Raw genomic sequence first — 69,810 nt, 5'->3', positions numbered from 1 at the left:
GAAAAAAAATCACTAAAACCGTAAGATATAAACAACTAATTGATCCCAGGCATCCACTCTACGGAGCTCAGGAAGTATGACAGCATAGCAAAGAGCCGGGGTGAAAGTAGGCAAAACCAATATGGAATCAACCTTGATTCTCAGTGTCTCTGGGGCAAGACTCCTCAGACCATGGACCACATCCTCCACGTGGTTCCATTGGCTATGACAAAGACCTGAAGGAGCCAAACAACGTTGCCCTAGAATGGATGTGACGGTGATGATGACTGGCTATGCAAAGAGGTTGTGATATAACCCGAGAGTGTGAGAGAATTTTGGTCCATTCTGACACATTACATCTGCTCACCATGAGGAGAAAGGAGCTCATTCCACACATACTCCCTTCTCTCTCCGTGCAGTGCCCAAGGTCAGGCCACAGATAAAGGGCCAACCAGCAGCCCATTGTAGTGTCTACGTGGAAGGACTCTCTTACCAAATTCAGATGCATAGCCAGAGAGGCACTAAACTCTGACTCATTTGCGTATTACACCAGCGGCAATACGTAAGAACTCAACGTGATATAGGAATGCATATTTACACCTTGCTATCCAATAGGATGCAAACACCTACATGTAACATAATGAGTGGCAATGTCAAATCAAGCCTTTCATGGATGTGATGTTGGAATGGGTGACGCAAGTAGAGGGAGGCTTGGGGGTCACAATTGCTCATGTTACTCTGTTTGTGATGGTATATTGTTCAACCTTCTGGTCTCCTTGATGCATCAAGTCTACATTAAGATCTTCTGCATAGGACATCAGCTGCTGCCTGAGATCTCCTTTCACCAGCTTCCAGAAAACTTCCATCACAGAGAGGAGAGCTGGAGCTTGTGGGATGAGGAAATTGAAGGACAGGCTGGATTTAGGTCACAGATTTACGAGTGGAGGTTTGCTGTCGGGATGACACATGCATGTATGTGTACACAGAGTAGTCCTTTACTGTGAGAGCAGCAGTACTAGCACCATACACTCACTTCACATTGCTTCAAGAGTATGCAATGCAGAGGTTCCCATCCTGGGGGTCAGGACCCTCCCTACTGACACCTGAGAGGTCGTGAAATGATTAACAGAAAAGTAAAGCAAACACCTTCATGCCACATAAATAGGGTTTTTGTTTTTTTCCTAAATTTTCTGTAATATTTGGGTTTTTCTATTAGGGAGGGTATGTTTGTTTGTTGGTGTATTTAATTGTAGGCAAGTTTACGCAGAAACAACTCAATGGATTTCCACAAAACTTGATGGAAGGAATCCGCCATGGGTCAGGAAATAACCCATGAAATATTGGTTTGGATCCGGATCAGAATGCAGATCCAGGAAATGTTTGATCACTTTCTTTAACATTGTGGGATAGGAAGTTTTTGAATGATTTCACCAATTTCTAAGGCAGTATCTCATGGATCTTGGAAGAAATCAGGCGTATTCAGGGACTGATTGATGATTGACTCCAGCTCCCCCAGGGACCCTCAAAAGATGGCTGGATGGTTGTCTATGAGTGTTTGCAAATTGGTCTAGCTTGATTGAATTCAAGGGCACAGCCTGGCCTTGGTGGTGTTTTGCACCAATGTGCCATTCTAGTGTATAAATAAAATACTTGGGTTCCTATAGGCAGTACAAGGACAAATAAATCTGATGTCAAAGGAAGAAGATAAAAGGTCAAGGAATAAGAAGGCTAGAACTTCTCAGTGATTTCCAGGGATTTAGATTCACCCCCTACTTCCCCAGTACCTGTTGGAACAACCAGCAAATAGTTACAGCGAGGGGAAAGTGTTTATATTTTGCTTGTAAATTATTTATCTTTACATCTCCAGACTCCTAAACGTAATAAAATTAAATTTAAAATGGTTGGTTGAGAACGCCACGATGCATGAACAAATGCAATATAGGGATCCTGAATAGTAATTTACTCATGATGATGAAGATGATGGTGATGACGTTGATCCAGCCTGACTTGGAGGCGGATTTTCAAAAGCCACTGGCTCGAAAGGAGTGGTGACGCACAGCTGAGTGAGGCACGGTTACTGGGTAGAGGGAACGGCTTTAATGGTGCCAACAGGGGAATCTGCAGGGGTGGGGGTGTCCCAGAAATTGGCCACCGCCGCCGCTCACCCTTCCCCCCGCGTCGGGCATCCACATGGACAGTGACAGACAAGAAAAGGAGGGAGGGAGGGAGGCGGCGACATAGAAAGGGAGAGAGAAAGATGGTGGGGTGCCAGGATGCCTTCCCCCTGGTACCCAGATGATCCTCAAGGTCTGCACACTACACCCTCTTTGTGTAAGTCCACTTAAACGCTATCAGTTGAAAACAGATCCCGGATTAATTCAGTTACTGTGCTGGGTGTGGATATTTCCCATACAGTCTATAGGAGGAACAAATCCTCCTCCCTCTGCCTCTCCAACATCCACCCCCAAACAAACACTGTATGCAACATCCCGCCATGTATCCATATGTGTCTAGACCAGAGTTTCCCAGTAACCCTTCGTTGTCCAGACCTCTCCGTTCCCCCCAGGGCTGAGCTGATTAACAGTAATAGGGAACAACAATGCATGATAATGTGAATTATAATGGACCAATGGATGCGGCCTTTTGCCCCAGTGCTCCATATGGGGCCAAGTGACGCTGTACATGGGCCCTGCAGGGATAGGCCAGACAAAAGCATGCCAGACTGTAGGTTAATCTAAGTGGAAAGGACATGGGAGGCCTGGAGGGGATGTACAGTATATGGGTCCTCAACGTAGTTGACAAACACACATGGATGAGGAAATTAGTTTATTTTGAACAGTAAATCTGCTCATTGGCGCATTGAGGTCATCCTCGGGCTCCAGCTCTCATACCGTTATATTCGAAAAAGATTGAATGGCACGACACCTAAAAACACAGCATTTTGATGGTTCCTAACAAAACTAATACTTTAAAGATTGTGTGTTTTTCTTTTTACTCTAGAGCAGCCAAGTGTGGTCAGAGTGTTGGTTTCTCCAGTTACAACCTGACGGGAAGCTGAGAGTTGAGTAGGGGCTCCAGGGAACGTGTCAAAACCAGGGATGTACAGTACAGTGGGTTGTGCAACACACACGATACTGGTTTGCGTTGCTATCTTTACTATGACTTTATACGGACTTCCATTCATTGTGGACAACCTAATTAAAACCTCATCCCGAACGTTAACCATGTCCAATACGTGCCTAACCTTGAACATCCAAAAACGCACACACACAAACACACACAGACTCTGAGACTGGAGGTCTTACCCCAAGTGACTCCCGGCTTGTCTCACTCAGGAGAGGTGGGGAGGTCAGAGTATTTACTCTGGAGAGGATCCCTCTAGGTTTTTGGTCCAAACACACTCACAAAATTCAGAGAGAGACCGATTTTGTCCCCTTTCACCTCATTTATCACTCAACAAATTGGACTGTGTCTCCGGTGCAGTATGTGCTGTGTGATTATGAGGAGCTGTAGGAGACTGAGCTGACGGTTAAGGGATATTAATGAGACTCATCTACTGATATTTCTCTCGTTCTCTACTCACTCCCTCACTCGCTATTTTCTCCTCGCTCTTCTTTTCTCTGCTCTGTTCACTTCTCTCAGTTTTCCCATCACTCTTCTACTGATGGATAACTACAGTCAGGGCTGTGTGCAGATGATGAAAACTGTTTGGGAAACAAAACAAGCAAGACTGAGGGCCTGTAATAATTATCCTGCTCTGTCCTCGCCCCACAGAGGAGTGGTCCACAGGGGATTGCTGCTGTTTTGTGTAGACATTGGGGACTTAGAAAACACATGGGGATTCATCCTAAACTGCAGTGATGGTCACAGTGAGAATAAAAACATGTTAAATCAAACCATGAAATCTCCAGCTCCTAAATGGTAACTCCAACACCTGCTGTGAGAGCCTCAGAGACAAACACTTGTGTGGACTTCTCCCCCCCCCGGCAGCCGCTGCGCAGCACTGAGTGCCAAAACTAGCAGGAACAAGAATTGTTTCTTCCCAAAGGACATCTCAGTTATAAAGAGTAGGCTCGGCCAAGTGGATGTTTCCCTGCAGTGTCTCCACAATACCCTGTAATTACTGTGAAATTACTATTGTTCTAGCTCTGTGTGTATGTGTAAGTTATTTATATCTATCCTGTGCTGCACTATAATAATCCACAGGTTTTCTCACAATATTATACCACCTTCACTCATAATAGAGCTTGTGTTACAGTACCTGGACTGCACACACACTAGCCTCCATGTTTAATTTGCATTACCAATCTAAATTCATACACAAGTGCCAAACCCTTGAACATTAACCTGTTAATGTACCCATCATGCAACACCTTGGCAATGTTTGTTTTTCTCCATTTATGGCTCTAATTTATTGTAAATAATTGTTTTGTTTCATTTCTTATACCCACTCATACCCAATTGTTGCTACGTTTGTGGCATTAGAGGTTGAGACTAATTAAAAATTATACTATATTTCCTTTGGGTTTCATAATACATGTCCAACATTGTTTGTTTGATAGATCACACAGTGGTGGTTTAGATCATCTCAATCTGTACAGCAGACCTGAACATCTCTGACTCCACCTGATGGAGATTATAGGGCACTGCACCCTCTCTGCACATCATCTAAACATAAATGTTAAAATCATACTGAGTTTAAATTTCTTAGTATAATTTCAGAAAAGCCCATATAAATATGGAATAGCTTATAGAAGAATTAAGTCACATTTACTCAATCTGTTGAGCAATTTTCTCTTCCATATTATGCAAAGGTTTCAATAAAATGCTCTGAAACAGCAAAAACCTACAAACAATGTTTTCTGTAAATGTCAAGATTTATTACATATGAATAGAGGTCTTGTGTAATGAGTCTGGTTTCTTCAGCACTTGTTTCACAGAAATAAGTCGACAACTTAATTTGAATAAACTGAATAAACGGTTTATCTCAACACACACACACAAACACACACACACACACAGACAAAAAAACACACGGCACAATGTCACACAATCATGGGCATTAATAAGAGTCTTGTTTTCCTGGTAAAAACTAAAAGGTCTCGGATTTCTGTAACTTGGAGTCTTTCTGTTGTTTCACAAAAATGTATCGGAGGAAAAAAACATCTTAAAAAATAAGGAAGGCAAAAACAAGAATCAATATCTGTATTTTGTAGAATAATCCTTCGGAGACACCACCAGACCTCGTCCCTTTCTTGCTCCTCGGTACACGGTTTCGACAATGTCTATCATCTCCTGCTTGTCCTCCATCGTCCAGTTGATCTTGTTGTTGTTACCGGTGCCCAAATCAATCATGATGTGTTTGTTCCTGAGGACAGACAATAACATGAGAAGGGTAATATGAGTAACACTTCACAAGTAATTAAAGTAATAATAATGAGTTATGACTTGATACTGTGCAGTCTAGGCAGTGAGTGTCTTACCTGAAGAAGAACATGACAGTGCAGGGGTCATACAACTCGTACATCTTGTTGAAGTCGGGAACTTCTGTGATGTCCACCAGGTAAATGACGGCAAAATTCTTTACCTGTCAAAATATACATTTATATATTATGAGGGTGAGCTTTGCTGACAGCAGCATACATTCAACAAAACAGAAACAAATTTCTGCAAGAGCTTTTTCTCACTATTCCAGTGAATTGATTTTAAAACTGGGCAAGTTTAAATATACTTACACACTTTCATATGTTAAATCTTATAGAAATTAGTTCAATAAGTGAGCTTTTTGGCAGCTTTAATATCTTCGGGCAGCATGAACTGGAATTGGTTTATAAATTGCTGACAGAGAGCAAGAGACATCAGCATAATATCCAGTAATGGGAATCTTAGTTGTAAAATCAGCAGTAAACTGCCAAGAGCAGCGATCACAGTGATGAAAATGGTGTTAAATCTTTGTATCCTCTAGCAGCTAATATAAAATCAGCACTTGAGAAAATCTATAGCATCCAAGAGCAGGACCCTCACATGGTTTTCTGGTAACTTGCACATCGATAAGATTGTCAAGCCAAACTGTGCTGTAATAAACTTTAATGTTCCTGTTTGTTCTCTACGCTCCACAGCGTATGTGGATTTTACAGTCAACCATTTCTTTAAGTTGATTAATTTTGCCACAGTTGGAGACGTTGCGATAGACAAGGATATTAAAAATGTATAACTCAGAGTGGAGTTCCAATAGGGCTGGTAATAGAAAAACAGAGTGTCAGCAGCTGTTTGATAATAACGTTATGTGATTACTACAACAACTTCAATTTGTGATCATAATAAGACCGACCCATACGGATTTTTGATGGCGGATACCGATACTACGTAATGTGATGCCAATGTTGTTTAACCATGAACTTCATACAAGGTTTCAGTAGGTTCCAACATGTTACATTTTAGACTTTTTTTAAGCATGATGAAATAAATGTAAGACTTATAACAAGTATGACACATACAAAGGAACATCAGTGTCCCAGATTTAAACGCATCCCTATATTTGAAGATAAGGTTAGAGTATCCAAGTGCAGGCATGTTATTCACAGTCTGTCCCACAGGCAAACTGAATGTCCTGTGATGAATTGTGCACATGAAGTGTTTTTTGGATTATCAGTTCAACATTGGTTTTGTTTGTTCTTTTCTTACAGTGTGCTAATGTCTGAAGAACTGAAACACACTAAGACATTGCAATGCTAAGGTTTTCAGTGTGATGAACTTTAACATAATAAGGACTATGGCTGAACGATTAATTGCATTTGCGATTTAATCGCAATATGATAAAACGCGATTTCCTAATCGCAACGTGCGCGATTATCACGTGCGAACGAGAGTAGCGCACCGGGCTGCCCTCCGCACCTGCAGCCAGAATGCCGTGGGACAACACAACTCTACTGATCCAGAAGATAGCGAAGCAGGCCTGCGTCACCTACGTGGCGCAAACATAGAGCGAGCTCATCTCTCTGGTGATCGCGTTGCGGGCGGCGGACCTGAAAATCCCTCCCCGGAAAAGCAAGCCGAGCTCCGGGGCGGCGGGGCTCCAGAGCCCCCCGGTCACCTACATGCACATCTGCGAGACGGAGGTGCTCAGCATGGGGGGGTTCCCGCTGAGGCCCGGCGCCTCCGTACCGCTGCACGACCACCGGGACATGAACGGATGCTCAAGGCTTTACACCGCCTCATGTCTGCTGTGTTGTGACTCCACACACACACAGACACACACACACACACACAGGGTTAAAAATCACAGTCTGAGGAGCTGGACCATTTCATTAACTTCAGGAAACTGTTCATACATGCAGTTGTACTGTTTGACTTTGTGGCCTGTTCATTTCTCCGTTTTTTATTTATAACTTTATTTACTTTGATTTTACAAAATATTTTCAAAGTATAGTAGAGGCAAATTCTATGTTTCAGTTGTGTGAAATGTTTCTGACTTGGGAGCAGTAAGACACCTATAATTTTAAATATTATTTAACACTAAATGTATCTAATATTGTGTTGGTCATATTTAAATCATTCATTACGTTTTGTTGGGGGAAAAAAATTGGATTAAATCGCAATATTGGGGGAAAAAATCGCAATTAGATTATTTCCCCAAATCGTTCAGCCCTAATAAGGACCTACCTGAAGGTATTTAAGATTCACTGAGTAGTATTTTACCATATTTAAAACGTTTTAATTTCCAATTATCAATATCTTTATATTGTTGGACTTTTTAGGGCCCAGTGGAAACACTGACTATGATAAATAACCATAATTTGAAAACGGACAACATAATTAAAGCCAGGTTAAATTCAATAATATAAATTTACATACTTTCTTGTTTTTCTTTGACTATTGACACTAATGTCATGAATGTCAATACCTCAGATTTCATCAGCCAACTGATGAATTGATCAGACTCTATATCCCTTAATACCATCTCTTCTGATGTCTAACAACGATATCTCGGTAAACTGTTGGTTGGAAATGTTATATACTTGGTCAATAAATCTGGCAACTGGTTGAACTGAGTGCATTTCGCTGTGTTTTGACGAGCTGCTGCTGCTGATGTTTGATGTGTTGTCTCTCAAAGTCTCATGTTTACATTCACACTGATCCGACTCCTTTCAGTTGGTAGCAGACCAGCAGGTGGTGCTATTGATCACGTTGAGACGGCTAAACCAATCTAACGCTAATATCCAACATCAGACTATGTTTACACAGTAAGAGCTCAGACCTTTTCCGCGATGCTGTAAAGGACCTCGTCCATTTTCATGCACGTCGGGTCCCAGTCGTGTCCGAAGCGGATGACGAGCACTCGGTCCTCCTCGGACAGGATGGCTTGGTCGACCTGCCAGCCATTGTGGAGATGAGGGAGCATGTACGACATCTTGACTCCGATCGATCACCCAGCTGAAAAACAACACATGTGACTTCAGCTTCACATTAGCAGGGATTTGATGACGACAAGCAGCAGAACCAGGATTTCAGCTCAGGACTGTGAGGGAGTACGAGCAGTTAGCCTGAAGATAGCAGCAAGCTAAGTAGCTTAAAGTGGCTAACCGAGGGAAAAGTCTGGCTATGGAGAAGAAAGAAAACACTGGGTGGAAATGAGCTAAGTAACAAAGCGGCACTGATCTTACCTCCGAATATAAATGAATGTGTTTGTATATGGCGAAGTAAACCAGTGACTCCCCGGTGGTTTGGTTTTTAGTTTATCTTTCCCGTCGGTGCTACGTTGTCTGGCTTGCACCACGTCATTGGTGTGCGACAGCGACGTGGTTACGTCACTGTACGTGGCCGAGCTAGTTCTGGGTTTTGATTGCAGCCACAGACACGATTTAACATTTAAAAATACAAAATAAAGTCAATGATTAACTAGATGAGTTGATGGATACTTGTTAAAACCTAATACGCAACAATCCACTCAGATGAATTGGTTAAAGAAGTTTGAGTTATGTATTATACAAGGAATTGGTTTTTATAACTAACAAAGAAAAATAAAAAAACACCTAAGAACACTGTATAATTTGACCTAAAATACTTATCTTTACTCCCTCAAAGTACATTATTTAAGGAAGGGACCTTAGTATGAAGACAAACTTTCTTTTTTTAAACTCCACTATTCTCAACTAGTTGTCCTTCGGTGTTATCTTATCCTTGTGACTGTTTTACCAAGGAAAAAAATAAGCTCTACTCATACATTACCAAATACTGAAATACATTACTTTTGAAAAACCTCAGGATGGCATTTCTTCTTACTGCACGTCAAACAACACACAGAACCTACACTCAGTCGACTGGATCCGTGTCTTGGCATGCCCACCCACAGGGAGAAATGACTTCTGTAATCTTCTTGTGGCTGGTCTCTACTTCAGGAATCATTCTTGTTTTGGGGATTCTAATACTGAAAATACTATTACCAAAGATGTCATAGACTATTGTGCCACTTTTTCAATTGCATACAAATCCAGCTTAATTTCAAGCCTATTTCTGCCTTATCTACTCAGCATAAAATACATAGATGAAAAAACTTTTATTGTGTAAATCCCCATCTTAACTGTCATCTGATGTATTCAGATCAGACAGAAACAATGCAAATGTCATACACTGATTTTAAGATTGGAGATCATGTGAACTAGAATGGTACTAAGAGAGCACATACCTCCACCACAGCTCAACAGTCTCCTTATGAAACCACATTTAAATTCACTTGATATGGATTTTCATTTGGATCTGCACCAAATTGCACAAACCCGTGAATATCAGTGCCTTAAACATGTCAGATATTTTTCATTAAGATCCATGAATTATTCTCTGAGTAACAAAGATGTTACTAAACTCCCCATCTTACAATGTTAAAGAAAAAGAGGGGAACAAATGAAATATCCTGGATCCACTCTCTGATCCTTATCCATAATACAATTTTAAAATGGGCTCTTGCCTTACACTTTCTTCTACCAAGTTTTGTGGTTGTCCGCCCAGTAGTTTTTGCGTGGTTGAGGGACAAACAAAACCAAAAAATAACCTCCTTGGCGCATGTAAAAATATATGGTAACTATATATTAAAATACAGAATAGGTGCTTTACAGGAAAGAGACACAAAGACAAAACATTTATTGTTGTGCAATCCATTACAGTACAAATACAAAATACAATGAACCAAGGTTCAAAGGTTAAAGGAAAGATTTCCAGTCTATGACATAGCAGCATATTATGGCACTCCTTGGAGAGAGTGTGAATCATCGTTATATATATCTAACCTTAATTTTACAACACAATCACATTACTGTGGTTCTGAACGGCCAAATGATTAACAAAGTCCCACTATGTTAGACTATTTGGTCTAGGGCACATGATTGTTGAACAGACAGTAGTGGACAGCCAATTAAGCAATAAAATAAAGATTTGTTTCCTAACTACAATCAACACTGTAATCATCCCTTAAAGCTGATATTGGCATTTCTTTAATTCTCTATGGCTGTTTTTCACATTGCACAACAATCAGCCTTCAGCCATCTGATCAAGTCTTTGAACAGGCACTGACCCAGATCTCTGCTGAACAGAGACTCTTCCACCATGATGGTTATTCAAGTCCTCCCAGCTCAACAGTTCAGGTGCGTGACCCCTCTTTAGGCCAGCAGGTGGCATCAGGAACATTCACATATTAACGGAAACATGACTCCACCAGTGGTTCTTGAGAGAAACATATCCAAAGTCCATCAAGTCCGTCAGGGTTCCGTGAGGCAATATGAAAAATTTTGCACACAATAACGACAAACATCCCTGAGGAGCTGATGCTCGGCTCAAACAGACAGTGTTGGGATGAGGTTGGAGTCACACGTTTGGCCACACAGATGTACAGCTGATTGAAAGTGTACTCCTGCAGCTCCTAGTCGGCAGGATGCTCCGGACACGAGCGATTCACCTCGAACCACTCGTCTATACACCTGAAACAAGACGAGCAGGACAAGCTGTTGCATGTGATCAGAGGGAGTTTTAAGGAAAAAAACATAAGACAATAAATCTGAGGTATAAGTCGCCAGGTACTTCAATTTTATTGGATTCTGCTGCAACACCGTTTACCCCGGAGACTCCAGAAGTGTTTTGTGGACTAAAACACTTCACCTACCCCTCCATCGGCATAGTTGTGAGTGGATAATGAGGGTATTAAATATTTTCTGTGAACTATCCCTTTAAACATTGAGCTTTTGAGTGTCACTTCAAATAAGTTTTTATATAAATTATTTAAAGATGGCTGTAGTTTTATATTTTAAGTACAGACATGAAAATCTTCTCATCTAACTCTTGGACAATTATTCTATAGGAGAAACAAATCCTCATGTACAGTGAGTGAGAAAATTGTTTTCCACTTTTATTCAAGTATATTTTATATTGAGACGCCGGTCACCTATTACAACAATATTTCTCTGTTATTGTAATAATTCTTCAGTTTAAAACTGACAGTAAACACACTGGATTTGTGCCCCTCCATCCACCAGTGTCCCGAAAATCCTTCTTCTTACTATTATCTAAGACCTGTTTATTTGGTTAATTCATATTTTTGGGATTTCTATAAAAAGGAGTCGGGCTTGTATAAACATTTTTTTCTTCCTTTTCTACTAGGAGACAAACAGGTCAGCATGTTGGTTAGAATTTCAAATAAACTCCTATACAATGCATTGTATAGTGACTAGGTCCAGTAATATTCTGCATTAAAGGAATAGTTTGACGTGATTTTGGAAATATGCTATTATTTGCATTCTTGCCAAAATTTTAATGAGATGATTAAATCAGTTTACTCATGCACTTTTTATGTGTGTGGTTGTTACCCTTTATGGTAGATACAGAGGCAGGGCAGTCTGGCAATGGTGTCTCCCTGCTCCAGCTCCTCTAAACAGATGGCACATTCCCCAGAGTCTCTGGACAGGATGTCCTCTGAGAAAGACAATACAGAGACAAACTGAGCAAGAAGCTCTCTCGCACACCAAACCCCATATCAGAGTTTCAGTCAACGCACTGAATCCTGCCTAACCACCAGTATAACCTTTGGTACCAGAATGTCATCTGTCATATGGGCACAGATGTTTCAAATCCTCATCTCTGATCAGATAAGAACCAGGAACGTTTTCTCACAGTTTTCTTTTCAATGTCACATGTTAATCTGCATGTTCAGCTGTTACTGGCCCTACAGTCAACACCTGTGGCGAATGATTAACTAAGATTTTTTTTAATGAATCACATAAAACAGAAAAAGTGTACTCTGAAAATATTTTTAGTTGAAGGATAAAGCCATGACTGTATAAGTTTAACACATCTTTTCGCATGTGATAAGCTAAGACAAAAGCTGCATGCTGTATATAGGACAGTTGAGGTAAGGAAGTTTCCAAATGCGGAAGGTGCATGTAGAGAAAACCGTATGTCTACAGACAGATGTGTTTGTCTTTCCTGTTTGTGTGCACGTGGGTGTGCACAGCACAGGTGTTCACACACAGTCTGCATGAGTGTGAGTGGCTGTGCAGCTGCATCACATTGCTGCATTTGCTTCCTTTTCATGCTGTTCTGTATAAAATCCTCAAGCAGGTGCGTTTCTGTGGATATTAGATCTTCATAAAAGTCAATATAAGGATTAAATAATGCAAAATAAACATTAACTCATGATTACAAGCACCAGTTGTGAAAGCAATATGGCAATTTATTAAAAGTACAGTACATTTTAGTACTTGTACTTGATTAATACACAACCATTAAGTGCTTATTCTTCAGGCAAACCCTGCATCTTCTACTCCATTACGTTTAACCAATAGCTGGAGTTAAAAGCTACCCTTTAGATTAAGATACTTAAAAAAAAACCTATGATGATTATATAGGATTGTAGAAATTATGCATTATTAGCTAATTAACTAAAAAGCTATGAATAAGATCATTCAACAAGATTCTTTATCATGCAAATCATCAAAAAGAAGTGAACAAAGTAATGTAATAGGGGTGATAATCAGATGATGTAATAAAATATTTATACATGGGTGTTGGGACTGTCAAACAGGTCCTATAATAACTATGAAGGATCACAAAATGATTAACTTTACTGCCAATTATCACATTTTAATTCTTCCTCTTGGCTTCCTGTTGAATACTGGATGTGTTATCTCTTCAGGCCTCTGAAAATCCTCTCTAGAGCCACTGTTTGGTTTTTCCATTCTAGGTTTCTGTATAAATATGGCAGTGCAACATGATCTGTCAGGCTGAAAACAGTATTTTGCTAAACTCTCGTTGAAGGCTTCAGGTCTGTTACACGTCTGACACCTGGATGTGTTGCAACTGTAATCACACCCAACAGTGATGCCATGAGGTTCTGGAGTACACAGCCCCATTAGAGGAGCTAGGTAACTAGTGAAAGGAATAGTTCACCCACTTTTAGGCTCCTGTGGTGTCATCTAAGTGTCTGCAAGCCCCGACATGCATATTGCATTTTTCGAAACAAGGTCATTTCCAATGTGTTTTACAAATAAAAGTCCACCAGAAGTGGCTAAGCCAGCAGACGTTAGCATTTCTGATGGTCCCTGAATGCACCATGTCGGATGATATCAGCAGACATTTAGGCTTTAAAACACGGTGTAAATTACCTCGTTTAAAGTCGAATATGAATGTCAGGGCTTGTGGACACTTGGATGACAACATAGGAGCAGTTATGAGTCATGCTATGTTTTTTTTTCTGTTGTTTTTTTTTTACCTCTGAAGATAAGCCCCTAATATCTTCAGTTGTATTTGTTTGACTGCTACCTGGCTGCTAAGCTGTTCACCCATAAAACTCCAGGAGGGTTTTCTGGACTCAAACACTTCACTGATGGGAGGGGGTGGGATATGTCGGTTGGCGTTAGACTGCTTTTGCTAGCTTTTCCAGGATTACCAACCCTAGCTTTAATGAAGATTGCTTTTTTGCTAATGTTGCTTATTTCCCCTGTGGAAAAAGTCTGATGTTAACCTTCTTAGCATTCACATGTTCTCTATTTTTAAACAAAAATTAACCAGTAAACTGAGGAATGAGGGTTGTCACAGGTTTCTGTGACTACAAACAAACACCATCTGCTTCAGCTCTCACAATCACCCACCCTCCTGCTCCTTCAGCCCTGATTACTTACTGTTGTAGGTGAGGCGTGTTTTGCTGAAACACATGAGCAGGTGCTTCTCTATTTCATCCGACCCCATAAACTTGGAGCAGACGGGGCAGTGGAAGCCTGGCAAAAAGAAAAAATCACAACACAAAGACAAGAACATGAGGAACCAGATGTGCCAGCGTCTGTCTCCTAACCTTTTATTGATATGTACACAGGAGAGGGCGTGGGACTGTCTGCATGAGCTGAATCTGAAAGAGCCCTGCATGACCCAACACCTGCATGCTCCCTCTATCTGTTATAAACAATCAGTAACAATCTGCTTACCTAATCAAACAATCTGTCTGTATCATCACTCATAATCTGACTGTAAACACTTATTCAAGCTGGAGTGGCTTCATATGTATTGCGCCATGTTTGAGATTTAATTTATTAGATTACGTTTATTAATAATTCCTAATTTGACCCACATATACAGAAGACAGCCTTCTCGACCCCGCGCACTGTCTCAGCTGCACAAAGAGTAATAAGCCAGGAGCTGCTTGACTTGACATAAGCTGACCTCCTGTTTAACATTATAATACCGCGGTCAGGAAAAGGACAACAAACGTGTCCTTGATGCAGGCAGTCATTATTTCTGTGGCTGCTGTGAAACTCATGCTTGTGTCATGTGTTTGCCCGGGGGAGGTGAGAACATGGAAGGAGCCTGTGGACATAATGTCAGGGCCCGTCAAGTCAAAATCACACGGATGTAATGAGGAAAGATTATTGATGAGGTTAGTACTGATGAGTCATCCTCATTAAGGAAGCTGGTGAACTGAAGGGGGAATTAAATTTAGCTGCACCCTTGTTGTCCATGTTAAGATGCGAGATGAGGACATTGGGAGTGTGTGTCATTTCCCAGCGATCCAACAGCAATATGAGTGTACAGGAAAACATAATTAAACTATAGGTCTTTTGTTATGGAGCGTTTGTTTGTCAGCAACATGGACGTTAAAGGAGTCAAACGGTCCTGTTGTGTTCGTTTGAGCTGTGTATTGTTGTGGTCTGGTCTAGAGACGTCTCACAGTTGAGAAACTGTTCCAGGATTCAGGAAGTTTGATTGTGTGTTTGTGTGTGTGTGTGTGTGTGTGTGTGTGTGTGTGTGTGTGTGTGTGTGTGTGTGTCAGGCAATGTCTAACCAGCAGGAAGCTCTTATCTGCTGACCTACATTATGCACTCTTCCCTCTCAGCTAGAGTGAAAAACAGGCCAGTTTTGCAAGACAAAGAAGAAGAAAACGAACAAGAAGAAGAAAGACTGCCATAAAGAGCAGCGCTGTACAGTACAGCCACCTGTGGCTACAATAAAAGTAAAAGTGCAAAAACAAAGGGCTCAGTCATCGGACAGCTGCTACAATATTCCAAATACCTTGTGTCGAATGGAAAAACACAGAGCAGACCAGACGGAGTGTACACATTATGGTATCTTGTAGGAGTGCCATAACCATATGGTAGCAAACATGAAGAAACATGTCAACTCTGAATGCACACTGGATCCCACAGACTGTATAAAGAGCTCGAATTACAGCTCTCCCACATGACACTGTAAAAATTGGAGTTAACTGAGATAAGAGCAAGAACAATGAAGTCAGTATTCTTCTTTTTGAAAACGGAAAAAAACTTGGCTCGCTGTGAGTGCACCCCAGGGACATTAAATATGGCATATTAACTAAACACAGGGTTCATACACATTTTGACCAATGGATTTCCATGACTTTTCCATGACTTTTCCATGACTTTAAACCAAATTTCCATGACCGAACATTTCGTGAAATCTCGGTGTATACGCGAAAAAGTGACAAAATGTAGTATTCAAACTAACAATGAGCATTCCAAGGCATACAGTGTACCTTAAATGACACAAACCCAAGTATGCCTGCTTATATTTTGAGCATATTTCTTTAAAAATATATGAATTATTTAAAACTCAGCGTAAATGAACTAGGGATGGGCATTCGATTAAATTGTCTTAATCGATCGTCGGAAGAATTAACGATCGATTTTTCGATTAATCATTCATATTTTTATATTAAAATTCACTATTTATAGCCTATATTAAAATGCAGTGAAAATAGAAAAAACAGCGTGTTTCCTCATTGAGATCTTTATTACAAGATGAACAACTCTTGTGGCAGTTAAACGGGATCCGTTCAATGTTACACTTGAAAATATGCGCTGCTGTAATCTTGAGCCCCGAGAGAGAGCAGCTAGCCGCTGAGAGCTAGCTCGATCTGACGGCTCTCGACCTCTCAGTCCGGTCGTTGTAACGCCCTCACTCCCGGAACCCCTCACCCAGACCCGGGTCTGTCCGGGTTACCCTCCGCGTGGACTGACATGTGCGGACATGAAGCCGAGCCGCGGAGGCTTAACTCCGGGCTGCTTCCTCCAGCTGCTAACAGCCTCGCTGTGCTGCGTTCAGGGCAACTCGGATATTCCGACCTCCTGCCACATAGCGAACATGCAATAGTTTATCGATGAAAAAATGTCATCAATGAAATTCTTAATGATCAATTAATCAATAGTCGAGTAATTATGCCCATCCCTAAAACGAACGACATGAAAATAAGAATAGAACAAATTTCCATGACTTTTCCAAAACTTTTGGGAGATTATTTTTTTCCATGACTTTTCCAGGCCTGGAAAAACACATTTTAAAATTCCATGACTTTTCCAGGTTTTCCATGACCGTACGAACCCTGTAAACAACACAAGAGTTGCTTGCTCGAATTAGTGGATATTCTGAATTTGCATCGAGTCTTACCTCCCAACAGGTGAGGGGACAGGTGAGCCGGTAAGGAGCCTATAAGCAGCCTGTGGCCCTCAGGAGGCAGCCGGCCCTCCTCGTCCCCATCAGTGCCATCCAGACTCTGATTGAGTGCGTGCGACCCCGACCTGCCGCCGGCTGGTATGCTGAGCCCGGAGCTGGTGGGCCCTCCACCCGTGTAACGGATCCTGGGGCCATCGGGTCCGTTCGTGTACCTGAACCCCGCGATCCTCTCCCCGCCGCTGGAGTTGCTGGACGGGAGATCGGAGCTGGAATAAGCCCGAGTTCTGCCATCGAACACGGGGCTGCTCTGCTTGGCCCCCATGCTGCCTCGGGCGTTCCTCCTCTTGGCTTCGAGTGCGCGTCTAAGTTTCTTACCCACGACACATGGTCACAGTGAGTCCTGAAGAGCTGACACCGACACAGGAGGTCAAACCAGAACCACGGACAACAACAACAACAACACCAGAGGCTCGCTCGCACATCTCAAAGTTTCAGGTGCGCCCTGTGCGTAAAGTGCGCACTCGCTGACGCATAACTTGATATCCAAATGGTTGTTTTTTTCTTGGCAGAGCCCTTCCCCTTTTTTTTTCCAACAATGAAAAAATAAAAAAATAAAATGAAATCTCTTCAGTTCAACGTTGTCAGCGTCTCCGCTTCAGGTGAGCACACGGATGCGTGCGTTGACCCACAGCTCGTCGGGTTCAAGTTTGTTTTTGTGCTCGACTGTGCTCGTCTGCGAAGAAAAATAAAAGTCAGCCCTCCTCCCTGTGAGAGGCAGCTCCATCATAACAACTACAGTCCACCAGAAAAGGATCAGCGCGCCTTCACAATAAAAGTATTCCACTCTGCAAAAACAAATGACAACAAAAAACTGAAGTATCATTCAGTTCTCTGTACTGAGAAAAAACGGAACTGAATATAATATCTGTGGCTATTATTCACCACAAATTATACATGCAAATGTAACAACTTTAGACATATAAGTCGATAAGTCTTTATTCTGTCTCTCGATACAGTTATCGTTTAAATATAGTAAATTGTATCATAATTAAAAAAATTAAAATGCTATGTTGATAGATATGTCTTGAATCATTACTTATAAACTAACCTGTCTCACGACGGTCTAATCCCAGCTTCCGTTCCCTATTAGTGGGTGAACAATCCAACGCTTGGTGAATTCTGCTTCACCAAGCTCTATAACACTACTACTACTAATAATAATAATAATCCAAATAATGGGAATAATGATAATAATAGTTAATAAACTAGTTGAATCCTTTTGCACAAGCTCATTATATAATCATAATCTCAATTATGCCAAATATATTATTATTATTTGCGAAATTACACATTTTTACAAGATATTCGTCAATCTATTATCTTACGTGTAGTGACATTTTTATTATTGTCATTATTATTATTGTTGTTATTATAATAATTATTTAAGAACCAATTGAAAAAATTGAGGACTGTAAAGTCTATAGGTAAATAAACAATAAACCGTAAAATATGCACTTCGGGACAGTGCAATAAATAAGTATAAACGTGGCTGATGTATCATGTCATCTGCTTTCAGTCAGTAACCGGAACGCTATTCAATGTATACCTTTGACGCTTTTACTTTGAAGGCAGGATGATGGCTTCCTGCGCAGGCCCTCCCAGACGCCTGCTTGACGCAGCCTTGAGTGTACGCGTCAGGTGGCCCGTGACGTCAACCCCAGTAACACCAGCGGGCTGTTGGCACAGCAGCAGGTCACCAGTCCACTGTGTGATATGAAAGGGCCTCCATGTTGAACGCCTTGTGGTGCCATTAACTCCAGGTCATTAAGAAAGACAAAATAAAACCCACAGATGCCTGAGCAATGCTCTGTTCACACGGTTTATTGAACAATTTCACACACGTCGGCGGCCAAACAGAGGATACACTGCATGAGAAACATTCAAAGAGGCAATAAAAAGACAAAAACGTTTACAAGCCAGGATAAATATGATACAGTCTTGCAGTGTGGATGCAGCGGTGGAGGGCGAAGGGGGCCTGAAGCGTGGCAGTGCACTGGATGTGACATACAACAACACACTGTCAGTTTAGAAAGAACAGGGCAGGCAGGAGGGGGGGGGGGCACCACTAATCTTTTCCCTTCCCCTGAGATGTCACTCGGAGGGTGGTGGTTGTGGGTGTGCGGTCGTCAAAATTCACGACCAGGAGGCACCTCCAGAGGCGCAGATAAATTCAAAACACCACACACACACAAAAGAGGAAGTGGGCAGGGTTTGTGCTCAGAGATGAGGGGAAAACTGCGAAGCACAAAAGGCAACCAGGAAGACGACAGGACAGCAGAACAAAGGGGGTCATGTGACAGCAGGACACCCAAACAGGGGAGGGTTTCATCTTCAGCGTGAGCCTTTGTTGTGATGGTCATAAGATAGTAACACTGATTAAAAACATCCCAATGAAGTGACTTTTAACGCTCGGCACACTAAGAGACACGCGCCACCAAAGGGTGACCTATGGTACTGCAGAGCTGCACGCGAGGAGCAAACTATTTTAGCCGTGTGTTTGAAACGGGACCCTCTGAGAGCAGCTACACCTGAAACCACGTCACAGCTCTACACCCTCACTCCTCCGCTCCCTCCGTCTCTCCCCCTCCATGTAGTGGAAAGTTCTGCCCCTCTGTTGTCGCGATACACGTCCCTCCTTCCTCTCCACCTTGCGTCACTCCCATTGCCCCAAACGACACCGCGAACCGTCGGTTTTCCCCCTGCGTATATGTTTCATCTGGCATTCATGCAGTGTCAATACACGGGTAGAGAAAGTAGATTATCTGTCACATTCATCTCCAGAGCCACGGGGGGGAAGTGTGGATCTGACCGTATTCTGCATAACAAAGCCACGGCCGAGGCCAATATTGCTGTGCTGTGGAACTTTAACTAACCGAATGGTGAATGATTATGATTCTTGCATTGTACGTGGCTACAGCTCACGTAGCCTGTGTGTGTGTGCGTGTTTGTGTGTGTGTGTGTGTGTGTGTGTGTGTGTGTGTGTGTGTGTGTGTGTGTGTGTGTTCAGTAGGGGGCAACAAAGTGCTATGGTGTGCACTCTTTGGGAAGCAAGGTCACTGAGACATTCAAGAACATGGTGGTGCATTTTTAGCAAGTCGACTACGTGTTTGTGTGTGTGTGTGTGTGTTTGAATAAGAGGCCCAGGGCTCGTGATCAGCTCTACCCGCAGCTGCAGGGCCCCCTTTTTGGGTCTCATCACTGCTGGCTGACCCCCATCTGCTGTTGGTCCGGCCCTGGTTCCCCCTCCATGTCAGTGTGGTAGTGCTCAAAACTGTCGTCTTCTAAGTCTGGAAGACCCAGCAGCTGGCAGAGAAAGAGAGAGACAAGGACATTTGTTGAAGATTGTGTTAAAATACAGTTTCTTCCTGTCTTGTACAAAAGCTGTTTAATGAGGCCTTTTATCAGCAAACAGGCACACAGGAGTTAGAACATGAAGAAAGACTAACGGCCTAATCTCAGCTCAACATGCTTTACATGAATTACACTAAGAAACAACAATCCCTGATAATCCTTGATTCATTTTTGATTGTCCATCTGAAAACATACTGGTAATTTTAATCGAAGAGAATGAGATTGATAACACTCTATCTGTACAGTTAATATGCAGTGGAGCAGTGCACAGGAACCTGAGTCCGATGCATGTTATCATTCTATATATTCCAAAAACTTGTAGTTGATATAGAGTTGAGGAGTGTCGATAATTTTGGCATCTTCTCACTTCTTGATAAAATGAAAATGAAAACGATCAGTCTTTCAATCCTGGGAAGACCTCAGGAACAAGGAGAATTTCATCTGCTTGAATTTCAGACAAGAAATACAAACTTTACGTGCAAAGATCTTGAGGCTCCCTAATGACTCACTGACTACTAATTTACATGTTAAATCTCCTCTGTTATTTGACGCAAAACCAGAGTTACATGTGTGGATGTATGTTTCTCGTTCGGGGGACTTAACTTCCTGGAGTCTTGTTGTCAGATAATCAGCTGTGACCCTGGAGAGTTACTGTGCTACTGTGTGATATAATGTGCTAATCAGTAAACTTCAGACACTAGACAGCTTTCGTGACCTTAGCACAGAGCCAGGCTCGGTGACTAGCCTTTGTGCTAAGCTGGGCTAACCACAGCACAGACATGACAGTTGTATTTATCTTTAAGCAAAAAGTGATCTTTACATATACATCTTTTTTGGAGGGATAAGATTTGGGCGATAATCGAAATTAGCTAGACAGCAATAAAAACCCTGTTTCCTAAAATGTGGAATTGTTTCTTTAAATTGAATCATGTTGTTTAGCAAATATCTGTTGACCTGGACCAGTGAAAATATATCCATCCATAACATATTTGGAGGTTTAAAAGATGTCCTGGTGTAAATTGATAGTATTTACTAAATGTATATCTATCCTGCATGTATGTAATTGTTTTTCACAGATTTGGGTTGAATTATTGCAAATTTAGATCCATCCAAAGTTTCTTGTGGAATAACAAATAAACAAAATCGTGTTAATATATCGAGTTCTTTTAATGGATTATTAGAATGGTAAATGGGGCAAAAACCCAAGATATCACCACATTTTCATGTTAACTCAAAAATGTAAAGTCCTCTGTGAGATGATAAACATCAGATTTCAGAGTGAAGTTGGACCTGATGTTTTTCATTTGTATCAGTATTGTAAAAGAGGTCACTGTGCTGGTGATGATGGAGCGATGATGATGACGAGGATGAGGATAATGTGTCACCGCTTGTTTGGTTCCTTACAGGCCTGAAGGACGTGAAGACCTTCTCCAGCACCTCCAGTAGAGTCTTCTTCCCGCAGGAGGAGATGTAGTCCTGGGCCAGCTGCAGGAAGGGAAGGCAGTCCTCGCTCTCGCTCCACACGTGCTAGAAACACACAGAAACATCCCTCCTGAGCAGTGATAAAACAAACATGGCGACATACTGACAACATACAAGCCTGCTAAAGAGACATTTCCTCAAGAACAAACAATGGTGACGGTTTGCAACAAGATACACAAACAATATAATATTTGCATTGGAACATACAGGGTGAGAAACAAGGTAAACACACATAGACATAAGATCTATTCACCAATTAGCTTAACCTCTTATTACAGGACTGGAATTCCTGTAATAAGGGATTTTGTGAGACTTATTGCAACCTCCATATTGTAAATTAACATCCATACATGTGTACCTGTACAAGACACTTCTTACCCCAAGGCCTACATATGCTCAATTCTAATCACTTGCACTGAAGGCCCGATCAGAAATAGCTTTGCTTCCTTATTGCCAATAAAACAGTATTAAGTAACGATAAGTTCTTGATATCAGACATGAGATTGCTTGATGGATTAAAATAAACTTCCTCATTAGTTCACATACACTTACATACACAAAGCATTTACAGGAAGTGTTAGATAAAGTCGCTGCTTCGGGAAAGGCAATTGGGGCAATTTCACAGCACTTGGATTTATTGTTGTTTAATTGGAGTCTAAAGGCTGCACTGTTTGGTTATGTATCAATATTAAATAACCAGCATGTGTAAAACCAAGTAGATACTCTTACTTGGTCAGTTGTACTGGAGGTTTCAGTTACGCAGCATTTTGGTGACTTTAAGATGAAAATCATTGGCTTAAATATTTGTATACAGTATTAAATTGTTTATACCTTGAATTTAGGATTGGTCACTGAAATCTTGCTGTATTTGAACAGATTTGAAAAACCCTAAAATGTACAGAATTACACTGCATGCACCCTTCTATTTCTTCAATTCAGGTGCAAATTCATAGGGGTTAATAGATAAAACTATTAATATATTGTAAAAACTGCATGTATTTTAATTTAATGCTGTTTATGCATGTTTTTTGAAATGATCATGTTTAAATGTTTAAATGGTTTTGATGGGTTTTGTGCAATTCAAATTGTTTTTTACTTAATTCATTCATTTAAGGTGAGCAGTGGAGGAGACACAATTTCAAGTGAGAATTTAAGAGTCACATGGGAGTGGTGCAAAAAGCCATCGAGTTAAAATGTAACCACCAAGTTGCAGACATGGCTGTTGTCGTGCTCTCTCCAGCGCTCACTGTTCAGGAATATTTGCTCCACTTTGACACTGATGGATGGACTCTCACATGAAGGCGTGTCTCTGCAGCACAGGCCTCACCCCAATTTCAGCTAAGCTACTCAGATGATCACAGGCCAAATAGCAAATCCAATTGTTCTTGTTTTTCTGCAATGCTGTCTCACATGACCTGGATGACTGAAAACTGCTAAAACATACCCTGGGGCGGTGTGACAGAGCTGAGATGTGCAGCTGCACAGTTTTTATTGTCTGCCTGGTCTCACGACGCTCCCTAGTGGACAGACTAATGCGTTGGGCGTACACAGTTCTGGGAAAAACAAGATGAAATGAGCAGGAATATGAGTGTGCATGTGCGTGTGTGCATGTGTGTGTGTGAGAGAGAGGGAGAGAAAGAGGGAGAGAGAGAGAGAGAGAGAGAGAGAGAGAGAGAGAGAGAGAGAGAGAGAGAGAGAGAGAGAGAGAGAGAGAGAGAGAGAGAGAGAGAGAGAGAGAGAGAGACAGCATGTGAGACGTCCTGCTGCTACCAGTATTGTTTGAGCAGGAGTAACCAGATCTCTGGAATCCTGCAGAGAGGAGTTATGAGTGAGCATGCAGCCCAGTGTGTGTGTATGTGTGTGTGTGTGTGTTTGTGTGTGTGTGTGTGTGTGTGTGTGTGTGTGTGTGTGTGTGTGTGTGTGTGTGTGTGTGTGTGTGTGTGTGTGTGTGTGTGTGTGTGCAGCAGCCCTGCCCCTCTGTCTGTGGGATAGTTAATGCCAAACCTGCAAACCCATTACCCAGGCACAGTCGGTGCAACATATCATGTGTTACAAGCTGAACAGACGCCATGGCTCTCGGGTCAGCTCCATCTGCTCCCCCCTGCCCTGTTTGCCCCTGGCACTGAGCGGGAGGAGGAGCTTCAGGACTCATTACACCACAACTGCACCACACTGGTACAGGATTTACAGACTGGTGACAAGGGAAAAAACTGAGAAAACAAAACACAGCAAAAAAAAAAAGAATGCAGAAGCATGGGTTACCATTACCAATGGGGCAACTACTCAACCTATTTTCATGACTTTTGAGGAGAGGTGCAGCATGACCCAGGATAGAACCCATCACATTTTGGTGTTGATTCCGATCAGGGTGCACATCCAGGATGAATGGATCCTGATATTGCAGATCTAAATAAACATTTGGATCTAGTGGATTTAGATGTGGTTTCAAACTGGGGTTGTTTGGCCTTGGCCAGGGTGTTCATTAGGTATTCTAGTTATTCATGGTACAGTTAAGCAATTAGCATCAAGTCATGCTCTGTGGCGTGTTTTAAAATGCTGAGCAGGTCCAGCCGATTCTGATTCTGAGTCAAGGTGGCAGAGGCGAGAGATCTAAGTGACTTTGAAAGAGACATCCTTATTGGGGCACAGACAGACTCAACTGCCTGATGATATCATCTGAACCGTGACTAAAGTGACATCAGCGTTTATATCTATGTCGTCAGTTAGAAGTGTCAGATATTGTATTTAACAGCTCCCACATGATAAACCATGACGCTCATGCGCTAATGCGACATGTAAAGAAAAACTGAGATAAATGCATGTGTAGTTTAAAGGCCTGAAGGCATAACCCCTGTAGTGAAAGGTTCCAGTGGCTCTGCATAGGGGAGCATTTGGCCTCCATGATTTGCTTCCACCTGTCCCCTTGGAGGGAATGTAACTGGAACAAAAATGCAAAGTTGACCTTTATCTGAGACACTTCTATCTTAAATGACAAATCCAAGAATGACAATGAGGGCACAAGGGGTCAGAGAATGGTTTGATCAAGCGACTCATTTGTTTTGGCCCTCACAGCCACCAGATCTTTAGGTATTGCATTGACAGCACTCTCCACCCACATCATCAATATCTTTTGAAGAATTGTGATCATACAGACTTGTGATCATACATACAGAGTCAAAGGTGCACCGAAGCTGCTCTGGAGATAAAACCAACAGAACATAAAAAGTCAAACTTTCAGTGTTTATTTGCATCTCTGCAAACATTACATTAAAACTGGGGTTTAGTTGGATCATCAACTGGCAACAATAATTTCAAAATTACAAAAATGTGTATTTCAAATCTACAATTATTAATATCTATAGTGCCATGAGACTTTTCTCAAGTGTGTTTCCCTACAAATAATACTTACACCCGTCTGTAAAGGTGAATATTAGCATGGGATCAAAAAGGTTTATCTTATCTTATTTTATCTTATCGTACTTTGTCTTATCTTATCTTATCGTATCGTATTTTATCTCACCTTGTATCATTTCATCTCATCTCATCTTGTTGTACCGTACCATATCGTATCTTAACATATTACCTATCTTATCTTATCTTATCTGATTTTATTTTATTTTATCTTAGCTTGTCTTATTCCAACATCGACCTATTGTACTTTTTAGGTCAGTGGATTAACTGTGGAGAAGTATCTGGACAGCATTGTATGTGAGTTGTAACTTTTAAGCAACACACATTTAGAGCATTAAACTAATATAATACTATAAAGTAATGCTTTTGATGGAGGGGAGAAAGAAATTAAACAATACAAATGTATTTTTATGCTATTCTGTTGACGGAATAATTGTCTGTGGGACTTTTATTTTGAAAGTTGGAGGCCTCGTCTTTGTGGATGGTGTGCTGTGCATGATGGTGTTGTGGGTCAGAGGGTTATCGCAGAGGATTATGATGGATGACAAAACACCATCAACACAGGAATGTGGAGGTGTGTGAGTGTGGGGGGGCACATAAACTAAAATGACATCATCGCCTCCACTCTTGCCCAGGACCCCCCTCCTCTTCCCTCCTCTATCAGCTCATCAGCAGGAAAAACCAGCAGGGAAAACCCCACCTTGACACAGACCATAGACACACAAACATGCACACACACACACACAAACACACACACACTCACACAGAGGCCCTGCAGTAAAGCGCACTCACGAAGCTGTCGGTGCCGCCGGGACACAGCACGTAGAAGGAGACGCCGGGCTCTGCGTAAAAGTCCAGCCGCCTCTCGTCGTCCTCCTCGGCGAAGATGAGGTCGAACGGGTTCCCGGAGCACCACTTCTCCGCCGCGTCCACCAGATGCTTGAACTCCATCCTCCCGCTGCGTTGATCCGCGCTGCGGTGGCCCTGGCTCCGGAGCTGGATCTCGATCTCTGTGGCCGTGGCTGTGGCGACGATGCTCAGGACGCAGATAGGAGCTGATCGGACAGCGGCAGCAGCTCCAGCAGCATCAGCAGCAGCAGCCTCCACTAACGCATCTCCTCTAGCGCAGCGTGTGCATGGCCCGGGAGCAGAGAGAGCCTGAACACCGCTGCTGCTGCTGCCTCGCGGAGCCTGGACCGGGTCTGCTGCTCATCCGCTCTCAGAGCCCCATTCCTCTCCTCTTCCTCCCCACGTTATGAAATCAGCCAGTCGGCCGCATGCATGCACACGCAGGAGGACGCTGGAAGAAACGCGATGACGAAGAGAGGAGCCGGGCAGCCGTCCATATCCAGGCCTACTCCCATGCAACTTTCACACTGCAGCCTCAATGAGTGTTTCATCTGAACCTGCAGCTGACATCATGAGCGAGGCATGACATTATGCAACATGGAAACACTTATATGGAGCCATCACAAATACATAGATGGGTAGATAGATAGATAGATAGATAGATAGATAGATAGATAGATAGATAGATAGATAGATAGATAGATAGATAGATAGATAGATAGATAGATAGATAGATAGATAGATAGATAGATAGATAGATAGATAGATAGATAGATAGATAGATAGATAGATAGATAGATGTCTCCATAAACTATCAAAGATAGTGTCTGCAAGAATCAATAAATGATCAGTTCACCCAAATCACAAAATTGCCCCACTATATTTATAGGATGGTGGTTTATTTAAAAAGGCCTCTGTGATATTTCTAATGATTTGATATAAGGTCTACTCAGCTGAGCCACATCCAATCACAAAGGCCACAAATCGACTGTACTAAGACATGTCTTTAAAGATTCATTTTTTTAAAGGTCAATAATGATCTTGTAGCCTACATTATATTATTCCTATAATTATTAAAATTCAATAATAGTTTCACAAAACACTATACTTACAATCATCACCATGAATATATAATAAACTGCAGAGAAATTCTGTAAATCTGTACATTGATATGATTCCCTGTGTTTGCTGAAATGTGTAAGTAAAGTTCACAGGGCCAAATAAAGTTAAATACAGAGATAACAAACACACATACATAAACACAAAAAAGAATAATACAGGGTCCAGTAAATTGCACAAAGAGACAGCTGGTACACATAAATTACCTCAATGCCTCTCTACACAGGAATGTTAACTGTTTTTTGAATCCACAGACTCAGCAAACCTTACAGATGTACTGTATAATTTATTCCACAGCTTTGGTCCTATTCTTTAAAAAGCCCTGTCAACACAAGTCTTTAGATGGGTGTGTGGGATCTGTAATGGATTAGGATGGAGTAGAGCTGGATATGTAGGGGCCTGGTGGTGCAGTGATCCACATTCAAAAGTCAGGATTTTCACTGAATTATATTTATCCATCTATTTGCATTTCCATTGCAGTCAGTACAGGAGGAGATCAAAGCATGTATACTCATCTCTAATCCTCGATGTGAGACAACAGCCTTGAATTTACTGGTGTTTAATCAGAGAAAGAACTAGATTTTTTTGGACCAACCTGCACACACGCGCACACACACACACACACACACACACACACACACACACACACACACACACACACACAGGGTTTAAAACATACCCTTTTAAAACCCTGCCAGTATGCAGTGTGACAGATCTGAAACTCTTACATGCTATTCCTCCATCCAGCTCCAATTTTAATATATATGGAGCTGTTATTTGAGATGACCTCATTCTTGAACTAAGAAACAGCAGCTGACCTTTCGTTCAAGATCCAGTTCAATCACTTCCTGAGCTTCGAGTTCAGTATGACTGCAGTTCAGTAGAAAGCTGCATAACAAGTGTTAAGTGGACCTCAAGATAAGGAGTAAAAATCCTTTTACCAACAAAAACAACAGTTTTTCATTTTCATTCAATTTATTACAGAGTTTACTGCGACTTTTTTGTCTTTCAAAATAAAGGCATGTGTCCAATATGATAAAGGCTCCTCTCTACAGCTGAGCAAAAATGTGTCCTTCCACTATTTGAGAATTTGCAGATTCTGAACCGTATCTCTTTCTGTGTGATGTGTCAGACGTGTCCAGGAGTCTGTGTGTCATCGCCTCATGATGAAGGGAAGCTGCGAGAGCGACTGTTCTGTGCTGTCTACCCCTCTGGAACAAATGGGCATCACAGACAAATGGGATCAACTATTTGTGTTTGTGTGTGTATGTGTGGTACAATTATGATCACCAAACCTGCTGTGCTCCTGGGTCCTCACCACCAGGGGGCGAAGGAAACCAACTGTCAGTCCCATGTGGAGGTCACAGACTGTATAGTGGAGCTGCGTCAAGCAGGAAAATAACCAGCTCCAAAACAGATCGGTGTACTGTCAAAATAAAAGCGTAAATTAAAAAAAAATTCCAAGTCCTACCAACCAAAAATTTTTTAAAGCTACAGACCATAACTTGAATGTAGTTTAAATAAAGTAAGGTCAAGAACATACACAGGACAGATGTCTTGCCGCTCCTGCTGTCAGGTCCCATAGGCAACGAGAAAAGAATTGCAGTAAGACACACCAGCGATGATCTATTTTCAATATTGATTATGTTTCCATTATTGATATATGTGATGAAGGTGACATTTTTTGCTACCTATACTATTTTTGTAGCTTTTTTGTATCCAGTAAATGTCGGCTTTACTATCATAAAGAACGGGCAGTGAACCACAAATATTCATATAAAAACTACCTGTGAAATTTGTTTTGGTTTTTTGCTTTGTTTGTTCTTTATCTTTTTCCGAATGTAATGTCATGTACGCCTGTTTTAGGCTGGACACATAATGTGAATGCTGCAATTGATGGATTCTTTAGTATTTTTTATCATCGTTATTAATGATAATAATAAAAGTTATCATAATAATTATTAGTATATTTATTACCATTATTATTATCATTTCCTACATTTATTTGTATTTATTTATACTTGTGTCATTTTATATCTTTCATTAACCAATAGATCAACTCATCATTTCACCCATTTAAGAGTCCATTGTTTCGACCTCCTACGAAAGTTACTCCTCTTTTCCATGTGGCTTTTATTTTGAAAGTCCAAACCAGAAGTGCAATAGATGATTACTAAATTAACTTTATGTCCTTTCCACAATGTGTTTGCCTTCTATACCCGACCGGTGATCCTGGTGGTGCCAAGTGTGGAGTCACCTCTCCGTGCGTCCTGACGCGCTGCCCCTGGGCACACAGCTCAGCGCCCCGCTCCTTTACGCGCACCTCGAACGCCTTTCAGCGCCTGAAGCATGCGAAGTGCCCGGTGTGAAGGTTAGAGAGGGCGGATCATTGCTGGACACCCCCCGCTGTCCAGCGCAGCACCCGGGGGTCGCGCTTTGTTCGCAGAGAGGACCCTGCTTTCCTTTCTCCCGGAGCCCCCCGAAAATGGATCCTTTACGAAACGACAGCAACTGTGAGGAAGAGTCGCAGTGCGCGGAGGAGGAAGAAGAAGTAGATCCAAGAATCCAGGTGAGATCTTTTTAACGGATCCAGATGTGACCAGATGTGAAAGTGACATTGAAATGAAAATGTGGAAACATGACGAAAAGGAGGATCACATTTAGATGGACGGTGTTTGGACTAATGTATTTTTCACCCACACATTTCTCATACGAAATGAAATTATTCTGCATAGTTTGATAGTTTATTGTCATTAAATGAGCTGCCCAAATGTGTTGAAAATAGATTTAAACTGAATTTGTCCCTCTCTCTCTCTCTCTCTCTCTCTCTCTCACACACACACACACACACACACACACACACACACACACACACACACACACACACACACACACACACACACACACACACACACACACACACACAATTTTGCCTCCAGTTACATTATCTCTTCATAACTAACTCGCCCCCTCTCCGGGCCTTTCCATGTTGCCATGTTGTGTGTAAACAGGGGGAGCTGGAGAAGTTAAACCAGTCTACAGATGACATTAACCGTTGGGAGAGCGAACTCGAGGTAAGTTCACACAAACTGTTATCATCATCATCATCAGCCTCACCCAGCATGGGTAAACAACACCTCCACCCAGGGCAGAGCTGCCGTGCAAAACACTCCTCTCTCTCTCACTCTCTCAAAGACTTAGAATCCTGCGTTTAACTGTCAAAAAAGAAAAAATGAATCAGCGCTATGAGTCAATTCATCTTGTTTCCGACACCATTCCGTGTTTTTTTAGGAATTTGCCTAGCAACGAGCTCATTGCTTTGAAATACTGTGATTCGCATGGAATGGAAATGTTTCTAAAAGCAGGAGCTGCCTCTGAGGAAAAAAATGTGGGAAAAGAAGTGCCACTCCTGCTTAATAACACTGTACTGAATAAGCTCCCAGTGCTCGGGTAGAGCATAACAGTAATCTAAATGTTAAATAAAATCTTTGCATGGCACATTTCAAATAGTTTAAATACCAAGCGCTGTCCTCTTTTCCCCATCATTTAAAGGCTGTAAGGGAAGCATAAAAAAAGAGTATACAGTTTTTTCCCTAACCGCACTCACATGTATTTAAATGTGTGCTAGAGGGGTTACTGTTCAACAAAAAGTTAAAACATTCCACAGAGAGGCTGCAGTTTTTCGTTTCCCCAAAGTAGGTCTCCTCTGTTTCTCATTAGGCCTTCAGTCCAAACTCCACCAACCAGGGCTGGAGAACATGGAACAACAGAGGCAGTGAGAGAGAACATCTGAATGCACAAGGCTGAGCCATTATTATGTATTGCTTCATTCCAGCTAGAGACAGGATCGTAGACCCTGGTTATTTTTTACCCACATCTTTTAGTGAATTACATGCCACAAGTTGAAAAGTCACATTTCTTTCATTGCCGTGACAATATTTCTGAGAAACGGCTGTGTCCATATAGAGCCATTGACATACATACACACACGGACATTGACGTATACACAGAGAAAGAGGGCAATTCATGAAGGAGCAGGACTGAAAGTAAGGAGATGAAGAATGTGAACGAGCAGCTGTCAGGCTGCGGAGCTGCTTTCCTGCCAGGTCTGGAGTCGATTAAGGAAGAAGAACAGTAGATTGAGAGGAGTCAGGAAAAGCTGTGGTTAACATCATGTTCAGAGATGGGATTCTCTACTCTGCCAATATAGACTAAACCTCTTATATGCCCTGGCAGCAAGATAAGATAGTGTATGTGTGTGCGTGTGAGTGTGAGTGTGACCTAAAAACAGAGAGTCCAAGACTGTGTGCATTTATGCCATTCTTGACCACCTACAGTACGTGATCAGTAGCTCACAGGTTTTGCCTCTCAGACTGCATGCTGCGTCACCACCTCATCGCAGGAACAGGAAGTCAAGAAAAACGTAATGATGTCACAGGAAGTTTGCTTCCTGTAGCGCCCTCTCCTTATTTCCTTCTTTAGCACTGTTATATTTCTCTGTCAGTTTAATGGACAGGATGCAGATGCTGCTGCCTTTCAAAAACATATTCTGCAAAATGCAACATATAGACACACAAAACCTTGTACTTCAACCTTGAGTGAGGACAGTCATTGGCATAACGCATTCACAAGCCCCTTACCCTAACCATCACATTTTAAGGCCTAACCCTAGTCCTAAACCTAAATCTAACCCCCAAAACAAGTCATAAGCCTGCAATATAATTGCTGTTATATACATGTACGCATATGCAAAATGTCCTCAGTTGGCCTATGCCTTAAAATGGTCCTAACAAAGATACTGCTACACACACACACACACACAAACACACACTTACATATTAACTGATATATATATTTGAGAAGATGACAGGTCTCATTTTTGAATAACATAGATTAAATGCCTACCAGCTTGGGCTTAATGTAAAAACAATTTTGTTATCTCCCAATCCATGATTTCACCACCAAAGAATGAATATAAGGTTTGCTCAACAGCACAAAGGGGATAAGGCCAAACGCTAAACTGAGCTACAGCCGTGTGAAATGCACGTGCTTGTGTTTGGCTAATGGTTTTCACGATGACTTGAATTAGAGCAGCCACTCTGGAGGCACCAGGCCAAATAGATCCGGGCTAACAGGGTGGCTGAAGCCAAATGGCATTCAGACTTGTAGACGGTGCTTAACATGTTAAAGACAGGAGAGATTGTACTGGGTAAATGGCCAACACTGATTTTTCCCATTTGTTAATGGTTGGACCTGGATGAAAGGCCATTGATTCAGCTGCAGGCTAACAAGGGTCTATAGCCATGCTAGCAGCTCTGACATAATGCACACCTTGCTGAGTCTATGCAACATGTTCACCCTCTGTGTTTGGCTTGTTAGAATGTTATTATTAGCTTATTAGCACTAAACACAAACTATAGTTGTAATGTCGTTGGATTTGCAGGTAGTTAGTTATGAACCAAAATAAAATATTGGACAAATTAAAATGTAGACCTCATGATGGTGTTACTTGAACATTTAAGGGATCAATACATTTACTGAGGGAGACATAACTCACAGAGGGACCATGGTTCAATCCAACAATATCATCAGTTGTGTACGTTAGCGTCTTTTTGTGTTTCTGTAATTACAAGACACCCTCTGTTAAAGCCGGACCACCACAGGTTTATCAGACCCCCAACATCTTAGGTGCCAGCTGGGGTCTTTCCTGCTGAAAAACAAAACAAAATACATAATAACCCAGATTCAGGCTAACAATGTCGGAGAAGTTCAGACTCTCATATCTTGATGTGTGTATTTGTGTGTAGGACTGTCGTCAGCGGTTTCGCGCTGTGCTGGTGGAAGCAACGGTGAAGCTGGACGAGCAGGTGAAGAAGATTGGCCGAGCTGTGGATGACTCCAAACCGTATTGGGAAGCACGCAAAGCAGCAAGACAGGTACACACACATGCATACATGTGCACATGTATGCAAACACACACAAACACACACACACACATACAAACACATGTGTTCACAGAGGAGAGGTGAATTGAGTTACTCAGATAGAGAATGTGAGGGCAAACTGACTGAGGATTAGTGATGAGACGTTTAAAGAGCTCAGCTTGTATCTACTTAAAGAGAGCTCAGTCATGTGATTTCTATTTATACAAACACACACACACCCACAAGCTATATCTGCCATATTTCTTATAATCTGACTTGCTTTCTTTGCTGCTCTGTGTGGTTTTAGACTCTTAATAGTTTGAGGTTTACTTCACTGCTGCAGGGCAGACATACAGTAGGGCGAGTTCCCCAGTGGTTATCATAGTAAACTGATCTGTTCCCTCTGCTGTGGGTCACGTCCTTTCCTCTCTAGTTGCCCGAGCCTGCGGAGGCTCTGATAAGATTGGATAGCACCAGAAATTTTTAGTCCAGCGCACCCCCTTTGCAAGCCAATAAGGAAGGAGCTTATGAGTCATTCATCAGATGGCTGGTATTTGTGTGTCAGAGCTGAGCTGTCAAACTGAAATAGACTGTGTCCTTATGTGTGTGTGTGTGTGTGTGTGTGTGTGTGTGTGTGTAGGTCCTTATTTGTGTTGCAATATGACAAACTGCCATACCTGCTCCTGACACTCGCATGTGAGTGTTTGGGATTACTGGAAGGTTTTGAATTTTGATGGGACTCGCTTTCACATGGTGGGGATCAACAGTCCCCTCTAGCTGTGTGTGTGTGTGTCTGTGTGTGTGTGTGTGTGTGTGTGTGTGTGTGGTGTGTGTGTGTGTGTGTGTGTGTGTGTGTGTGTGTATGTGTGTGTGTGTGTATGTGCGTGTGTGTGTTGTATATGATCCGTGGGTTTAAACAGAGCAAAGCCGATAAAGGCCTTGGGTTAAACTAGCGTATTGTCTGGACATGATTTATGGATGAATATTTAATATTTAATATGTGACCTATTTTCAACGGACTCACTAGGAAAACATGTGTTTGAGCTCCAATGCCTGTCCTCATTGACCCTCGCGCACACACACACACACTCACACACACACACACACACACACACACACACACACACACACACACACACACACACACACACACACACACACACACACACAGACACACACAATAATGCACTTACCTCAACCCCCATCCATTAACCAGACTCATCCCTCATCCCCAGCCCCCCAGGTTTTCCCCCACATTCCAACAAATTTGTGGGGTGGGGGGGTCTGGAGGAATTTGCCTGCACTGTCCTGTCCTTTTTTCACCCAGCATTCTCTTCTGCACCACTGCCTGTTTGTCTGGCTGTCTGTCTCCCGTGTCCCCTCTCTCACCTTCCCCCGTCTGCTCCACCTCTCTCTACGTCTTCACCCTCCATCCCTCGTCTCTCAACACTATAAATGGGCCGAGCCTCTAGTGATGGAGGTGTCAGACAGGGCAGCGGTGTCGACACAGGGATTCAAAATCACACCAACACACACAGACACACACACAAGTGACACATGACAACAATACCCTGTAGTAGGGGGACAGGAGGAGTCATGGTACAAAATAGTGAGGTGGCTGTTGTGGTGTTTCAGACTAAAACCCTCTTGTTTTTTTCTTCTGCGTCAGATTATGTGGTGGCCATGACATCATGTTAATTAACAGATGACAAAGCTCGTCATTTGCATGCTGTCACATGCTTGAGCAGGATTTTGTGTCCTCTGCCTTCTGATCTGAGTGACTCATCATTGTGGTAAAGATTTTTCACCTGTTTAATTCATTTGAGTAAGACTGAGGCAACAACCGCACTAATCATGAGAAATCATCAGCTCTGTGACAGATACTCCTGGTGTCCACACTACTGAAGTTTTTGAGCTGCCACATCAAGTTGTTTGGAAACACGGCTGATCCTGTTATCGTCTTAAAACTCCAGGGCCGTGTTTCAGTCTGGGCCGAAACGATGACGTATACACCCATCACCGCTTGCTGATTAGGTCTTTCTGGTCACTTCACTGTTACGTTCAGCTCCTATCACATGATCACTCCCATTCGGGAAGAAAACAACCTGCATCAGCCTCAGCTAGAACGCGGCATGGATAATCAATTACACGTGTTTTTCACCCTGTTATCTTTGTTAACAGCTGATATGCAGTTAAATTCTGCATTTTACAATAATGTTTACATGCGTACATGATGTACATTATTGTAAACGCTAGTGGCAAGAGATTATTTTGGCTAGAGAACCCTGTTTTCATACTATAATGTGGTAGTCTGGATGTAGCCTGAGACTTACACAGTCCCTGTCTTCTGTCAGCTTAGGTAATGACAACACTGATCCCCTGCTGTAGCTGTTAGCGATACACACTAATGACAAAGGAAGTGTGTGCAGGAAGTCCTGTGGTGGACGGGTACGTTTTACCTCCAACCTGATAAAAAACAAGAGTTCCTTCTCTATTCCTTCCTCATAGTTTCTTCCTCATCAAATATCCATCATCCTCCTTCTGTTTTCCCTGCATCCAACCCCCCTCCTCTGAGCCTGGGAAATGGGTCAGGACGAGAGACGAATAGAGGAGGGATTCATCTTTGCCAGTTTGTCAAACTAACAGATTACATGCATGGAGCAGCAGTTATCTCCCCACCCCTCCCCTCCCGTCTTCTATCTCCTCTCTTTCTCAAAGGAGCCGTGGCAACCCTGGATAACATATCTAATCACTGCACTTCTCAGATGTCCGGCTTACGCCAACACAGTAGTTGCCAGTTTTGTGGTTTCTATACCTTTGTGTGAGACGATGCAGACAACCGCTTGCGCACGTCACTGTTAGAACCCTTATCGTAAGCATGGCTGACACTGGCAGGGGTCAAGTCAGAGAGGTCAATGTAACAGAGTGTCGGGGGGGCCGTGAGAAAAATGTAACAGCTGGGGGAACTACACTGACTATTTGGGAGAAGAAGTTAAATTAGCTTTATTTGCTGCTTAATGTTATTTTCAGCACTTCATAACCGAGTAAAAACCTGATACAAACAGTGTAAATCCAAAACTCTTTATTTTCATGTATTTTCCAATTTGAAGTGTTTTTCCTACTCGGCTGCAGGCAGTTTTATCGGTTTATCAGATATGATGTGAACACACCATGCAGTATTTGGATATGCTTACATCTCAGCCTTATACTAAGTAATTTTTGATCACTTAAATCTGTACATGTTTTGGCTGATAAAATACCGGTGCATGCTGTGTAGAGGTCACAAGTCGTACTGTAGATATTTTAACTGACGATTACCCTTCTGTAGATAATATTCTCCCTGTTCCCCTGGTTATATTGTGAAAGACTGCACATTTGGATTTCAAACAGTTGCACAGTGGAATGATTTATGTTTCAACAGGGAGAAAATGTGTTTATTCTGCAGTTAAAATGGCCATTTAGCTGCAACAATAGCACAGCCATTTTATCAGTCCCCATCATGTGTTGACATTTAAATCCCACTGATGACGTTATCCTCCATTTTACCTTTTTCCAAGATAAATGTGTCTATTGGATTTACAGATAAGAAATCCCCAGCCAGACAGATTTTTCTGATTATGTTAATGTTATTGGACATAGTCTGACTGGAGTTACTGTATAGCTTGATCTTTGTGTTCATCCAATAAGCTGACCTTTTAGTGATGCTGGTCGGAGGGTGGGAGAGTGGGTCCAAATATGTAGCAGCGTGTCGGGAATAATCCTCCCATTGAATGTCACTGTGGGCAGGAGGAGCCCACTGACAATGTGTCAGATTTTCGTAGTGACAAAGCCTGTATTTGTCTGTTGGGTGATCTGTTTGGGTGTGTGTGCTGCAAAGGTCCTTCGCCCCTCTTCCTGTCATGAGGAACAGGGCCTCCTGCTGCATACACACCATGTGAGAAGGAATTTGATCAACTTGCATGTCAAAATTGAACACTTGAACACATTCAAACCTGGAACGAGCATGGTGGTTTAACCTTTCTCTCAGCATTTTCATACTTGTCACTTCTCATCACAACAGAATCGAGCGAAATCCCAGTCTATCGTGAAAGTGTGAGATTCACAGCTTTAATATTCTCCACCTGTAGGCTGGTTTTATTTTATTTAAAAAGATAATAACCACCCTTCTCCCTGAACTCCAGGCCCAGGTTGAAGCCCAGAAGGCCACTCAGGAGTTCCAGCGGGCGGTGGAGATCCTGCGGGCGGCCAAGGAAACCATAGCCCTCGCCGAGGAGCGGCTCCTCGAGGAGGAGAGCCGCCAGTTTGACTCCGCCTGGCAGGAAATGCTCAACCATGCCACACAGAGGGTAGGCACAGGACACAAGACAGCTAGAAAATACTACTACTGACATATAGTGAGAGTGGAGTTAATCAATGTAGGCACTGTGCCTGCTCTAAACCTGCCTGTTTGTAATGGACTGTACTCTTGGTCCGTGTTGATGCTCTGGAGCTATTTCAGAATTAGTTCCTGTCATTAGTGAGTCCTCCAAAACCAGTTCTTCTACATACTGTCACTTGTTATCTTGTTATTGTTTTTTGTGCTGGATGTTGTGTGCACAGCACAAAATGAAACTGCATTTGCTTTATTACTACTCACAGTCAAGATTTGCGTAACTTCCGTTTTTCATACACAGTTTGTCGGCTATTTCAGAGCTCTGTAAAGCCATTGACACAAGACCTAAGTTCACAAGTTCACTTTGAAGACGATTTGAAAAAGAGAAAGTGATTCTATGAATTTTGTTGCCATGACAGAGATCAGCACCCGCCTTACCCGTGAATGTCTGGGTCTATATGATTATGTGAAATTAAAAAAAGTATGCATTGCTTGCCCAAATCACACCAAACTCTACACTGCACTGCCCATGACCACTAAGAATATACATGCCATGAGTGACACCGATTAGATGAACAGGAGATATGCATTCCATATACAGACAGATAGATGTTTGTTGAATTAGTTGGCTGATGATATCGTTGGACTTGTCAGCCTGTTGTTTTGGGCCTAACTGTCTTTCTGGTTTGTTCAGGTGATGGAGGCCGAGCAAGCGAGAACACGCTGCGAGGTCGAGCACAGGAAGACGGCAGCCAACTACAACTCCTGTATCAGCCACATGAGGCAGTTGGAGAAGAAGCTCAAACGCTCCATCAACAAATCCAGGTCTGGTCTTTTGTTTCCTCTGCGATCGACTTGACTTGAGCTTCCCTCTGCTTAGGCCTCTTTGTGTGCGAGTGTGTTTGTGTGTGTGAGAGAGCGAAAGAGGGCCTACGTTCATGTCATCTGATGCAATCCAGATGTTTCATGCGTTGGTTGCGCAGTGCTGGGGTGTACACCCTTTGTAAGAGCCAAGGAATGTGACTGCTCATTGAGGAGTGTTATTCTTCAGGCAGTTTCTCATGCCCTCTCTCTCACTTTTTCTTCTTTTTCTCCCCTGCAGACCATATTTCGAGCTGAAAGCCAAGTACTATCTACAGCTTGAGGTACATAATGTACTCTTCGTACAAAAGACATGATTTGAGATGCATAGCATTTTCCATTTGGTATTTGGCCAAATGCCATGCTCACTTATATAAAATAGATAGATAGACACACAGATTGATGTTAAAGTACATACATTATATACACATAGTTTTACTTAGAAGTTGTGTTTTTATTTCTCATAGCAACTAAAGCGTCAGGTCGACGAGCATCAGGCCAAACTTGTGGTCGCGAAGGCCGAGTACCGCGAAGCGCTACGCAGCCTTGAGAGCATCTCAGAGGAGATACATGCCCAGCGACGCTCCCTCGCCATGGGAACCAGGGAGCAGGGTGTGGGTGCCGAGGGAGATGGAAGCAACGAGGACATCGCCAACTTCAAGATGGAGTCAGACGGCCTGTCAAGTGAGTGTAACCAAAGCTCGCCATTCATTTCATCGATCCACATGTTTGTTATGTATTGTTAATTGTGTTGCATCTTTGTGTCTGCATGTTTAATGTTCATATCTGTGTGTTACAGTGGTGTCAGTGTCAATGGACGAAGAGGGCAGTCACAGCGGCAGCTCAGAGGAGGAGACCAACACCTCCTCACCAGAAGCCCTTCCCTCGTCAGCGTCTTCTTCCTCCTCCCATCCTTCCACCTCCGCCTCCACCCCCCTCGACACGCCCAGCCCTTACCCCCTCGACACTCCCAGCCCTCACCCCCTCTCCTACATCTCCACCTTGCCCTCCGTCCCCTCCTCCTCCTCCTGTTCCGGGAGCCTGAAGTCAGTGAGCCCCAGCAGCTCTCATGACTTAGACTCGGCGTGCGGTTCTGGGCATGCCTCACCTCTCCTTGGCCCTCGCAGCCAGTGCAGCGGAGCTTCCTCTCCAGACTGCGACCAGGAGAGAGGTGTGTATGTTGTGTTTGTCACGTCACCATGCTGTTGTTTGTTGCCTTTTGATGCCACGACTCATCCAATCTGTTTGAAATTTTAGTTTTGGAGCATTAAAAAGATATATTAGCTTTTAGAAAAAAAATTTAAACACCTTTTCGCCCTGTGTGGGTCAGACTTGTTCACACCTGTTGGGGATGCTGTGGGGTTCAGGTGAAGGGTTGCTCTTGGGTTGAGCGTGCAGCAATCAGGATAAAAAAAAATGATATCCTCAATGCAACCAATCTCTTGCTGTGAATCCTCCTGACAATATTCTCCAAACATTTGGCATTCAGATTTGAAACAGACTTTGTAGTGATGTCTGTTTAATGTTTGATTTAACATAGGGTTGGAAAAGTTCAGGGTTGCTGTGCATGTGTGAAAGCTGCTTTAGCAAATTATATGAGATGCAGGAGCTAATATCTTTTCTCAGAACTATCAAATCTGCTTGAAAAGAATGAAATTGAAAGGCTTTACTTAATCAATTTGAGTATTATTTATCATTTCTGCTCTACATCAATCTACTGATTTTCCAATAATGTCTCTCTGTATTCGGCCCGCATATCTTGAGAACCCTTCATGGACACGAGATAGGTTCAATATTATTGAACTTTGTATAAACTGGCAATCAGTGACCAGTGCACTGTTGCAGTGTCGACTGGGACTCACCAGCATAAGTGATATGGTCAACAATTGATTCTCCAGTTTGGGGTACTTTGTACTGAGTTCAGCTCCACTGAACTTTGAAAAAACTGGTGAAAAAAACGCCCATTGTGCAGCAGCGGTGGAGCAGCTTCAGGGTTGAGCAGTCCAACTTAACTTGACATGGCTAAATTACTGCAGGTCACTTTTTCACCTTCAGAAAATGAAACCAACATCAACACAGACCTTAAAAAAGCCCATTCCAAACAGGCAGGTTTAGAACAGTCTCTACACTAGTTGTTTTTATAATTTGCAAACACCATAATTTAATCTTTCTGGCCAATGTTTGGGTTTTAATAAGTAGCCCTGGTTTAGCTTGCAGATGTATTAACGAGCGGCTGCTCTTCCTTCCTGTGTGTGTGTTCCAGGTGACAGAGCAGAGGGAGCAGAGGCCACACTAGAAGCCGGTCTGAGCAAGCTAACCTTGACTGTTGCACAAAAACAAGGACACTCTGGAGACGAACAAGACCCCCAGTACATCAACCCTGAAGTAGCATCCTCCAGCTCAGATTCTGGCATTGTGCTGCTCGACAGCGTCTGACGAGCGTCCGTCATCCCTTAAAACACTCGGCGCGCCCGGTGTCAGGTCGCAGACTGGACTCCTTGGCAGAAGATGCGGCACAGGGCAGGATAAAGTGCTCGTTGTCAGCAATGAGAGATCGAGCTGCTCACTCCAGACCGAGCTGGAAATATATCACAATACTCATCAGATGGTGTCACATTAATGGTGCTGTATGTCGTGTATTTGACCAACAGTATATAAGTGTTACTGTGAATAAATTGTGAGCGTATTATAAACAAATATGAGTAGGGACAGTATTAGTGGTGGTCTGTATTTCACAACACTATTAGTGACAGGGTTATTCAGTAAACTACATTACCCATAAACCTCCTTGCTTCATATAAGAAAGCTGATTTCACTATAGCTCTGTTTCTGTGTGACGATCACCATCTTCTTTTTGTGAATTAAAGCAGTGCGGCATATCATAGAGGCTGCTGCTCCTCTCTGTAACAGTGTGTGGCAAAGTTAATATGATTAACTTTACTTGATGTCAGAATTCGTCACGCTGCAGCACCGAAAGACATTTTGCATTAATATGAAGAGTGAGGCTTTGTCTTTGGCTCCAAATTTCCACATAAGTTATCAAACAGGAGGAAAAAAGAAAATCATCTAAATCATTTCCTTGATTTTTAAAACCCCCACTGTCAGTTTGATGCAGAATGTGGAACCTATTTCTAAGTAATAGTTGTCAAGGAAGAAACTGAAGTACGAGCAGCACTCTGAGCACATGTGACTGAACCTGGAGACACATCGAAACGGTCCTCCATTGATATTTGTGAATGAGTGAGTCTATGTATTCCTCAGTGTGACATGAAAACCACCGTCTGTGGTGATTTGTATGTGAGGCAAATGTAGTTTTTATTTTTTTATTTTTTTGTGTCTATTTTTTGACAAACGTTCAAGTACTTCCCTGTAGTACAGATATTCTATATTTATACCCCTCTATTCTTGTATATCAACAATGTTTTGTGGTAACTGTTGTCATTGTTTAACACAAAATGAGCAATAAACATGTGCTTCATGTAACATTTTAGTGTTTGTCAAAATTTGTTTTGGATACGGCAGATTGTTCCTTATAAACATATAATATCCCCTGCTTTAAGGTTAAAATAGTCTGTGTGTGTGTGTTTTTTTGTTTGTGGAGGGCGGTAGTCTAGCTGTCTCATAAACAGTAAGGGCACTTAAGAGAAAGTGTTTTTTTGCATACCTCTGCCAAGGCCCAACAATTTCTTGTGAAATCACATTTAAATACAATATATCTGGATCTGATTATATCCTGATGGAATTGACAAGTACTTTCTGCAATCAGACTAAATGAAAACATGAGGTCCTCGGTGGAGGTAATTTATGCCTTAGGACATTTTTTTTTCATTGGGAACAAAGTGTTCAGTATTTTAATTATAATTTTAAATTTATTAACAACAGATCATGACCTAAATAAGCCATTGGTGACTGCTACAAACATATAGTTTTTATGTTCCTGCCAAGTTTTCCTTTTCCATTTAATACGTTTATCATGAGATGTAATTCTGTTTCCTGAAAAGTGCAACAAAGTACACAATAGGAAAAGACATTTCCTGCCTGCAGAGTTTCTCTCTCTATACCTTTCAGCAGTTTGATGTAGGTTGAACCCACACTGGCTGTTTTCCTGTCCTGCGGCCTGCTCAGCTGTTGCCTTGCAGCTCCTGACTGAGTTCAGTGCAGCACAGTGTCTTTTACTCTGTAACACTCTCCCCTGGTGCTTTTCTTTCCTCTCGCTGTCTGTACATGTTTCTTAAAGACCGCCGCCTTTTAATTACTCTGCATTCTGATTTCAATGTGTGTTTCAGAATAGCTCTGAACTCAAGTCTCACAGAGCTGATTGGTAATACTGGGAAGTACCCAACCATATTGTGTCAAACACTGACATCTAGTGCCATATTTACCCATAGTATGTACATTTCAGGTCGTGTATGAGGAAGCACAGGGATGAAGAGAGTGAGACATCTCAGGAGGATGCTTTTTAAATAACTTAATTTAAAAAAGAAAAAACAAATAATAAAATACAAAATTCATGTGAGTCTGATGTAGCAGCCATCTTGATGTGCTCATCCAGATGTGTGGCCTCCTCACCATTCATCTTCAAATCATGAATTGAAAACCTTGGGAACTTTGAAATGTGACATTTTGTCAGAATTTCTCATTCAATAGTAAAGTTTTTTTTTTTTTACAAAGTTAAATCCTTGAGACAGTTAATTTAGATTATGCAAACTTTCCCATAAGTCCTGCTGAATTTAGTGTTTTCAACTGTTTAAATGTCTCCTGCTGATACACTCACTTGGGAAGCCCAATTCTTAGTTAACCTAATATCTTAGAGTAATAACTTACTATTGAATTATTATGACTAAATATCTCATAATCTATACTTATTATTTTATTGTGACTTACTTTGTCATAATTTGAAATACTATCTCATTATTTAGATTAAATATTCATCTTTTTTTTCTTTCATTTGCTGAAATGGGTTTTCACTGCTTTCTTTACATACGGCCTTTTTCTCTACTCAGTAGCCACTTAATCAATATTAGTTTATTTCCTCCAGGCAAACTACCAAAGCCTACTATGTCAACACCTCTCATTTATTCTGCTATGGTCATTTGAATGCTGTTTTTATTCCTATTTTATTTATATTTATATATGCCCCTGTCTCATGTTGTGTATTGTAATATGATGTGTAAAATGAATCTAGTCTAAATATTTTCATTACTTGTAATATTTTATTGAGTAACTTTTGAAAATCCAAATTATTCCTCAAATCAATAATTGATGGTTAAAGGTCAGTCAAGATGTCCTAACGGATAAGACTGGACTCTCGTCTCTGATTGGCTTACACTCCTCCATGCAACGATGTGATTGGCTGACAGAGGGAGTCAGGCTCTTGGTAAATGCAGAGTCCTGTGTTGTTATCTGACTTTGCTGTGACTGTGTGGTTTCTCCTGGTTCTCTGAGCTCACAGCAGAAGGGATGTGGGCCTGCTTCTTCCCAGTAGCTGTCCCAGGTAAAGTACCACTTTTCGTTTAGCCCTTTGGGCTAGCTACATGCTAACAGAGCAGTAAGTCACCTCAGGTTGCTGAACAGTGGTTTCAGATACGAGTGAAACTGTTGTCAAAAATAATAATAAATAATTATTAAGTGAAGCACATCTGCTTCGGACTTATGGTTTTGTTTGCACTTAAACCAAACTCAATCCAAATTACTGTCAATTAAGCAGTTACGTGCTTATAGCTATAAATTCATAATCATTTGAAACCTGTTTATGGTACCAATTAATACTGTAGTCTAATCAATGAATCAATCATCAATATTCACATCGGCCCTGTTACATTTATAGTCTGAAGTATGAAGTTATTTTTAGCTTGTCGGTCCTGTGAAGTTTATGTAAAGCACGAGTTGTGTGTTTTCAGCCTCACAAAGAAAAGTCGTCCCTTCCCCTCCAGACTTTGGGAGCAGCTATCACGTCAAAGGTAAAACTTTGTACCACAGCAGGATTATCATATAATCTTGTTCTCAGGATTTAACCTCATTACTAAACTGTTACATTTCCATTACAGGAGTGATCTCTCTGCCCTATTCTGAGATCAAGGAGCCCTTTGAGGCCTGGATAGATCTTGCTGCAAAGTCCAGCCGCATAGACTATTATCATGGTAAGAAAGCTGCTTTTCTCTGAAATCTGACTGTGCATTTGTCCCTGCTTGGCTGGATTAGTTATGTGAAACTGAGTACACTGTGTATCAGGATGTGTTCCACACCACTTGCTACACAAACAAGGAAATGAAAAATAATGAATAAGCCATTCAGGGGGAACTTAACTGTTGAATCATGTTCCAAATTCATGTGACTTTTTGAAGTGTTTGTTTCTAAACTGTGGACTGTCAAAAGGTGGACTTTCGAAGTCCATAAAGCGTGTACCAGCCTTGTCAGTCTCTTTCTGACCCTCTCGTTCGGGGTGCACATGTAGAGCTTCAGAGCTACGCAATAAAGCTAAAACTAACTTGTACCTGATCACCTATGCATATGTGACATTGTCATCAACTTGTGAGTGTTAACAAGCCACTCTGCTGTTGGTCACTGTGGTATATTGTTGTTTTAGAACAGACACTGGTCAGGAGAGATGCGGTAAGGAGACAATAGTTTTGTAAGTGTTTAACGTCTCTCCTCTTGATCGCCCACAGGCAAAGTGTCCACATACCAGCTGGCGGCCGAGGAGCCGTGGGGCGTTTCCTATAAGATCGGCTCTGAGACCACAGAGATTGATAAGAATGTGAAGAGGTGCTTTCTGGTCAACGGAACAAAGAATGAAACTGTCACACCGCAGGCATCGCTGCCTGATGTGCAGGGCTTCCAGGTGTGTATGCACATTAGAAAACCCTCAATGTATAGGTTTTAAACACTAAACAGTTATTCGAGTAATTATTATTCCTATCAGCGTAAACCAACTTGAAGACTGTGAGAGAAGTTTTCGCTGCATGATACCTGGTAAATGTCCGTCCTGAGTGATAAGATCATAAGTGGTCAGCGCTAAGTTCAGGTCTGAAGGCACCCACATTTGTCGTTAGTTCAAATCTTTCTTCATATTTGATCTGCAGCTCATTATTGGAATCGGCCGCTCCTGACTCTGCTTGCTCGAACCGACACACACACAGATACAAACATTGAACACAGCTGCAAACTCAGACTGTGTAAAAACAGTACGTGAACACAGTTATAAATATAGAGTGGGGAAGTGAGATTGGATATTTACTTAAATGGCAGTAGAGCTTTTATAGAGTCAGTGACACTGCATTCTTAATGAGTGAGATTTAAGTTCATTGTGACTTTTTCCATAGTCTCCCAGCTTTGCACTAATGCAAACGCATAGAAGTGTTGAGGACTGGGGTTAAACAGGGCTACTTCATCCTCTTAACATAAAGTGTAAATTGTATAATGTATCGGTCATCTCAAACCATAACCCATAATTCATTACTTAAAATATTTATTTAACCTTAATGCATTGCTGTTTTTTAAAATCCTCCCACCATCTGTTCTCTTGCAAATAAAAATGTAGTTCCTGAGACGGGAGTATTACAAATGTTCCCTGTGTGAAGTCTGGCAGAATGTGACCACTGTGGGTAACAAGAAGAACACCTACACACTGTGGGTGACCCGTTCAGATACGGGCGCTGATGGAAAAGAGACTAATACTCCTCTCCACTATGAGATGATGGGATACAACACACTGCTGGGGTCTCACTATGATAAATACTGGGTGGACTACAAGGAGTTCAGTACTCATGTGGACCCCAAAGACTTCTCCCTGCCTGAAGGTATGTGGCCTCCTGCTTTACTTACAAACTGTACATATACAAGCGTAAAGAACGCATTTAAATTGTTTCCCTTTTAGCTATGAGCTGTGAGGGATTTCCTGGTCCAGGAGTGGAGCACCACATGTTGGCCAATCCAATGAGAGACCTCATCGACACCTCGGCCTCCGGTCACTTACATAACATGTTCAGCCATTTCAAGGAGAAGTTTCAGCGTCAGTACAGCGATGAAATTGAACATGAGAAGAGGGAGAAGGCTTTTCTTCATAGTCTTCGGTGAGACGAAAAATACCGAAGAGCTGTGTCCTTGCAGAATTTCTTCTAGGACATGGTCATCTTTAAGACATGATTTAAGTTTTCATTGCAGGATTTTTCATGACCTGGTAACTTTTGTCCCTCCTGTAGGTTTATTCACTCAACGAACCGAAAAGGGCTGTCTTTCTCTGTGGGTGTGAACCATTTCTCAGATCGCACCAGGTCAGAACTAGGCATCATGACAGGAAGGAGGAAATGGCTGGGCTGTCTTTCTCTGTGGGTGTGAACCCTTTCGCAGATCGCACCAGGTCAGAACTAGGCATCATGACTCCAAATAAAGGTCTCCGCTTCCACTCCGAGATTTATGAATGGGTGAAAGTGCCCGACTCACATGACTGGAGGCTTTATGGTACATTTACAAATGAGCACTAAACTAAAGAGACATAACATGGGACTGAACCGGTTGAGAAATCTAAATAGTCTTCCATTGATATTTGTGAATGAGTGAGTATGTATTCTTGAGTGTGACATGAAAATCACCATCTGTGGTGATTCGTATGTAAGGCAGATGCAGTTATTATTTTTTGTGTCTGTTTTTTGATAAACGTTCAAGTGCTTCCCTGTAGTACAGATATTCTACATTTATACCCCTCTATTCTTTTATATGAACAATGATTTGTGGTTACTGTTGTCATTGTTTAACAATAAATGAGCAATAAACATGTGCTTCATGTAACATTTTAGTGTTTGTCAAAATTTGTTTTGGATTCGGCAGATTGTTCCTTGTAAACATTTAAAATATCCCATACTTTAAGTTTATATTAGTGTGTGTTTGTTTGTTTGTGTGTGGAGGGAGGGGGGGGGGGGTAGTCTAGCTGTCTCATAGACACTAAGGGTGTCTAACAGTCACTGAAGAGAAAGTGTTTTTTGCATACCTCTGCCAAGGCCCAACAATCTCTTATGAAATCACATTAAAATACAATATATCTGGATTTGATTATATCCTGATGGAATTGACAAGAACTTCTTGCAAACAGACCAAATAAAAACATGACGTCCTCGGTGGAGGTAATTAATGGCTTAGGACAGACATTTTTTTATGTATTTCATTGAGAACAAAGTGTTCATCATTCTAATTAGAATTTAGTAATCTGAACAACAGACCATGACCTAACTAAGCCATTGGTGACTGCTACAAACATAAAGTTTTCATGTTCCTGCCAAGCTTTCCTTTTCCATTTTATTCGTTTATCATCAGATGTAATTCTGTTTCCTGAAAAGTTCAACAAAGTACACAATAGAAAAAGACATTTCCTGCCAGCAGAGTTTCTCTCTCTCTCTCTCTCTCTCTCTCTCTCTCTCTCTCTCTCTCTCTCTCTGTCTCTCTCTCTCTCTCTCTCTCTCTCTCTCTCTCTCTCTCTCTCTGTCTCTCTCTCTCTCTCTCTCTCTCTCTCTCTCTCTCTCTCTCTCTCTCTCTCTGTCTCTCTCTCTATACCTTTCAGCAGTTTGTTGTGCATTGAACCCACACTGGCTGTTTTCCTGTCCTGCGGCCTGCTCAGCTGTTAACCTGCAGCTCCTGACTGAGTTCAGTGCAGCACAGTGTCTTTTACTCTGTAACACTCTCCCCTGGTCCTTTTCTTTCCTCTCGCTGTCTGTACACGTTTCCTAAAGCCTGCTGCCTTTCAATTACTCTGCATCCTGTGATTTCAATGTGGGTTTCAGAATAGCTCTGAACTCAAGTCTCACAGAGCTGATTGGTAATACTGGGAAGTACCGTGTCCATATGGTGTCAAACACTGACATCTAGTGCCATATTTACACTTTGTATGTACATTTCAGGTTGTGTATAAGGAAGCTCAGGGATGAAGAGAGTGAGACACCACAGGAGAATGCTTTTGAAATGACTTAATTTAAAAAATAAAAAATAATTAATAAAATAAAAAATTCATGTCTGATGTAGCAGCCATCTTGATGTGCCCATCCAGACGTGTGGCCTCTTCACCATACATCCTCAAATCATGAATTGAAAACCTCAGGAACTTTGGGAAGTGAGATTTTTTCAGAATTTCTTATTTAATAGTAATGTTTTTTTTTACAAAGTTAAATCTTTGAGACAATCCATTTTAAAAGTGTGTTGTGATTTGTTGTACATTATAGGAATCCAGACTCATTAAACATTTGTTGTCTGAACTTTGGATGATCAAATGTTAGTCAGGAGTGACACCGGCAGACGCATCTCGAAACTTCAGCACATAAAAAAACATTTTTGGCCCATATGTCCTGCTGAATTCAATGTTTTCAGAGGTTTAAATGTCTCCCGCTGATACACTCACCTGGGAAGCCCAATTCATAGTTAACTTAATATCTCAAAGTAATTACTTACTATTGAATTATTATGACTCAATATCTCATAATCTTTACTTATTAATTTATTGTGACTTACTTTGTCATAAATACTATCTGATCATTCATCCTTTTTTTCTTTCATTTGCTGAAATGGGTTTTCACTGTTTTCTTAACATATGGCCTTTTTCTCTACTCAGTAGCCACTTAATCAATATTAGTTTATTTCCTCTAAGTAAACTACCAAATCCTGCTGTCATGCCCTAATGTCAACACCTCTCATTTATTCGGCTATGGTCATTTAAATGCTGTTTTTATTCCTATTTTATTTATATTTAAATATGCCCCTGTCTCATATCATGGATTTTATCTGATGTGTATAATGAATCTAGTGGATATAACTTGTAAAATTTGCATTGAGTAACTTTTGGAAATCCAAATTATTCCAAAATGAATAATTGATGGTTAAAGGTTAGTCATGTGACAAAGGTCACATGATGTCCTAACAGATAAGACCCGCCTCTCGTCTCTGATTGGCCTACGCTTCTCCACGCCACGATGTGATTGGCTGACAGAGGGAGTCAGGCGCTTCGTAAATGCAGAGTCCTGTGTTGTTGTCTGACTCTGCTGTGACTGTGTGGTTTCTCCTGGTTGTCTGAGCTCACAGCAGAAGGGATGCGGGCCTGCTTCGTCCCAGTAGTTGTTCTGTGGGTTGTCACAGGTAAAGTACCACTTTTCGTTTAGCCCTTTGAGCTAGCTACATGCTAACAGAGCAGCTGGTCGCCTCAATGGCAAAGCTGTCGTCCAGGCTGCTGAACAGTGGTTTCAGATACGAGTGGCTGTACAGCAGTGTTGTAAAAAATATGAGAAATAATTATCAAGGGAAGCACATCTGCTTCAGTCTTAGTCGTGTTGTTTGCACTTAAACCAAACTCAAGCCAAATTACCGTCAATTTAGCATTAACTTGCTTATAGCTATACATTCATACTCATTTGAAACCTGTTTATGTTACCAATAAATACTATAGTCTATTATTTTTAATTCGGCATGCATGAAACATATATCATGCCGCCTATAATTGATAAAAATTTAATGAAATCTTTATAAAGGCTCCAGCTATATGTGAACAACATAGTAATAACACTATCTTATGTGTATAAGGTCTCTTATAGAACATGCGTAAAGATAATAAATGAATCAATCATCAATATTCAAATCGGCCCTGTTACATTTATAGTCTGAAGTATGAAGTTATTTTTTGCTTGTCGGTCCTTTGAAGTTTATGTAAAGCACGAGTTGTGTGTTTTCAGCCTCACAAGGAAAAGTCGTCCCTTCCCCTCCAGACTTTGGGAGCAGCTACCACGTCAAAGGTAAAACTTTGTACCACAGCAGGATTATAATATAATGTTGTTCTCAAGATTTAACCTCATTACTAAACTGTTACATTTCCATTACAGGAGTGATCTCTCTGCCCTATGCCGAGATCAATGAGCCCTTTGAGGCCTGGATAGATCTTGCTGCAAAGTCCAGCCGCATAGACTATTATCATGGTAAGAAAGCTGCTTTTCTCTGAAATCTGACTCTGCGTTTGTCCCTGCTCGGCTGGATTAGTTATGTGAAACTGAGTACACTGTGTATCAGACCAAAGTGGCCAGAGTTCCTAATCACTTGCTACATAAACAAAGAAGTGAAAAAGAATGAGTAAGCACTTTAGGGGGAACTCAACTGTTGAATCACGTTCCAAATTCATGTGACTTTTCAAAGTGTTTGTTTCTGAACTGTGGACTGTCAAAAGGTGGACTTTCATGAAGTCCACTAACTTGTTCCTGATCACCTTTGCGTATGTGAACATTGTCATCAACTTGTGAGTGTTACAGTTTTTCTCGATTGCTTAAGCACGATTTTCGAAACAGGGCCCGGTGTTTCAAAACACTAAACACAATTGGCACAACCACACACCCAATCAGCAGAACACCTCAGATCCTTTGCAAAATGAAACACTCTTGTAAAAACTATACACTAATTTGTCAAAACCATATTCTGTTACCATATGAAACACACACGTTTCACATGACTTAATTCTGTTTGAACCAGTTACACGCTGCTGCTGCTAACCTAAAACACTTTTAGCAATTCCAGTTCTCAGTGATTAGAGTCCTGTAAGTGAAGTACACAGAGAAAGTGCAAACAGACAATAAATTCACAAAACTCTACACAACACCAATGCTGCAGACTCATGAAAATATAATTTATTTCTCTCCATATACCCAAATCAGTCAACATTGAGAATCAAAACAAAACATGTCCCAGTTTTCATGCTACTACAGGAGTGTGCATAACACTGTAAGCTCAGCAAATATCAGACAAGCAGAAAATTCAGTACCCCTCAAGGTTTCAATGAGGGGTACCTGAGCCTGGGGCCGGAGATCGTAAACCCCCCACCCCCATGCAGAGAAAAACTCTTTGATTGGGTTTAGAAACGGAGAGTATGGTGGAAGGTATAGTACTGTAAACTGTGGATGGTGTTGAAACCAGTTCTGGAACAGAGCAGAGAGGTGGACTGACACATTGTCCCAGATGGCAATGTATTGCATCTGGAGCATGTGGTTTACTGCTGTGATGATGTTGTGCATCGGTCCAAAAATGTGAGAATGTGAGGTGTGTTGTGAGGGCCCCTACTGGCGTAACGGAGGAGGACCCCATTCTGTGTAATGGCAGCGCAAAGGGTGATGTTACCCCCACGTTGCCCTGGGACACTGATTATAGCCCCGTGGGCGTGGCCAATGATAGTTCTGCGTCTCCTTCTTGCTTTTGTCAGGTTGAACCCTACCTCATCTATATATATGAATTCATGCAGGATTTGCTCAGCATCCATCTGTAAAACTCTCTGAAATACAGTGAAAGACAAGATTGTGTAATTCAGCATAGGTCTGGTCTACAGTACATTTACATTATAAAGGTTATGTGTGCAGTATGCAACATCACAGTGCTAAAGTGAACAATACATCCCTCAACATACGCATGCTGCAGCCGCAGCCTTTTCCTCCTCCGTGGATTCCCCCTTTCACCCTCACTCATCTTCTTTTTTGAGCACAAGCTCCATTTTGGTTGAAGACAGGTGAACTCAGCTGCTGCTTTTGTATAATGCTTTAACCTGATTAGTGTGTCTACAATAAAGCAGTCATGTGTTTGCACACCCGATGGCTGTGTTTAACCAATTGGCTCATAGGGGTGTCATTTGACAGTCTGTGCTTAGGAATTGCAAGGAAGTGACATCTTCATATACTTCTGTGTCTAATGCATACAAGTGTGTTTAGTGTTTTGCAAATCACTGTGTGTATTGTTTTGCAAAAAGTGTGAAGCTGACATTGTGCTTATACTGGTGCAGATCTGGGCTCATGTTATGCTCCTTGAGTGTAAGGTTTTGATAATTGTGTAATACTTTTGATTTTAGTGTTAAGCAATCAAAAAAAACTGTAACAAGCCACTGCGCTGTTGGTCACTGTGGTATATTGTTGTTTTAGGACAGACACTGGTCAGGAGAGATGCTGTTAGGAGACAATAGTTTTGTAAGTGTTTAACGTCTCTCCTCTTGATCGCCCCCAGGCCAAGTGTCCACATACCAGCTGGCAGCCGAGGAGCCGTGGGGCGTTTCCTATAAGATCAGTCCTGAGACCACAGAGATTGAACAGAATGTGATGAAGTGCTTTCTGGTCAACGGAACAAAGAATGAAACTGTCACACCGCAGGCATCGCTGCCTGATGTGCAGGGCTTCCAGGTGTGTATGCACATTAGAAAACCCTCAATGTATAGGTTTTAAACACTAAACAGTTATTCAAGTAATTTAGTATTCCTATCAGCGTAAACCAACTTGAAGACTGTGAGAGAAGTTTTCGCTGCATGATACCTGGTTAAGGTCCGTCCTGAGTGATCAGATCACAAGTGGTCAGCGCTAAGTTCAGGTCTGAAGGCACCCACATTTGTCCTTAGTTCAAATCTCTCTTCAAATTTGATCTGCAGCTCATTATTGGAATCGACCGCTCCTGACTCGGCTTGCTTGCACCGACACACACACAAATACAAACATTGAACACAGCTGCAAACTCAGACTGTGTAAAAACAGCAGGGCTACTTCCTCCTCTTAACATAAAGTGTAAATTGTATAACGTACCGGTCATCTCAGACCCCATAATTCATTGCTTAAAATATTTATTCAACCTCAATGCATTGCTGTTAATAAAATCCTCCCACCGTCTGTGCTCTTGCAAATAAAAATGTAGTTCCTGAGACGGGAGTATTACGAAGGTTCCCTGTGTGAAGTCTGGCAGAATGTGACCACTGTGGGTAACAAGAAGAACACCTACACACTGTGGGTGACCCGTTCAGAGACCGGCGCTGATGGAAAAGAGCCCGCTACTCCTCTCCACTATGAGATGATGGGATACAACACACTGCTGGGGTCTCACTATGATAAATACTTGGTGGACTACCAGGGGTTCAGTTCTCATGTGGACCCCAAAGACTTCTCCCTGCCTGAAGGTATGTGGCCTCCTGCTTTACTTACAAACTGTACATGTACAAACGTAAAGAACGCATTTCAATTTTTTCTCTTATAGGTATGAGCTGTGGGGGATTTCCTGGTCCAGGAGTGGAGCACCACATGTTGGCCAATCCAATGAAAGATCTCATCCACACCTCGGCCTCCGGTCACTCACAGGGCATGTTCAGCCATTTCAAGGAGAAGTTTCAGCGTCAGTACAGCGATGAAAGGGAACATGAGAAGAGGGAGCATGCTTTTGTTCATAATCTTCGGTGAGACGAAAAAATACGAAACAGCTGTGTCCATGCAGACTTTCTTCAAGGACATGGTCATCTTTAAGACATGGTTTAAGTTTTGACTGCAGGATTTTTCATGACCTGGTAACTTTTGTCCCTCTGTAGGTTTGTCCACTCTAAGAACCGAGCTGGGCTGCCTTTCTCTGTGGCTCTGAACTCTTTCTCAGATCGCACCATGTCAGAACTAGCCACCATGAGAGGAAGGAGGAACGGAAAGACTCCAAACAGAGGTCTCCGCTTCGCCTCCGAGATTTATGAAGGGGTGAAAGTGCCCGAATCACATGACTGGAGGCTTTATGGTACATTTACAAATGTCTGGATAACTATAAAAATAGGTTTCCGTCTCGCAGAAGACCTCATAGTATTTACATCTCCTCTTTCCTTTCAGGTGCTGTGACCCCAGTGAAGGACCAGGCCATCTGTGGCTCCTGCTGGAGCTTTGCCACTACTGGAACAGTAGAGGGCGCTCTCTTCCTAAAGGTGACAAATAATAAGGAACCAGCATGCGCCATGGTCACTGGCACCAGCCATTGTTTCCAAATGACTGTGTTACTTCCTTATGCTCTTTGAAGCATCAGATGTTCAACATTGGGCTTCATCTGTTAATTTGCAGTTGCTGCAATCTCTTGATATTTTTTGATAGATAAGTTGTAACAGTTTAAATTCCTGTTAGGATGTGGGTCATTTAGATTCTTAACTACATTATACTCAGGTTCACACAATACAACGACAAATGCACACATAAATAAATAAAATTGTAAAAATGTAGAGAATTATAGGAAAATTTTTCAGTTTCAGGCCCTAATGGTGGAATGTTTGGGTGTTAACCACAGTTTATTTGTACTCAACCATCTCTGAAGGTGTGCTTGATTTTTGACGTTGACCCTTAGTTTCTGTGGGAGGTGGCCCTGCCTCAAGTCTTTGCCCGTTTTGACCAACTGTGACGTGTAGGGGAAGGCTTCCCCGATACCTGTTGGGAGGGAGGGGTAGGGCCAACGGGTGGGGCTCTTAACCCCTCCAAACAGAGATTTTTCTGACCTAATTCAAACCTAGAGGTTGATTATTCATTGATTTACCTGCATTAGCATAGATGTTATTTGGATATTATAGGTTTGTCACTTTAGTAACGGCAAACAATAGCATTGGTTTATTTAGGATCTCAACAATATTATGACTATGACATCCATGGCAACACTTTTTGTAGGGAAGATTTCAACAACTATCCTGTGACTCTGTTTGTGGAAGCAAGATAACCATCCAAAACAGGTAGGGGTTAGGGCCAAGGGTTGAAATGGGATTGGGCCATTGTCTCCCAGGAATTTAAGGTCATCCCAAAGAATCATCCACACTCCACTCCTTCTCCATGTCTCTGGAGGGGGAGGTAGCCTTCTCCTTTGTAACCGAAGGATATAGTTTGTAGCACATCACATAGAAAAGCACAAATGGAAAAGATGGGGTAGATATGATGTGAAGTGATGTACTTCCTAATGACAATTTCAGAAGAATAGAAAAAAGGTTAGGATTAGGAATCACTTTTTTAAGTAATTCGAAATGTATAGATTATAATTGTAGTCCCTCATCATAATTCTTCAGGAACTTCTGATGCATTTGAGTTGTCAATCTTTCAAAGTGAAATATCCCTCTGAGTGGATAGCTGCTTCTCCTTCAGATGAGAGAGGTGTCCACAAGAGGAATCATTGTAAGACTTTCACTCACACTTGACTGTTTGAGTAAATAAAACAGAATGTCGGCCTCAGTCTGAATCCGTCCTGTGGAAGGCAATGCTCAAAGGCATTCCTTCTTTGGTGTTGCTAAGCAACTCGATCCCCAAGACTGGACCGGCTTATTGTGAGATTTGATGGTTGCTCAATCGGGTGATTACATTTTAGTAAACATTTAACCTTATAAATTGTAAAATATTGAAAACGTTTCAGCCAAACTACCATTTACTCTTCAACCAGTTTCACAGAACTTTCACAGCTGCAGACTGTCTGAATTCTCCAAGTCCAGTTTGATTTGGCTGTGATAACATCCTGTTGTGAGGCAGCAGCAGTTCGTCTTTGTGCCTCTGCCAGCTCACAGCAGCAGGACGTGACCTGCATCATCCAGCATCCCTCGTCCCCTCAGACAGGTTCATTAACAGAGCCACTCCCCAGGGGCCAGTGCCAGGGGAGAGTAAGAGCAGGTGTAGAGATGTCCATGATCAGCTTTTATTAAATACCTTGATCAACTTTGATTAAATATCTGAAAGTTTTGTTTATGTTTAGCTGTCCTGTCTGTTTTTTTGCCCCTTTGTATCCTGTAGTAGAGTCTACATGACCTTCAGTCTAGTTTTCTCTCCCTCCTTCAGTCCTTTTTTTGTTTTTGTCAGATCATGGATTTATGAAGCCATAATATTGGGTTACGACAGTGCCCCGAAGGATTAATGATCTGCTTTTCGAGTGTGACCGTGCTTTCTTCTTGTCTTCAGACTGGCTCCCTGCAGGTTCTCTCTCAGCAGATGCTGGTGGACTGTTCCTGGGGTTTTGGCAATAACGGCTGTGATGGAGGGGAGGAGTGGAGAGCATACGAGTGGATCATGAAACACGGAGGCATCGCTACAACAGAGACTTACGGAGCCTATATGGGAATGGTGAGATGATTTCAAGATGTCAAGTAACATAAACCATATGCTCAGTACTGGATGAGGAGAAATTGAAACTGCTACTACTCAAGTTGCAAGTTTCTATAAAATTAATCCAGTGATGATTGCAGTTAGTTTTTTTCCTTGAACAGAACTTAAACCATTTTGAATATTGTCCTGAAACTTCACAATTATCTGTGCATTCACATGCTCCTCAGAAGATCCCATTTTCACAGATGTGAAGCTGACTACAGTGGGCTTTGATATCTGTAAATGTTTTAAATAAAATGTCTTATATTTGTGTTTGAAGTGTTTAAACATCTTGTCACCTCCTTGCATAATCTATAAAGACATTAAGGCACCTTAAGCCATTTTGCCAGCACCACAATGTGCCTGTGAAAGTAATGTTATGGTTTTAATACCACCTTTATCTTCAGTTTCAGTGAGTCTAACACACAAGCCTTAAACAGCATTTTAACCGCCTTTAAGAAACATGAGAAGTGTTATGTGAGTAACGTCTGCCCGGTTGGTTCTGTGATTAAATGTCTTTTTTCTCTCTGAACAGAACGGATTTTGTCACTTGAACGCCTCACAGCTTACTGCACATATCAAGAGCTACACCAATGTGACATCAGGGGATGCGGAGGCCCTTAAGCTGGCCCTCTATAAAAACGGGCCGGTGGCTGTTAGTATTGACGCAGCACATCGATCATTTGTTTTCTACAGCCATGGCGTCTACTACGAACCTGCTTGTGGTGAGTTGTCCTCTCACCGTTTCTCATACCTTTTCACTACCGTTGTCTTTCTCTCTCTGCAACTCAGCCCCTCTGTTGTTTTTCAGGTAACACTACTGATGATCTGGACCATGCTGTGCTTGCAGTGGGTTATGGGACTCTGAGCGGTGAGCCGTACTGGTTAATAAAGAACTCATGGTCCACATACTGGGGCAACGACGGCTACATCCTCATGTCTATGAAGGATAACAACTGTGGTGTCAGCACTGATGCTACATTTGTAACTCTGGTGTAGATGTGTCCTCTCTGCATTAATCTGTATGTTAAAGCCACTATTTGAGTGCCTGGGGACGGTTGACGTCTAATTTGGACATGTTGATATCATTATTGCATCAGATTGAGCTGCTTGATAATGTTAATGTTGAATGGGGATGGAGACCCTGTTCAGACCTGGGTTTTTGACATCTGCCCTGAGTGATCCGATCATAAGAGGTCAGCCGTAAGTTCAGTTTTGAATGCACACAAAATTGTCGTGAGGTGCGATCACTCAAATCCACCCTGGGCCCCATAAGACGAACCACTAACCCCTCTGACGTCTCTGACCAGCTTTAGTTTCACAATGAATCAAAAGTATTTTTACGCTTCAGTGTTGTTTATTTGTTTTTACCCATTGCCACAAAATGATAGATACTTTTCTCTCTCTCATATTTGAATGCCAGATGTGAACAGAGGAATTGAATGCTCTCCACTTGTGATCGTATCTCTCAGATGTTAACACCAAGTCTGAACTGAACTGAGTGAACTGAAATGCTGTAGAATTTGCACAAAGACAAACAGTTTGCTTTTTTAAACATTTGTTTTTGACAAGTTTATTGCTGACAGCTCACAGGCACTGTGCCTTCATTTTAGGTGTACAAAGTACATCTTTATCACAAAGTTCCTTTTGTTGTTCATAATTGTTTTATAATTTTCATTGTTGCAAATGTATCAAGCAGAAATGAATACAATAAAAATAAAAACTGGAGAATCATTCCATTTGCTGGCCTGAGTGACATCTCTTGTTAATCTAGCAAACCCACATGCTGTGGATGGCAGTAAAGCATGCTCTCTAAATTCATGCAGTGAAATACAAGCGTATCCCCCTCCACACACTTTACAATTCATATCAACTCGAAATGTCTTTTCTTTAGGTATTAATACTTTTTGATAAATACAAATCCCCTTCCCTGATAAACTAATTAACACTTATAAATATTCACAAAAACAGCCCTTAAACATTTTAAAAATACACTAGATGCTTCACAGATCCAAGTCATCATGGCAAGTCATATTACATGAGAAGAAGAATAGATACAAATATCCCTTTGGTCACATCCGCTACTGTACTACAATAATACATTTGGCACAATGAAGGTAACTACTGCATGCAGTCGGACGTGACCAGTTGTATTCCACTTGGCTTGAGATCATTAAGTGGAAAACGAGGCAGTTTGGTTGTTCGAGTATAAAGGTACCACAAACATTCCACTTCTGTACAAAAATATAAAAGTGCTTTCAAGAAACACACAAAGAGTAATAAAACCACCAGTCCTTAAATTGAACTGGGTTTAGTGTCAATGTCATTATTTTCATAACACACGATTACAAGTTTGAGCTAAATCATGTTAATGTATAAATACAAGTTTATAACAACACAGCAACAAATTATTCTGTTTCCTCCCATAACTGACACTTGACATCAGAATAATTATCAAGAATAAAATTAAAGTGTTGACTTCTGAGGAAAAACCTGTAATGAAGCAGGACTACTCCTGACTAAGGTTAGGTAACAGTCGGCTGTTGATTTGCCTCGGCAGCACAGATGAATGACTGCTTGTGTGCATATGCCTGCAACTGCACGTGCACGTGCATGCTAGTTTGGTGAATGAAACCTGATTGGCTTTCTTGCATAGAGCTCTTTCCACGCTCAGTCCACGACGTGTATACTGCAAAGAGGATGTGTGAAGAAGTGTATCTGGCGTCAAAGGCTGGATTCATTTGATACTAATTTCATCAGTGTGAACAGACGTGTCAGGCCAGCCTCGCTAAATGCTGCAGCTCCTGCTCCTCTGTGCTGCTGGTTGATTGGCTGACAGGCTCACACTTCTCAGGGTTGTTCTTGGCAGGAGGCAACCTGCAGGAGATGACACACAAAGCACACACTGAGCTGGTCGCAGAGGAGGGTTTTTTTTTCCTGTGAGCAGACTGGGCGATGAGAGTTCAGGGTTGTGGAGGCTGAGCAGCGAGGGCACAATGAAAGCTCTCAGAACTTTCTTCAACCTGTATTGAAAGTCACTTTCTGATGGGTTGTAGGGTTAATGTGGCCACTAAAGTCTGTGATATGATTTAATAGTACATTTAGTCTACATGTGTTGTGTAGTTTCCGTTTCTTTTCCCTGTTTGCTCTGTGGTTTGGTTTTTCTTTTTTTTTCTTTTATTTTGTTTTATCTTATTTTTAATATTGGGTAACTAAGGGTTGTTTTATAAAAACTTTCCCTGGATGATAATGTCCTTTCAACAGAATTGAGACGATGAAGTGACAGGGATCTGTGTAGGGTGGGTCAGTGAGTTGGTATAGGTGAGTGGATGTTTGTAAAGATGTTTGTAAATTTAAAGGAAAGAGACATGGAAGCAATATAATAAAAAAATTGAAAAACTGGATTGTGTGTATTTTAACTTATAAACATAAAGTTGGAAAACAGATTCCTAATAGGCCTAAACTGTGATAACACTTCAACACCTGATGTGTAGGAAGTCAACGTGTTAAAAGAATAAGGTAAAACACTGAGTGAATTAGGAAAAACACTGAGTGTTTCTATTCGCTCAGTGATTTTCACGCTTCCCTTCTTGTATTCAGTTTGCTCACAAGTCTCTTCTTTAGTGAGAATGAAAATAAAAGGAAATTCACCACTAACTCTTCACTGAAACTTTACTTAAGAAGGTAAACAGAGGTCCATTCTACCTCATCATGTCCCAGTTCTCTGTGTCCGCCACTGTGTCAGGAAGAGGTCTGTCGGCAGTCTCTGGCAGCGCCAGGGCCAGGATGGCGCCCAGCAGCGGGGAGATACCGAAGATAACCAGAGGCAATGTGGGGTTGTGGCTATGAAGCATGTTGATGATGGGTGCTAACACACCACCCACCCTGGCAAACATGCAGGAGACACCTATTCCCGTTTGCCTATGGGGACACAAGGAAACAATATTACCTTCAGAGGCTGCATTGAAGACCGTTGTGTCACAACACCAAGACTAGACTGGCCCATTTAAGGCTCCTCAACATGAGGCCGACAAATGGGTCCTTCCATCCTTGAGAAAAGAAGGCTGCAATGGGTGGATTCTTTCCCAGGCCAACCTAACCCAGGATTCATTGTCCTACAGTGACAAAAGTTTTTTCAAAGATGCCTCAACCAAATAAACCAAATGCATTAAATCTTTCTTGTGTATGAGCTCTGTTGGTAGTCAACAGTCATGAGGGCGGGTAGACTGCGTCCTCCCAAGGATGCAGCCCCTGAATTGAGACACACCGATGTTTGTATTTAATTAGCCAAACATGGTTAAAATAGTGTAAATAATGAACATGCACAGACACACAATAGTGTCTTACCGTATCACAGTGGGGAATATCTCAGCAGTGTACACGTAAATGACAGCAAAGGAAGCAGTTATACCAAACTTTCCCAGCATGGCGAGACCATTCAGGACATTGGGCTGATCTAGAGTCACAGGGGGGAAGGTGAGGAAAGATCAAGAAAGTAACCCAGTGATAAAGTTGTTAACATTCCTGTCAGTGAAATGTATGAATGCAAATTCACAGCGCCCATCTGACCTGCAGGGACAACAAGCATGAGCAGACAGGCCAGGCCTCCAATAGCCAGAAAGCAGCTTTGTGTGATTCGGCGGCTGTAGGGCAGGACAAGCAGGACCAGAGTACGAGCCGGAACCTCAACTAACCCGAACATGAACTGGTTCAGATAGAGATCAGTCCCTAACCTGGACACGCCCAGTGAAAGGCCATAGTACACCAGCACGTTGACAAACCTGGGGATTGCAAAAGAGGGGAAAGGGCAAAAATTTGTAATAAAAGAAAAGAGAGAGAAGGAAGATAGGAATAACAACTCCATAAAACACAAGATTTACCAGAGGTAGAACAAGATGAGAGTTCTCTTTCTCAACTGAGGGGTTCGAACGAGATCCAACGCTGAGTAACTTCGCTGAGCTCCACCTATGAGTTCGCACTTTTCAACCTGTTGCACACACACACAAAACTATAAATTATATCGCTATTTACCATTTACACCAAATCTCATGAACAACTTTTAACCAACGATTAACTAATCCTGCTCCCCCACTGTATATGATATGATATGATATATCTTAGTCCTCTGTCCGAGGTTATTTTGTTCTCCAAAATTACTCAATAACCATAAATAAACTTCTCCATTGCATTGAGAGATAGCTCGTTATGACAAACACAGGCACTATTTTACTATAAATTCAAATAGTAAATTGAAATTTCTTTAAATACTCAATACACAGTGGTGGATCTGGAAATGTCCTAAATCAGGGGCCATTAAGGCGCCAGTTTACACAGAGGGTGGAATTACATATCTAACATCAATGCACAATTCCTCATTGAATAAGGTGCACAGGCTTTATCCATACAATTAATTTTAGAAACTCACGCACACACATGCCAAGTGTACTTAAGTGCTCTTGTTATATGCGTCTGCAGGTGTGTTAGTGCGGATAGGGATTAAAAGTGATAGCCAAGCTTAAATGCATCTTAAACGGATGTAGCCTAATTCCTTTTTCACTGTTATCTCTACAGCTTTGAGCATGTGTTTGACAATGATGAGAAGCTTGATACCTTTCAATTAAACACATGAAAAAAACCCTGTGTAATGGCTTATGTAGCCTGAGAGTGTGGGGGTAAAATATAAAGTTTTACCTGTGCGGCTGGGTGTAAAACTCGACCATTAACAAGCGCTGCCTTGCGGAGGAGTGCGATGGCTTCATCTCTCCTGTCATTGGCCAACAACCATCTGGCAGAGTGAGGGACCACCCTGACAGGAGACAAGAGACAGGACAGGAGAGCGGAGAGAGAGAAATAAGGGTTTAGGAGGAGATGAGGATCACAAAGAGGGTATTCATGGCCAAGGAGTGTATACACAGAGGATGCAATGTTGAATCTCCAACCATATGTAGAAGATGAGGAGGAAGCCTGGGGCTGATATAGCCAGCTGCAGCTTTCTCCAGTCTCGTATGAGATATGCCAAGCCTGCTAGCAGCATGTAGCCCAGGCCAAAAGCATAATCCGTGATGATGCCGGCCAGCATGCGTCTCTTAGTGCAAGTCCACTCAGTACCTGAGGAGCAGGAAGAGGAAGAGGAAGAGGGAGAGGATTGGAGAGGAAGGGTGGGTATTGGTGTTTAGGATCTTCAAGGTGAAGGGCTGGGTTTATGCCCTGGGTTTGGACAGGAGGTAGCAGAAAACCGCATGAGACATTATAACACTTGAAAAACACTTTCTGAATGAAACTGAACATTTGCACCAGTTAGAAACATCCCAGAGGAAAATATTGCTGCTCATAACTGTCTTTTGTTTGTCTAATGAGAAACAAATCATCTTAGTTGAAGATGATTTGTTTCTTTAAATTCAGATCTGTCGCTCCTCAACCTACTAAGGAGAAATGAGAACCTTTAGACTACATAAGTCCAAAAGAGATGATCCTGAACATGATTTATTCTGGTGTGCTCATTGTTTGGACATTGTGTGCAGGGAAAAGATAGAAAACTTTGGGTTCATCCTACCTGGTCACCGAGTCAATGTTTTTCATAAAATTATACTGATGTAACTGGTATGTAATTTTGTTATACATAACATGTCGGTTATCCTAGCAAAAGGTCTATGGTTCAGCCTGATTTAAAGCATTGCAGGAAAAGAAAGAACCTTTGCTCTTACTTTGTAGAGAAATTGCTAACAAGGAGGTGATTCTATGAATGTTGCTGCACTGCGGAGATCAGCGCCCACTCAGTCAGAAAAAAGTGAAGTCAAGGACAAATTATCAAAATGATCTGACGCCTATTTTGACCCTTGGTTTGACCTAGTAACCTAGTTTTTTCTAGGACATAGAAGAAGACATGCTCAACTCGGTCAACAGACTGAAGGCACACTGACCCACCCCCATCTATCATCCAGTTTCCATTGTCCAGTATGTGAGGAATCTAAACCCCCTACAATGAAGTCTGCATTCCATTCCATGGAAGCTTATCCAGTACAGTTGTTGAAATGTGTCATAACGCTGTCAAAACCATTAGTGCCACTGCAGCAGGCTTCTTGATATTTGTGTTTGAGCGTGTGTGTTTGGTTCATACCAAGTACAAAAGCATTGATGATGACTCCAGATATCGTGGTGCCAACCAAGAAGCGAAGAATCACGTAAACGAGGAAATTGGGTGCGAAGGCAACAGCAACTCCAAACACAGTCTGAAGAGCGATGGACAGCAGCAGGACGAAACGTCGGCCGTACCTGGTGCAGAAAGAGAAGAGGTGTATGTGACAATGCCCATATGCTCAACTAATCACTGACTGTGACAGGTTAAGACCTGAGTGTGAACTGCCAATAAACCTTCAGGAATTTCACTAGTATGGGAGAGTTTCATGGGATTTCTGAAACAGTTTCAACTAAGGATGGGAATCGGCAGGGACCTCCCGATACGATAGTATCACGATACTTAGGTGGCGATACGATATGTATTGCGATTCTGTGGGTATTGCGATTCTGTAAGTATTGCGATTCGATATTACGATTTCCAGGGATTTCTTTTTTTTTTTTTTTTTTTTTTAAATACTGGACCATGGAAAAATGTTGAATCATACCTTCAAATACAACACAGTCAAATTCACTTAAAGCTTTACAAGTTTTATTTCCAATATTAACATTAACTTAATGACTGTCGGGCAGCCAATAGAGAAAATAAATAAAAATGTTCCCTATTATTGTATAGCCCCTGTCAACTGCACACAAACTGACAGATTAAGAAATGTATGCCACTTAGGCTACTTTAAACAATAAATAAAAGGTAAATTAAATAGAATGAATAAAAGTTTACTTAAAATATAAACTTTGAAATAAACAAAAAGTAGGCTATTGTTGTTTGCATGTAGGCGATACAAAGCTAGTGCTTGGGTATGTTTAGATTCTTGTGCAAAAACAAGAGCTGGTCAACATGCTCTGGGGTGATGTTGCTCCCCCCATAAATCCCCCCCGGTATAAACCAATAAATATGCTTAAAAAAAAAAAAAAAAAAAAAAAATCGATTTGGGAGGCAGCATGGCGATTTAAAATCGTCATTCACAAGAATCGCGATTTGTAACTGAATCGATTTTCCCCCCCATCCCTAGTTTCAACTGTGAAGTAGAGAGGGGTAATACGTTAGGTAGGTAGATTGGTCGGTTGGTTGGTTGGTAAAAAAATGTTCTTCCACTGTGGTAATCTGCTTTCTCTTAATTGTTTTTAAGCTGCATAATCAATGACTTTGATACATATTTTGTAATTCAGCTTCCTCGTAAACAGCTTGAAGCTCAGCTGTTTGAAAATTCTGTGATAATATGTCTTATTGAATAATCGAGTTAAAGTGGAGCAATCTTAAATCCCTCATGTGCATGCCTTCATTACTTCAACTCAATCAGTATGCTCAGCATGTATCAACTGCCCTAATTACACATGCACACCACACACCCAGGATGAGAGCTGTGTGATTGTATGTGTGTGTGTGTGTGTGTGTGTGTGTGTGTGTGTGTGTGTGTGTGTGTGTGTGTGTGTGTGTGTGTGTGTGTGTGTGTGTGTGTGTGTGTGTGAGCAGAGCAGCGTGGCCTACCTGTCAGCCATGGATCCAAAAAACACAGACCCCACCAACAGGCCAAACATGTAGATGGACGAACCCAGGCTGTTCAGTCCGGCTTTGTCGCACACCAGGTCCCACTAGAAGATGGAAACTCAACAGTTACTATTACTGTTACTGCATTACACACACATGTAGGTGTACTTTTTACACATTCCTCACAGAGGGGGAGGAAATGAATGGGGGGCCCACTCGTATTTGCACCATGGCCCCCTGGTGAGTGAATCCGGCCTTGTATGCTACGAAGTGTATCTGCCAGCACATTGCCATGATAAAGACACTTTACATCTTGTGGTAACATATCCACAGATAGTGGTGTACACATAGAGGTGCACAAAAAAAACCAAGGGGCTTGTTCAGGGCACTCTACAACAGAACTGCTGTTTTACATCATTAAATAAAAAAATACAAAATATATAAATAATATATATATATATATATCAGACACAAAACATGCAAATATTATCAAGTTGACATAATTATAAGTATACACTTAACAGGCAAACAATGCCAAGAAAAAAGCAACAGCTGTCTTAAATGTTTCAGGATCCAGATATAAAATACGTATCTTATCATATTAATTTTCTGTAAATCAAATCAAGCTGTAGTTGAGATATAAATGCTCAGTATAAAAGAGTGTGTTGGCATTATAATAACTACTAACATTTATCAACCCTCTATAGGTTTTATTATAAGAAAGAATCCTCTTATTTTGTAGAGTGAAACTATTCCAGCTGTTTTGTAAGCAGGAAAGTGACTATATAAATAGTTAAAGTGGCTATTCACAAAAGATTCAAACATCATTTTAATTTCCCCATGTACCTCAGTGACCGTGGTGCTCTGGAAAGTGTCCTGGCTGTACACCCATCCTCGGTCACAAGGAACGCTCTCGGTCCGGTTGTCCTGCAGCGGGACGCCCGTGGAGGAGCATGGAGAGTACAGGAGGCTGAAGTTCAGGCTCCCCGGGACCGAGGACCGAACTCCGGCCACTGAGCTCGAGTTGGAGCCTCGGCACTGGTGCGGCGGCGTGGCTCCGGTGAAGATGCTCACCATCATGTGGAAGGCGAGGAGGACCTGGGGTAAACAAATCCATACGTACAGAGTCTTCTGGTATCTGCCAAAGCCTCCGACGGCAGAGAGGATCTGGTCGAAATTCATCGCAAAAGGGACAATGTGGGTCAAAATGGAGAGCGGGTCTTCTAGTGTGTGGAAGGAAGCGTTGGCTGCGCGTAAAGACCCCCTAACACAATAAATCACAGGGTCTGGTTGGTTGCTCAAGAGGTAAACAAGATAAATCAAGTCCCATATGGTGCCGTGGTCAGTCCATCTGCAGGGGGCCACCACCAACAGTGCTGACACGACCCCAAAGCATCAACAACATTTTCAGCTGCAGCTTCTCTTTCATCCTCATACGAGGGTTCACATGACATGCACGGTGTAGATTACAAACATCATCTGGAAAACAGAAATGTAAACACAACCGCATTGTCTTAGCTCTCTGCTGACACCTGCTGTCGGGACAGTGGATTAGATGAGACCTGTCAACCCCGACCTGCCGTCTGTCTGCTGCTGTCTGTCAGGTCACCATGTGTCTACATTGTTTCTAGTTTTTTTACTTTACATTTCATAATAACCAGTGAGGACTCAAATTCATGTGCTTCTGCTGCTGAATATGTATTCTGAATGTCTACTTATTTGCTTTTATTTACTATTTTAATTTTAATTTTTAATAAATAATTGAATCAATTTAAACCATTAATTTCAAACAATAACTACTGGACTGTGTTGAAATTTAATTTTATGGCAGGGAACTATAATATTATCATTTTTGTCATAATTAATTCATAATATTCATCTTTAAGAAAAACAAGCAAGTCCAGTTGCCTACGCACAGTTGTACAACTTCTGAAGATATCATGACCAGGAACTATTGAGAATCTTACAAGCACTTTTAAACATAGAAAAGAAACTCTATGAATACAATTCCTGCGGGACTGTGTTGAAATGCAATATTCTGGCAGGAAACCATGCTAATGTCCACTGTAAACTTGGTCCTCTCCTCTGTTTTCCAGGACAATGTCTTTCTTCTCAGGAGAGGCCTGATGCTCGTCACCTGATGTCCATCACCGTAATGTATAGAGTAATGCTCAGCATGAAGCACTGGAGCACAGAGCTGATTTTGTTTTAATCACAGGAAACATAGGTCGTAAATAAATAGACAACCACGACCAACAGAAAACACAAGAATGACACCAAAGTAGCATGAGGTCACTTCAAACTCTCCATGACAACACAGTCACAGACTTTACTTTACTTTGAGTTGCACTTTGGAAAAATGAAAGTAGCCGAGGACAACACTGTTCAGTGGTGGGGGAGAGGAGTTGGACTGAAACTGAGTCGTGTCTATTTATTCTCTGGAGAACAATGGCTGCCCTCTCTTCAGTCCAGCTCTTCAGCAAAGAGCAGGGAATCCCTGGAGGTTCGTGGGAATCTGGTTTCTGTTTGGTCAGTATCCAATGAGAAACATGTGTGTTATCATACAATGATAAGATGTCTTACATATTATATAATATCAACTTGTTTGTATATTTACATAAAAGAGAAAAAAGCTTATGTTGCCAAAATATATATATTTTTTAACTCTAATATATGTAATAAAGAAAAGGCAAAGTTCATTTAAATTGCGAAAACAATTTGTCCTAATTAGACACAATTCATTATTTATTTAGGATGATTTGGAGGCAAGTTTGCTACTTCTATATGTGCATATATGCTATAAACGGAAATATAAATAATGTCCCACAAGCCTCTTCGCCTGTCCCCTTCCTGTTGTGGGTGATTTTGACGTCACCGGTCTTGGTCCACATCGGGTGGGTCCTGGGTCTCCGGATGGCGTCAGGGAGAAGAAATCTGTCAGTTCGGTGAGAGCTATCCAGGATCTAGAAAGAGATGAAGCGCTTCCTTCAAATTAAAACAAATTTGAAAATAAAAACGACAATGAACTTTTGTGGTGTCCATAGAAAATAAACATACCAATAAACAGACAAAAAAGGAGAAGACAAAATGATTTGTGGATTATTGCACATTTTATATATTGTTCTGTGTAGAAATTTGAGCTCTTTATGTCCATGGATTGTATGTAAAGATGAATGACATGCCTGCTCCTGAAAAGTGACGCCAAAGCATTCTCATTTCCACCTGCTTCCTCCATGTTAACAGATGGGACTTGAAAAAAATGACTTCTGTCATTTTAGGCAGTTCTTTTCACACTGATGTCTGTTCAAGTCTGCATTTTCCCAGAAGTCTTGGGTTTTAAAAAGTAATTCGATTCTATAAAAATGAGGTGAAATGTCATGATTCACAGCAAACAGTCTTGTGTCTTGGTTTCGTAAAATATCATTTAGGATTTTTATTAAAACCTTAAAATTCCCACATTTACTTAATTTGTCTGAGAAGAATGTCAAAGAGGGATTTTATTATGAAGGCAGCACCCGGAAGTCGTGTTGCCCTCCTTGCGTGTAGCTTGATGGTGGTGAGGAGAGAGAGGGGAGAGTCAGGGGGAGATGGCTGCAGGGAGGCCGGAGTGGACCGGGTCAGGAGCGACTGAAACCAAACTAAGGTGACCTTGATCTTCCGGAGCTGTGAGGAGGATCCAGCCGGCGTGTGAGCGCTGCTGCCCGGCCTGCAATCACACACTGAGCCCGTGTCTACCTGCTCATCTTGGAGGGGAACAGCCATCATCTGCCCGTTATCCCGCCTGCCTCCCCGGTTACTTAACCGCACCTCAGTCCCCTGCTGGATCTGTCATTGTGACACCGTGTGGACCAGTCTCCTCCGTGGGTGAGTATTTATCTCTGTATGTCTGATTTCACCGTTTCAATGGCGATGTTATGCATCATGAGGTCAGCTGATCATGCATGGGTGGTTTGCGTGAGATCACAATGTGACACTGTTGAGGACAAAACCCAGATCTGAACCTGCAGATGAAACCACGCCCTCAGACACAATCCGACAAGCATTGTTTGTGCCACATGCATGAGTGAACCGTGGCCTACTTCTACTACACTGTCATCATCATCATAATCATCATCAGCATCATCCTCATAAGCAGCATTTAATGTTGTTTTTTTACACATCCACTCAGCTGCCAGGCCTCTCACCACTGCTTATAACACATTTCACTCCATCCTACTGTGTATAGTAGACTATAGGGCTTGGCCATATGTTTGAATCCCATCCATGAAAACACATCTGATATCACCAGTCTACCGTACATCACATCTTATCTGTGCCTCACTAATCTATTTTTAACCTTTGGGATTTACTCTTGTGTTCATATATGAAATACTGTCAGGTGTCTCTTCACCTGAGTTTAAAGGTACAGTGTTTAGAATTTATTGACATCTAGTGGTGAAGTTGCATGCTGCAGCTGAACACCCCTCACCTCATCCTCCCCTTTGTAACATGAAAGAGAACCTGTGGTATCCTTCAGTTGTCATAACAACTCATAGGTTGTTTAGTTTGTGCAGTATGGGCTTCTGTAAAAAACATGGCGGCCTCCGTAGAGAGGACCCGCTACTGATGTAAATATAAAGAATTTTGTAAAGTGTCCATTCTAGAGTAAATAAAACAACAATTCTTATAATTTGGATGAAACACACTAGTGAAAACAACACTAGGATTATATTATATTCAATCTCTGCCAATTGATCCCTTTTGAGCTAAATCTTACACACTGAACCTTTAACCTTGATTTTACCTTTTCACTAATCTTCTGTTACATATGTTGTATTAATAGGTGTTTGTGTCTCCTAATCTAATTTGAAAGCTTGATTTTATATAGAAACATCACATGTTTATATTGTAAGGTGTCCCTGGGTGTCTAGAAAGATGCTGTGATTTTATTATTTTTTATTATAAATATAAATT

The 69,810-nt window shown here is 41.7% G+C and overlaps 7 protein-coding genes across 7 annotated transcripts; 3 read left to right on the top strand and 4 right to left on the bottom strand.

Annotated features, from left to right (window-relative positions):
• Nucleotides 1-4,837: 4,837 nt before the first annotated feature.
• txnl4a (thioredoxin-like 4A) lies at nt 4,838-8,760 on the bottom strand. Its single transcript, XM_061092713.1, has 4 exons — nt 8,643-8,760; nt 8,237-8,412; nt 5,463-5,566; nt 4,838-5,347 (listed from the first exon to the last, which is right to left on the bottom strand). Exons 2-4 carry the CDS (start codon nt 8,387-8,389, stop codon nt 5,176-5,178), a joined length of 429 nt encoding a protein of 142 aa, XP_060948696.1. The 5' UTR covers nt 8,390-8,412; nt 8,643-8,760; the 3' UTR covers nt 4,838-5,175.
• A 1,324-nt stretch (nt 8,761-10,084) lies between these two features.
• On the bottom strand, nt 10,085-17,708 carry LOC133026168 (E3 ubiquitin-protein ligase ZNRF2-like). Its single transcript, XM_061093030.1, has 4 exons — nt 16,915-17,708; nt 14,142-14,237; nt 11,832-11,937; nt 10,085-10,949 (listed from the first exon to the last, which is right to left on the bottom strand). Exons 1-4 carry the CDS (start codon nt 17,240-17,242, stop codon nt 10,892-10,894), a joined length of 588 nt encoding a protein of 195 aa, XP_060949013.1. The 5' UTR covers nt 17,243-17,708; the 3' UTR covers nt 10,085-10,891.
• A 2,381-nt stretch (nt 17,709-20,089) lies between these two features.
• mturn (maturin, neural progenitor differentiation regulator homolog (Xenopus)) lies at nt 20,090-26,175 on the bottom strand. Its single transcript, XM_061093379.1, has 3 exons — nt 26,017-26,175; nt 21,736-21,858; nt 20,090-20,283 (listed from the first exon to the last, which is right to left on the bottom strand). The coding sequence occupies exons 1-3, from the start codon at nt 26,173-26,175 to the stop codon at nt 20,176-20,178; spliced, it is 390 nt and encodes a 129-aa protein (XP_060949362.1). The 3' UTR covers nt 20,090-20,175.
• A 3,254-nt stretch (nt 26,176-29,429) lies between these two features.
• Nucleotides 29,430-41,256, top strand: sh3bp5a (SH3-domain binding protein 5a (BTK-associated)). The gene is made up of 9 exons (XM_061092896.1): nt 29,430-29,761; nt 30,204-30,266; nt 33,000-33,128; nt 37,298-37,462; nt 38,183-38,313; nt 38,591-38,633; nt 38,817-39,033; nt 39,149-39,520; nt 40,613-41,256. The coding sequence occupies exons 1-9, from the start codon at nt 29,678-29,680 to the stop codon at nt 40,783-40,785; spliced, it is 1,377 nt and encodes a 458-aa protein (XP_060948879.1). The 5' UTR covers nt 29,430-29,677; the 3' UTR covers nt 40,786-41,256.
• Nucleotides 41,257-43,773: 2,517 nt separating this feature from the next.
• LOC133025551 (counting factor associated protein D-like) lies at nt 43,774-47,138 on the top strand. Its single transcript, XM_061092241.1, has 7 exons — nt 43,774-43,843; nt 44,250-44,309; nt 44,397-44,489; nt 45,018-45,190; nt 45,890-46,148; nt 46,226-46,421; nt 46,551-47,138. Exons 1-7 carry the CDS (start codon nt 43,810-43,812, stop codon nt 46,684-46,686), a joined length of 951 nt encoding a protein of 316 aa, XP_060948224.1. The 5' UTR covers nt 43,774-43,809; the 3' UTR covers nt 46,687-47,138.
• A 2,208-nt stretch (nt 47,139-49,346) lies between these two features.
• On the top strand, nt 49,347-57,973 carry zgc:110239 (uncharacterized protein LOC550326 homolog). Its single transcript, XM_061092239.1, has 11 exons — nt 49,347-49,464; nt 50,055-50,114; nt 50,202-50,294; nt 52,351-52,523; nt 53,026-53,284; nt 53,362-53,557; nt 53,687-53,880; nt 53,970-54,061; nt 56,052-56,213; nt 56,770-56,959; nt 57,046-57,973. The coding sequence occupies exons 1-11, from the start codon at nt 49,419-49,421 to the stop codon at nt 57,231-57,233; spliced, it is 1,653 nt and encodes a 550-aa protein (XP_060948222.1). The 5' UTR covers nt 49,347-49,418; the 3' UTR covers nt 57,234-57,973.
• Nucleotides 57,974-59,008: 1,035 nt separating this feature from the next.
• On the bottom strand, nt 59,009-66,045 carry si:dkey-166k12.1 (solute carrier family 22 member 13). Its single transcript, XM_061093318.1, has 10 exons — nt 65,704-66,045; nt 64,858-64,961; nt 63,352-63,506; nt 62,174-62,342; nt 61,926-62,040; nt 61,115-61,221; nt 60,804-61,015; nt 60,582-60,690; nt 59,940-60,155; nt 59,009-59,111 (listed from the first exon to the last, which is right to left on the bottom strand). The coding sequence occupies exons 1-10, from the start codon at nt 66,037-66,039 to the stop codon at nt 59,009-59,011; spliced, it is 1,626 nt and encodes a 541-aa protein (XP_060949301.1). The 5' UTR covers nt 66,040-66,045.
• Between the last annotated feature and the right edge of the window lie 3,765 nt (nt 66,046-69,810).

This window comes from Limanda limanda, chromosome 19, assembly GCF_963576545.1.
Source record: "Limanda limanda chromosome 19, fLimLim1.1, whole genome shotgun sequence".
Classification (NCBI taxonomy): Eukaryota; Metazoa; Chordata; class Actinopteri; order Pleuronectiformes; family Pleuronectidae; genus Limanda; species Limanda limanda.
The sequence above is the reverse complement of the archived record's forward strand: the minus strand, read 5'-3'. Positions and strand labels throughout refer to the sequence as shown.

What these genes read in the sequence shown, in the direction of transcription:
- txnl4a (XM_061092713.1), bottom strand. Translation starts at nt 8,389, where the DNA reads ATGTCGTACATGCTCCCTCATCTCCACAATGGCTGGCAGGTCGACCAA. An exon ending in TTTACAGCATCGCGGAAAAG is followed by an intron (nt 5,567 to 8,236) that starts GTCTGAGCTCTT and finishes ATATTTTGACAG; the next exon opens with GTAAAGAATTTTGCCGTCAT. An exon ending in ACTGTCATGTTCTTCTTCAG is followed by an intron (nt 5,348 to 5,462) that starts GTAAGACACTCA and finishes GTCTGTCCTCAG; the next exon opens with GAACAAACACATCATGATTG.
- LOC133026168 (XM_061093030.1), bottom strand. Translation starts at nt 17,242, where the DNA reads ATGGGGGCCAAGCAGAGCAGCCCCGTGTTCGATGGCAGAACTCGGGCT. An exon ending in GTCCCCTCACCTGTTGGGAG is followed by an intron (nt 14,238 to 16,914) that starts GTAAGACTCGAT and finishes TCTTTTTGCCAG; the next exon opens with GCTTCCACTGCCCCGTCTGC. An exon ending in AACACGCCTCACCTACAACA is followed by an intron (nt 11,938 to 14,141) that starts GTAAGTAATCAG and finishes TGTCTTTCTCAG; the next exon opens with AGGACATCCTGTCCAGAGAC.
- mturn (XM_061093379.1), bottom strand. Translation starts at nt 26,175, where the DNA reads ATGGAGTTCAAGCATCTGGTGGACGCGGCGGAGAAGTGGTGCTCCGGG. An exon ending in CCGGCGGCACCGACAGCTTC is followed by an intron (nt 21,859 to 26,016) that starts GTGAGTGCGCTT and finishes GTGTGTTTCTAG; the next exon opens with CACGTGTGGAGCGAGAGCGA. An exon ending in TCTTCACGTCCTTCAGGCCT is followed by an intron (nt 20,284 to 21,735) that starts GTAAGGAACCAA and finishes TTTCTCTGCCAG; the next exon opens with CTGCTGGGTCTTCCAGACTT.
- sh3bp5a (XM_061092896.1), top strand. Translation starts at nt 29,678, where the DNA reads ATGGATCCTTTACGAAACGACAGCAACTGTGAGGAAGAGTCGCAGTGC. An exon ending in CACGCAAAGCAGCAAGACAG is followed by an intron (nt 33,129 to 37,297) that starts GTACACACACAT and finishes CCTGAACTCCAG; the next exon opens with GCCCAGGTTGAAGCCCAGAA. An exon ending in CGCTCCATCAACAAATCCAG is followed by an intron (nt 38,314 to 38,590) that starts GTCTGGTCTTTT and finishes TCTCCCCTGCAG; the next exon opens with ACCATATTTCGAGCTGAAAG.
- LOC133025551 (XM_061092241.1), top strand. Translation starts at nt 43,810, where the DNA reads ATGTGGGCCTGCTTCTTCCCAGTAGCTGTCCCAG. An exon ending in CTTCCCAGTAGCTGTCCCAG is followed by an intron (nt 43,844 to 44,249) that starts GTAAAGTACCAC and finishes GTGTGTTTTCAG; the next exon opens with CCTCACAAAGAAAAGTCGTC. An exon ending in CCGCATAGACTATTATCATG is followed by an intron (nt 44,490 to 45,017) that starts GTAAGAAAGCTG and finishes GATCGCCCACAG; the next exon opens with GCAAAGTGTCCACATACCAG.
- zgc:110239 (XM_061092239.1), top strand. Translation starts at nt 49,419, where the DNA reads ATGCGGGCCTGCTTCGTCCCAGTAGTTGTTCTGTGGGTTGTCACAG. An exon ending in GCTTTTGTTCATAATCTTCG is followed by an intron (nt 53,558 to 53,686) that starts GTGAGACGAAAA and finishes GTCCCTCTGTAG; the next exon opens with GTTTGTCCACTCTAAGAACC. An exon ending in AGGGCGCTCTCTTCCTAAAG is followed by an intron (nt 54,062 to 56,051) that starts GTGACAAATAAT and finishes TCTTGTCTTCAG; the next exon opens with ACTGGCTCCCTGCAGGTTCT.
- si:dkey-166k12.1 (XM_061093318.1), bottom strand. Translation starts at nt 66,039, where the DNA reads ATGAATTTCGACCAGATCCTCTCTGCCGTCGGAGGCTTTGGCAGATAC. An exon ending in AGAGCACCACGGTCACTGAG is followed by an intron (nt 64,962 to 65,703) that starts GTACATGGGGAA and finishes TCCATCTTCTAG; the next exon opens with TGGGACCTGGTGTGCGACAA. An exon ending in GAGAACTGGGACATGATGAG is followed by an intron (nt 59,112 to 59,939) that starts GTAGAATGGACC and finishes CATCTCCTGCAG; the next exon opens with GTTGCCTCCTGCCAAGAACA.